Source organism: Podarcis liolepis, assembly GCF_965112155.1.
Source record: "Podarcis liolepis genome assembly, chromosome: 10".
NCBI classification, from domain to species: Eukaryota; Metazoa; Chordata; class Lepidosauria; order Squamata; family Lacertidae; genus Podarcis; species Podarcis liolepis.
The window spans coordinates 27,265,360-27,337,448 of NC_139562.1; the positions used below are offsets into that span (position 1 = coordinate 27,265,360).

General features: G+C 43.2%; 1 protein-coding gene across 2 annotated transcripts; it reads left to right on the forward strand.

The window, feature by feature from the left end:
- Window positions 1–31,150: 31,150 nt before the first annotated feature.
- Window positions 31,151–48,653, forward strand: ISX (intestine specific homeobox). 2 transcript variants are annotated; one of them, XM_083462454.1, is made up of 4 exons: window positions 31,151–32,505; window positions 42,883–43,034; window positions 45,875–45,991; window positions 46,894–48,652. In XM_083462454.1, the coding sequence occupies exons 1-4, from the start codon at window positions 32,319–32,321 to the stop codon at window positions 47,131–47,133; spliced, it is 696 nt and encodes a 231-aa protein (XP_083318580.1). In that variant the 5' UTR covers window positions 31,151–32,318; the 3' UTR covers window positions 47,134–48,652. The 2 variants fall into 2 exon arrangements, with proteins under 2 accessions (XP_083318580.1, XP_083318581.1); XM_083462455.1 differs by having other exon boundaries at window positions 32,351–32,509; window positions 46,894–48,653.
- Window positions 48,654–72,089: the final 23,436 nt, after the last annotated feature.

Sequence of the window (72,089 nt, forward strand, 5' to 3'; positions counted from 1 at the left end):
ATCTCATGATGTCTGTCACTGATTGCAAATAAATCAGTTCTGTTACCTCGGGGAGAAATATGTAAGCAATTGCAGCGGTAAAGCTTATAAGCAAACCCCAGAATCCTCTAAGGAAATGAACATCCCAACTGTGGAAAAGGCAGAAATGACAAACATTTTATCTTTGAAAGGAGGGGTGGGGTTTTGAAGGAGGAAACAGATGAAGGTATCTAAAAATTCTTCTTCTCCCCTCCTCCCATCCAAAAAGCAATTAGCAAAACAGTCTTCTCTGTGAGAAAATTAATCTTAGTTGCAACCCATCCCTTTTATCCTTCATTTGCAATGCATGGTATGTTTTCCACCACAGATTCCTAAACACCCCATATGCAGCCATTCCAGCTTAGGAGAGAATGGTTATTTATTACCCGCAATCTCACTTCAGCATTTTCTGAACAGTGAACTGCTGGCGGAGAAAAAGCTCTCTTCGGCAAAGCTGTTCCCATCTGTGGAGCATTCCACCAAATGATTTTCTCCCATGCCTGCAAAACTCCAAATTGTGTTCCAGTGTTTTCCTTCAGCGAGGGGATCATTTTGAAACATCTGTAGGTGGATCATTCCGGGCCAATCCACGCCTGCTGGCAGAATCCAGTGAAATTATGACAATGGTGATGGTGATGATGGCAGTGATTATTATTATTATCGTTAGACATTATATACCACTAACTTAAGGGGGGGGTGGAAACATGTCACAAGGGGTTGCTGGCTGTCAAAAATAAAGGGTTGTCACCAATGCTAGCCCTGCTCAGAGTAGATGCATTGAAATGAAGAGCCATTACTGACTTTGGTTCATAAATTTCAGTAGGTCCACTCTGAGATGGTCTGGACTCTATTATTGTTTATGCTCCTAGAACACTATAATCATGCCTAATAACTACATAATAATACCTAATGACTAATAACAACAATAATTTGATTTCCCCGCTGCAAAATGAGAGCGGGCCTCCAATGATGCATGGACATTGATGACTTCCGAGTTAAATACCGAGAGCTGGAGAATAAAGTGTCGTTTGCAAATTATGAAGAGAGTGCCTCATTAGCTCAGAGCCACCCCATCATGTTACCACTCCATCTGTACACTTCACCCTTTACCTCTGCCTCCATTAGAAGCTACATGAGTCGGGGACAAGTTATTATGTACAAGAATCTGTTTTCTTTAGCAGAGCTGCCATGCTGCTCCTGAATAAGCAGGAGGAATGGCTGTCCCCACGCATTGTGACCATCAACCGCAAAGGACAGGACACGGAGTAAAATGCCATCTATCTTGATTTGTCCAAATGAGCTTCTTGCATAACAGCTTCCTCAGAAGTCAGTACAATGGAAAGCAATACCTTTATGTAACTCATAAATAATCATTTACATCATAATCTCTATGCTACGCAGCAATGCCGTCTTTAGAGCCAAGCTTTACAGTACATTCTGTTCCCCCAAGGAAGGATCACTCAGAGCTCACATCTATTCTTTTCATGGCAGGAGCATCAATACAAGGATTGCACTGACTAATTTCATGGTTGTTGCAAACAGTGGAATGCAACATTTTGTTTCTACACAACTGGGCTGCAGAGGTTGAGCACTATCAAATATGCACAACATATATAGGGCATCTGTTCTGTAGAGCACTAACTTCACCTTTGGAGAAGATCCATGGCTGTCATATCTTGCGATCTCATTCACTGGATTGCACGATCCAGTGCTTCACGCATACAAGGATGCCCAGAACCTAACTAGACAATATGTTATTTCTGAATTGGGGGGTGGGGGTGGGTAACCTTATTGCCAGCATGGGCCCTCCAGTCTTGATTAGAACCTTCATGCATACATGTCTATAAGGGGTAGGGCTTTAACTTTTTGTCCCCTGCTATGGTCCTAAATCAGATTAGATGCTTCATACCTGAGATTTGCATGGGGAATTGACCCATTGAAGTAAATGAAAGCTTTTCCCCTATGCAGCTTGCCAGTGCAGTCCCTCAATAGAAACTGGGGACATATGGAGGGGCAAAGAGTAAAGTCCCCAATACCCTATGCTAAGTTCCCTGCCTGGATCAGGGTCCCTATGCAGATAATTAATGTATTAAATCTCTGCACTTAAGGCCACACATATACAGCTATTGTCTAGTTTGTTTCTAAGCAGCCTCATGTGAGTGCAGAATTGTATGAAACAAGTGTGTGTGTGTGTGTGTGTGTGTGTGTGTGTGTGTGTGTGGTGATCTTTGAAAGGATAGCGACATTCTCCATTGGGAATTTTCACAATCCTAGGAAACTGGAGAGAAGTCTTGCGGTACAGTGGTTTGAGCTCATACAGGTAGAAATGTCTTTAATGTCCCAGTTTTACTTCATGGGTGAACAACCCAACCATTTGCTGGAACATATTGGCCCCCATGTTGCCATAGGATGGTTGTTTCTCTGATTTTTATGGTGTCTTCATTAACCTCGATCCCAAGAAATGTTAGTGTCTTCCCATTTTTCTTGATTTGTTGCAGTTGCTTTATGCACAGTTGCCTTCATAGAATTTAAAGATATCAAGAGCCTGCATAATGTAGATCTTTGTGGTGAGATTGGACAATTGTCTACCAGCTAAACCAGTGTATCCAACTAGAGAAACACAAGCAGAGAATGCTGCACTATAGAAAGTTGCTTGGAAGAAATCACATGAGATGAATCCCTCTCCTGTCTTCAAACCCTTTTTCCTTTTGCATTGTGTCTTTTAGACTGTAAGCCTGAGGGCAGGGACTGCTTGTTATTGATTCTTGTAATCTGCTCTGGGAATCTTTTTTTCAGCTGAAGAGCAGGGTAAAAATACTTAACATAAAACAAACAATTTTGAGTTATAATTCCATTGTTTTGATGATCTGTCTCATTCTTCCCATTATCCGTACTATATTCTTTCCTACAGTAACTTACACCTTCGACTTTTCTGCTGTACTACCATCAAGAAATTTTTGACAGTAAAGGAATGAAGGAGAGTGGCTTCTTTAAAACCGGCACAAACACACTTACGTAATGCTAGACCGATGAAGCTAATTGATTGAGAATAATTCCAGAAGATATACAAATCAATGCAGTTGGAATCTTTCAGACCTCCTCCAGCTAGAAGAGCCCTGAATGAGGTACGGGTGGCTCTTAGGAGGGAGCATGAACTTGCTGTAAGCTTCCTGGGCCATGACACTAATTACAGTTGCTCCTAAAATGACACTGTCATTTCTGCTTTACTGGAAAGTTGTCCTGCCTCTGAAAAATGTAAAACATTTGTATGTCCACTAAGAAGGTCCATGAAGAATGTCACCCCACTTTCTTGACCTATGGATGGAGCTGCAAAAATGAAAGAGCATTCTTTCACTTTCTATCTGTGTTCTATCTGTGAAGATCGCTCCTTCACACCATAATGGCTGAGGCCTGATCCCAGTTACTACAGGCAGGCAAGCTGATGATGTGATAGCAGCTGTTCCCCGTTACAGCATCCTTACAGAGAGAGTGAAAATGTCCCACATCATATATCACTGTGTGAATAAGGAGCTCAAGCAATGGCTGTTTGAACACATCAATACAGCTGTCAATGTTTACTGTGAAGATGCTAGCTTGGACTTTTAATGTCTCCTTATTTATTGCCACTAAATGAGTTTTATGCAATATTAGGATTGCACAGTTAAACATCCAATTTTATGAAAAGTGTGATCACATAACCATAAATCTGTCTGCTGTGTGTCAAGCGGGTCTGCAATAGAAGGGGTTAGATAAGAACCTCATTGGGGCTGTTACACACACATACACACACATTTTTTTGTTTTCTACTCTTAAATTTTTGCTCCAAGGTTTTCATGCATTTTAGAAATATATAAGGAATGCATAGGTAATAGAGTGGGCATACCAGAACAGACCAATTTTACACGGGTATGGACATCAACAGAATCATTTGCAGCAAGCACATAAGGATTTATGTATCAAGCGCCTCAGATATCCATGTCATGTCTACACTGGGGGCAGGGTTTGTCTTGGATTCACCAAAGCAATGTATGAGATTGTAGTCACATCTCCTGCTCCTAGGGGATATCCACTGAATATTATTCAGGCAAAGTGTGACACAGATAAGACAGCTGAGGTCAGAACCATGGAGAGCTCTCTGGGGGAAAAACCAAGAATCAAGATTAGGCTGGATACATGACTCATTGAAGTGTTGCTCTAGCACTTGTTTGAAAGCTGGAGCTTTATTATCAGGTATGGAAACCTGTGTCCCTCTGGATGTTATTGGACTCCAACTTCCATCAGCCCTAGCCAGCATGACCAGTGGAAACAGATGGTGGGAGTTGTGCTCTAACAGCATCTGGAGGATCATACGTTCCTAATCATTGCTTTCTGTAGCCCTGCAGAGAGATGTGGGTGAAGTTCCACCACCTTGGAGGAAGCCTTCTTGGTAGTTTCAAAGCAGGGTGTTCTTGTATGCAGTTGTGTACTCTAGCAAGATTGAAATATAGCCCCCATGCATGATGAGGTGGAGGAAGACTTTCTGGAGCTGCAGATAGTTCAGGGGAGAAGTCATCTGAATTTTTCCAGGAGGGCAGAACTGCCTTCTCCAGAGTCAAGGACAATGGCCTCACTGACAGCTGGGGCTCCTCCTCCAGGAAATCACTGCTTTGGACACTGTATCCTGGGGCTTATTCATCCCTGGCTTCAGTATCTTTAGAGCTCTTTTAAAACAACAGCAACCAAGGGTTAATATCCTGGCTCATGATAACACAAGCTACATGACAGCTATGCTGATCCCCGCCCTTACATACACCCCGACAAACAGCATTTCTCAAAGCTCAGTCCAGGTGGTACAGTCCATGCAATGGAAGAATGCACAGCACATATAACCTGCTTTCTTTTTGGGGGGGGGGGTCTTGAACTAACTGTCTTCTGTCTTTCTGCTAAGCAAATTCTGCCGCTGGTACTTTTAATTTGGTGGTGAGCATAGGATTGTGCCAGTAGTTTGAGAAGGCCCATGGGATCCTGCACAAGGAGATTTTTATTTTTTATTGCCTTTATGAGGTCTGAGTGGGTATATAAGGTTGTGTCTGAGTGGGGATTTGAACCCTGGTCTCTCAGGTCCTAGTCTGATGCTCTAACCACTACACCACACTGGTTCTAAATTACCCTGCCCCCCCCCCGCCATTGGCAGCATTGTTGCCCTTATGCACTATGCTGGAGTCAAGGAGTGTCACTAGCACAACAGTGATGAATGTGCCAGAACATCTGTTGTGGTCTTATACAACCTAACCCCTGAAACTAATTCTAGTTATTCTGACAGCAGAATGTTGGATTCCAGAATCAAGCTGCAATATGCTTCCACTTCCCTGCTAAATGCCTGATTCCCAGCACCAATGAATTCTTCCTCTCTCAAATAACACCCTCCAAAGTGTTATGTCAAAAAGCTGCCTCTTTCCCCAGCTTTAAATGTGTAGCTTATTTCATTAGATGTCCCTTTGTTTTCTTCTGCTATATGAGAGGGCGTACCTGATCTAGCTTTTCAGTGCTATTCATTATTTTTATGCCCCTCTTATGTCTCCTCACTAATCTAAACAGCCCTAATCTTTTCAGTCTCACCTCTTCCAGGACTCCTTCCATGCCCCTAATCATTTTCATTGCCTGTTTCTGACATTCCATTTCTGAGTTCTCTTTACTTTTGGCAGAGAGAAGGAAGGAACACCAGGTTGCCTGGACCTGAAAACTGTATTCCTGGTAAGGGCGTAGCAATGATTTATGCAGAGGTGCTCTAGCATTTATGGTATTGCTTTTGCTTCCGTTGTCTAATGTTTGGTTTCATTCTCCTTGGCTATTGGAATGGAAATTTTCATTATGCAGTCCACAATGACATCCAGTCTAGATCACACAAACACACCTAAGCACTTGCGAGAAATGAGCAGACAATGCACAATTATTTAGGTTAGCCCAGGCTAGGGGAGTTTGGGAGGAATTCCAGAAGGACCCAAGAAAGTTAGATAATTGGGTGCTACAATGGCGGATTTAATTCGCTGTTGGCTTATGAAATGTAATGCGTGTCCAAAGGAATTTGAATTATTCATCCACTTTACAACCCAATACTGCTCCTGTAGCATTCCACCTTCTTATCTCCCTTTCCGGCATTCTCAGGTCTCGTAGCATTAGTGGAAACAGAGCTAACCCTTTGCTATTGCTTAGCAACAACTCACTGCTAAGCCCCCGAGCTGCTGTTTTCCTTTATTTATAACTGGCCAGGAAGATGATGGCAGAACATTGCTCATCCGCAGAAGCCATTCTGAGGCTTCACAAATAAGCTTGGAGGTGTGCAGCAGTCCACGGAGCCTCATCAGAGGGAAAGGAGGGCATAAAGCTGGGTTTGAACCTCCTGCTGCCACTGGAAGAGCATTCCAAAGCCCTCTTTTGACTGGAATCGGGCAGTGGTATCTCTCCACCCAAACTGCTGACCTTCATTGGTGTCCTGCCAGCTGCTGCCTGTGGAGTGTTGTGCAGGTGGCATAGAAACTCCATTGGCAAGAGCCCCATTAGTAACAGCCAATGGAAAGCAACACAACAGGGTTTTCCAGGGACAAGGAGGGGGCTGGACTGTGCTGACTTAGGATCTGCTGAATGATGAAATGGCCCTGCTGCCATCATATGGCAGGTCCAATTTAGGTCTGATCAGTGTGTCAGCTCTAGGCTTGCACAGAAATCTGCCCGCCTCATCCACCCTGTCCCTCACCATGTATGATAGAGCTGTGGATGTGGTGGTGCCCCCTTGTTGGGGTGAGGGAGGTTTTAGGATTGATTCCTAAGTACATTAAAAGTCTGAATTTTCCTGGCACAGGGTAACTTGGTGGCAATATGGGTTTGACCTCACATGCACTTGCTGGCAGAGTAGTGTCTCCAATAGTGATACCAGTTTACTGTTTGATTCCTCTACCCTAGCTGCATACTAATAATGGTCACATTAGGGGCAGTAGTGGTCAGTTGCATCCCCTGTGGTCAGTTGCTTCACAGCCGCTTACCTAGAGGTAGAAGGGGAGGAGCCAAGCAGCAGCGTGGGTGGTATGGTGCAAATGCACTGATATAACCAATCATTCGCCCCTGCCAGTGGATTTGACCTTGCCAACCTTGCCACCACCTCCCCCTCTACCTCTTAGAAAGCAGAAGTTGCACAACTAGCCAGAGATCATGTGAGTGGCATTGCCCCCACCATGGTATTCGCTACTGATCAGTGGAGGTTTGATTTCATGGTGTTTGTTTCATATAAGTGTGGAGGAGACCACCCATAACAATTACGTTCTTATCTTAAGGTCCTCGGGTTTATGTGGTCTCATGGTTGTTGTTTGCTATGGCTATGAAACTTCATGATTATCAGTCTTCTCTTGAGTTCATGGCAGTGATCTGAATGACCTTGTATTTGCTGTTCTAGCCCTCTACAACATGCATACTGCCATCTCTTTACATCAGTTGATGGTCAGGTAAATTCTTGGCGATATGTTGGCAAAGTAGTACCTACATGCCTTGCAACCCACTCACCGGAATGCAATCCACTAGCCAGGCCAGCGCCAGGTGCTTGAAAATCCTCCAGCATACCATAGCAAAAAATAAGTGGGTTGTCAAGCATCTGGTTGGCCGTAAAATATTTCTGGGTGGACTATGTTCAGTTTGGCGAGTCATAAGTTGTATTTGGTGGATCACAGCTTATGTTGCTTGATCTAAAGACAGCAAGGCATTGCTAGATTAGTTCGTGTGTGGAGGTGATGGTGGGATACATAAGGCAGAAACAGCAGCAAACTGCCAATCAAAAGAAACTTCACGACTATCAAAAGTCTTTTGCTGTCAGCTCTCTGTAAAACTTGAGAATGATAGCCTAGACACCGGTACTTAAAAGGGAAGTTACTTAAAAGGGAAGTCTGTAAAATACCCCTGATGAGAAGCCACACTTCAAATATGCTAGGAGGACTAAAAAAATAAAAATATTGCAAGGACTTCAGGAAAAAACATGGTTCATGGGGGATCTTTTCCCTTTTAGGTATCAATAGATGGACACAAGGTCAGGAAGCCAAAAGCAAGTCTATATTTTTTATTTTTTTAAAATCAACACAATAGAGAGTCTGTTAAGAAAGTTGTGTTTGGTCGTGATCTAGCTACCAGACTGTCTCTGGGGTGCACAGAGCAGTGGGGAGAGTGACATTAGCAAGAGAAGAGAATTTGACAATGGGATGCATGCAGGCACTGTAGCAAGATTATGGTTAGACTAGCAGATCAGGAGTGGAGAGGTAGTCAACATGGTATCCTCCAGTTGTTGTTAGACTACAGCTGCTGTCATCTCAACATTTGGTTGTGTTGGCTGAGGCTTATGGGAGTTGTGGTTCAACAACATCTGGAGGGTATCATGCTGCTTAACCCTGCAACAGAGTACAGGAGACCCATCAGTATAGCCATAGTTTGCTAGATGCCTAGGGCAAAATGGAACCAATTGACCCTTGAAGTTATTTAAGGCATGGAGACAACTCACTATGGGGTTAATCTTGGCCAAGACTGCCCTGGGGGCATTTGCTAAGCTTAATTGATGCATACCATTAGCAAACTGATAGTCTATTGGTGTGTGTATACGGGGGGGGGGGCAGGAGAATGGCATAAAAGCACCAAAAATAACTGTTTTGCCAGATTAAATCAGTAGGGCACCCAGCTCAGTAATCTGCATACTAAAAATGGTCAATCGGTCATACACTTATCAGGCTGTTGCTTCAGTTTCCATGCTGGAGGACTTGTGCACTTCACTTCAAACACAACATGTCATGTGTGGCAGAAGCATGCAATAGCCCAGTTGGGATTATTCTGTTCCATCAAAAAGGAGGGCTGAAGATCACACAGAACCATAGACTCATAGGAGTTGTAAGAAATCAATCTTTTTAGTGTGGCAGCACGTGTACTTTGGAACTCCCTGCCTATTGACATTAGTCAAGCGCCCTGACTGAACTCTTTCTAGCATCCGCTTAAAACCTTATTTTTTAGGCAAGACATGTAGAAATTATGTGCATGTTAATCTGTTTTAGCATATTGTTGATTTTAATTAGTCTTGAGTGTTCTAAAAATACCTGCTTTAACTATATTCTAATGATAATTATAATGTTTGTTTTGTAAACCACTTTGTGCTTTTATTGCAGTCAACTGGTGCCTGAATTTTGTTACATTAAAAAAAATAGATACATCCTATAGTCCAGCTCTCTGCTTGGTGCAAGATTTGCAATGCAGGGATACCACAACAGTATCCTTAACAGATGGCTGTCCATCTGTAAATAGGAATCAAGCAGCCACTGCAGAGCATCCGCTCTGCTGTTTTCTTTGGATTTGTGCTTGTGGAGAAGAGTCCATACATGATCTCTTCTGCCCTGTTGTCTGAGGATCTGCAGGATCCAAATACTAATTCAGATCTCGCTGAATCCAGTCTTTAACACATAGAACGGCCTCCAAAACTGTGAACAGTAAGTATCAGGTATAAAATGATTTGGGACTGGAGGAAAGGATTTGAGTTTTGATTCTGTCCTTCAAGCACACACACACACACACACACACACACACACACACACACACACACAAATTACCAAGGCTGGAAACAGCAGGCAGGCAGCAGCAATGTCAGTGCAGTGCTGGAGTTCATCTCAAATGTTCCCTAAGTTAAACATGGTTATAATTGTACCTCTCAGTTAGATGCCTTTCTAGTTCTGGAGGAATCACCTAAGCTAAGCCATGCCTGCTGCAAAGCATTTGATATATGGCAGCAGGTATGCTAAGTCCTCCAAAAGTGCAAAGATTTATAACCATGTTTAACTTTGACTTCAGTGGCAAGATCATAGTACACAAAGAGACTATTTATGAGGTACTAACTTAAACATCAAAATAAAGAAGTGGTGGGGGGGTTAAGGAAATGGAGGAAAATACTTGTCAGTGCCTGCAGAGTGTGGGATATTTTCAAAATGCAAAGCTCAATGCAATTAAATGAATAATGTCATAAATACCAGTTCCTTCCAGGATCATGGAGCACTGCAGTTCATAGATATTTAGACTGCAATTCTATGCACACAGGCCTGTGTGAACACAGTGGGAGTTACTTCTGAGTAAACATGCAATCGTAAAACACATTACACACTTACATAAACACTTATAAACTTCCAGATGTTTTGCTAATAATGCAAACTTGTATCCAGATCAATCCACATTGCACTACAGTTTAGTGCTATGCTGAAAAATTATCCTGTCTGCTCTCCCCCAACCATTCTCCATCAGTTAATGAGAGATCCTATTGCATTCAACAATCATCAAAAGGGATAGAAGATTTTTTTGAAATTCTAATAGATGGGTTGCAGGGTTTGTTTGGGAGGGGGCTTGTACTTGCCTTTCTTTTGAGGTGGCCAAAGCATGGTTGGAAGTGTCCTTTTATTCTACAAATCATCCCATCAGCATCTGCAGCATTCTCACTGGCCTGCTCCCCAAGTAAAGCCCAAGGGAAGACACCACAGCCCATGACGTAACTGCTCAGTTTGGGCTTTCTCAGTTCAGTAAGTGCAGGCAGCCAAGGAGGTTGCAGGACACTGGGGGGGGGGGGAGGAATTACAGGAAACACCATAAACACATGTCCCACGCTTGGCCATCTTGCAAGAATAAGGTAAGCTTAAAACCACACCTCCAACACAATTCCTACCCCCAAAAAAATTCAGCTGCCCTGAGACTATGGCAGAAATATGGATGCTTCTTGTTACAGAGGAGGGAGGGACTCTTGAGAAATTAAAGAGCATATTTCAGTGCAGCCCTACCACAACTGGTCCCAGCCTCAAATAGATCTTAATGCATTGCACCCCAGAGAAATTGATATTTGCTGATGTTACCGGAAAAATCCGAGGGCTCCCTTGGACAAAAACAAAGACACCAACCAGGATAACTTGGAGCAAAACAGCAGCCTGTAGGCTTGGCCTTTATTGAACTGTTGCAACAGGGTGTTCCCCTCACTTGCAAGAGAGAGGAAAGACCCAGAAAGATGGTGTGCAAGACCTTATAAAAACTTTTGAAATTCCCATCCTCTAGGTCAAGCCCACCCCCAGAAACATCATGCATACATTACAGAAAGGAGTGGTTGAGGGAGGAGTTGTGGTGATAACCTGAGTGTCCTGTCACCTGGCTGGTTCCTCCTTTCCCCCTCCCCATGAGTCACTTCCAGGAGACAAAGGGGAGTTGGCAGTTTCCTGCCCCCAGAGGGAAGATCTGATCATTGTCCTTTGTTTCAGTCCATGCTGAATCCACTCCCATATGCAAGTTCTTTGTGATCTTGATGGTCTTCTGTCTAGGACCATCAGGGTTGGCATAGCAACTGGGCAGGGCTCCTGTGGATGTGCTGGGATGGTGAAGGGATTATGGCTGACCAGAACCAAGCCACCCCCCTTTGATAGTCCTTGTCATATGGAATAAAATAAAAATGGAACAGTGCAAATCCGATGTATGGTTGATTTTTCTATGAATTTATAACAGAAGTGTGGCATATGTAGTGTGTGAGTGTGAGTGTGTGAAGTTTGTACAAGCTGAATGATTGGGGTGGGGGGTTCCTGCTACACTGAAGCTTCTGATGGTTTTCTAGTGCCAGAGTGATAACAGGTTGACTCTCACCTGCCATGCTGCACGACAGCAGTTGCGTCAGTGTTTAAATAAGGAAGTGAACAGTGATTCATTTTGACACTGATGGATAAAAACCTCAGCATTCTCAAGGTAGATAGGTGGTACAGATCTTCATGTGAATTTTATCTTCATGTGGGTAGAAAACTCTGGAAAAGGAAAAGAAAAACCCCACACACATGAGCAGCAAGGCTAAGAATAGCACCAAATAAACATTCAGGACAATACATAATTCCAAACCTGCTCATGGGATGTGTTGATTAAGCTAATTTGCATATTAATTCAGGAGAGAAAACATCAGCTCTTTTCTTGGGATAAATATACACAGCTGAAGCACCAAGGCAAGGCACCGACTGGTTTATTTGCTTTCAGCTTTGTTTCTTCAGCAACAGCAAAATCGTACCATTGCAGGAAAAACACCTTTTATTATCTCGGGGGCAATTGAGATTGCCTGCAATGTGCAAACAACTGGGAACTGCTATGGCTGGATTTGAGAGGAAAGATGCCATTCGTTAATTACATTTGAAATACGGCTATACTCATCCATGAGAAAAGTTTTGGGAGTAAATCCCAAGGAAATATCTGTTCCTGCTGCCTTGTGGGACATCTTTGGGGGAAGAAAAGGCTAAAGAGTCAACCTTACACAAATCTGGTGTGGAGTCCCTAAGACCGTTGGATGGTGCCTTGTACACCTCTTTCTAGCAACTCACGCAGCCAAGCTGGTGCCAAACATGTTGCTCTGCTTTTCTTTGGACTACATATGTGAGGCCAAGAGGTGGGTAGCCCAAGCCTGGGCAGCCCAGGATCTCCATTCACATGGCCCAGGCTTGTGCGCTGGAGAGATCACTTCAGTGCTGCTAATGCAGCAAAAACAACATGGGAGGCATCAGTTATGACTTACCATCTCTGCAGCCACAGCAGGCGCTGTGATTCTCCAGTGGTTGACTTCACTCCCAGAGCTGTACTCCATTGTCTTTTGAGACAGATGGATGCCAACAATCCTCCCTTTTCTCCAGAGAGCTCAAGCGGACATGCAGTGTTCTTCCCCTCCCTTTATCCTCACAAAAACCCTGATGTCCTGCCCAACCCACAGCCAGCCAAGGAAGATACACGTCACTCAGCCATGACACAAAAAGCATCACTACAAATAGCATATAAACCAGCATGTGTAAGACAAGCAACATTTCCAGCACACGTTCAGACACATGGAGGGATTCCATAAATAGCTTATTTACAAGAGGGAGCTGCTTCTGTACGTCTCTGACATTAATAGTGCAAAACAAAGCATTATAAGAAAGGGGGTGCAGCTCTCATGGGACAGGAGAGGCTAAACTCCTGCAAGAGTGCAAATTGTTTTCACTCTCAAAAAATGATCTTTCTGCAGTTAAAAAAAATCAGCACACAGTTATGAGACTGACTTCTGGCACAATGCAAAGTGCTCACTTGGAGACAAAATATAAATCCACAGATGCACACAGGGGAAGGAGATAAGGGAGAATGGAAATTATAAGGTAACATTTATGATTTATGGGGAATTCTTCATTTTACTGCTAATCATAATGGACTCCTGCTGCTTATAACCTTATTGTAATCAAAGGGGTCTATTCATTTCTCACACAGTTATGTGCACATAACTCTTATTAGCTTCAGTGCAAGCTATGCTCTCGCTGTGAGGGGCAGAGAGGTCCCATACAATTAAATCATTTGCTGTAGCTGCATTGTAAATGATTAGAGTGGCTTGTAGCATTATAATTATAGATAACAATATACAGTTTTAATTTAAAATAAGATTTGCAGCAGTGGCCCGGTGGCTTCACGCTAAGGGGGAGGAAAGGGCTAACATTGTCAAGAGGTTACATTCAGACCAAAGTGTGAGTTGGTCTAGGATCTATTTATTCCATCATTAGCACCTTCCTGCAGTAGACCTGCTCAGCCTATAGAAGGAGGTTTCTTGAACCAGCATACTGAGATCCAGCAGGTGGCTGCTTTCGTTTCACGGATGGGATGCGGGAGAAATTCAGTCAGTTCACCAATCCAATTCACACTACCCAAACCAATGCCTGAAGTGAATGGCTGCCATCCTTCAAAATATACACTTCTCCAAATTTTGCTATGCAGTTCTCCAACCAAAAAAATGTGTACAAAAGCACATATATGCACAAAAAAGTGTGCACAAAAATGAATATAGCTCTATCTTCAACACATACCTGCCAAAGTTGCCAAATAGCCAATTAAGCTGTTTCTTCTTCAGCACCCATCTGAAGTACTTCTTCCCTTGCCAACACAATGGAGTAGGAAAAGAAGAAACCTTCATGATAACTGGACAATTGATCATTACTGTTGACATTGATGGAAACCTACTCTCCAAGGTTCCAGGCAGGGATCTTTCCCAGCCTTACCTGGAGATGTCAGGGACTAAACCTGGGATATTTTGCATATGGATCATGAGGTCTGCCACTGGGCTATGGCCCTTCCCCTTAGACAAAAAGAAACACTGCACTACCAAGTCAATCTCAGCATGAGTCAACATTCCTACAAGGCATCATGCAAGGCTACCTGTTAATCTTACAGTAGAAGGTGGGGTGGGTGCTGGCAAACACCAAAGAAGGTGGGGATTGGGCATAGTGGGTTTAAATATCTGCACTTGGCTTAACCTTTCTCCGTCAATATGATATGTGTCCACACATCATGCCAGGGATTTCCTGACTCTGCCTGCAATCCCATCCCTGCTTGGAACAGTGTTGTGAGTAAGGCTTCATATCTACTGAGAGAGTGATCATTTGTTAGTGACCCACCAATAAGTTCTGCAATGCAGTATGGAGTTGCTGTTACTGATTCCCCATCAACACCAAACAAACCATTTCACGCTCCCTCATCGACTGTGTGAAGGGGGTGCTATGAAGACAGCTCATTGCAAGAGAGTATTGCGATGACATGTCAAAAGTAAAATAGCCCTACATATTTCATCACCTTGTCACAAGTAAAATAGCCCTATATATTTCAGTACCTTGGACAGCAAACACTATGGTAGGAAGATGGAAGGAACATTCTTTGAGATTGGAACTGCAGAGCTCTCACTATGGAATTGCTATGCTCTCACTTTAGCCACTGAGAAAAGAGTTACTATGGGAGAATGCTGTACCACTATAAATTCTGTAGTGACAATGAAGCAATGTGGGCTAACCAAGATCACCATCTAACTTGTGGAAGATTAAGATGCACCTAGAGCATGCAGCCCTGAAAAATGCTTCATGCTGAAATGTCCCCAGAGGTGTCTGCTTTTCATGTCCCCTCTGAACCCAGCCTTGGTAGTCTACACATCGCTAGTCTTTCTGCCCATAATACCTGTGACATTCATTCTGATGGTCCAAAAAAACAGAACAACCAGTGCTGCTTAATTCTGCAAAAATTCTCTAGAATGAAGAGGTGACTCACACCCGTTACGTATTACTGAGCTCTTTTACAGACCTCTCTTACACTGAGTGATTGAGGCACAGTGGTACCTCGGGTTACATATGCTTCAGGTTACAGACGCTTCAGGTTACAGACTCCTCTAACCCAGAAATAGTACCTCGGGTTAAGAACTTTGCTTCAAGATGAGAACAGAAATTGCATGGCAGCAGTGCAGCGGCAGCAGGAGGCCCCATTAGCTAAAGTTAGCTAAGGTTAAGAACAGTTTCAGGTTAAGAACAGACCTCCGGAATGAATTAAGTTCTTAACCCGAGGTACCACTGTACTGGAAAGTCCCTCTTAAAGATTCCCTCTTCCATCTCACAAAGTCACGGATGCTAGGGGTTCTGGAAGAGTCCGATTATTAAATGCGCTCCAGAGTGTTGTGTAAATATGCCCCACAAGTCTGTGATTTCCATGAGTGCAATGTGTATTAAACAGACATTATTTTGCAGCAAGTCACTGGTGCAGAAAAACCCATAATTTGACAGAGCTGTCAAGTGTGTTGAGGACTACTGTACCTTAATGTTGTATTAACTAACATTATTCAGTCACTTCGGCCAAAGTGACTCTTGAAATACATGGTTAGAGTAAGTGTTTAGCATTCAGTACAAGTTCTGGCAAGGTGTAAATGGCCAGGAATATATAGATTTGCTTGCTTCACGAAACTCTTTTCCTCTGCTATGAGTTGGCTGCCTGCATGTAATTAAGGAAGATGGCAAGATGTGACACAGTTATTTGCTCCACAGTCACTCACCATCTCTTTGCCTCTCTCTCTCTCTCTCTTTGGCAAGCTGAATTAATGTAAAAATGTTATAATTTTGAAGGTAATCATACCATTACTTATCTCACCATAATGCAGATGAATTCTGTGCTTGTGTCATTCCTAATCTGGAAATCTTTCCTTCCTTCTTTACAAATTTAATGAATAAATAACTAAGAATAACTTTCTTTCTTTCTCTCTCACCCATTCATAGGACTCGAGACAAGCTATAAAATATTAGCACACATTCAGTAACATCTGCTTAGCCAATTGCATGCTATACACCTTCATGCATATATTTTGAGGCAGAAACTGTCGCCGCCACCAGACATTGCTTGTTTACTGCATCCACTTGAAACATCTAAACAGGCTTTGGAGCCTTCCATTGGCTTGACTGAAAGACCTCAACTTCAGACTCCCCCACTCCTCAAACTCTTCCCATTCTAGCTGGTTGTTACAGGAACTGTGCAGCTAATAACTAGTGTTTGTGCTTGCCTTTCCCCCTCCTCCTTTCCCAACCCCTTTCCTCTTGTGTTGTGCATTTTAGATTGTAAGTCTGAGGGTAGGTACTGTCTAATTACTGATATGTATATGCCACTCTGAGAGTCTTTTTTTCAGCTGGTGAATGGGGTGAAAATGCTGTAATAATTTTTTTTTTAATTAAAAATGGTCCTTGGAGGAAGCTACAATGAAAACATAAAATACAATAACATCAACAGAACAAGGCAATTGTGAGGAGTGAAATCCAGAGCAAAACAGAACAATGACCAACAGCTTAAAAGGTAATATTTTATTTTTTTAAAAAAAAGAAAAACCTTAGATTTTTAAAAAATATGTTTTTAGCTGGCACCAAAAAACAAACAAACAAAGGAATAAAGATAGCCTTGGTTGAACCACTCTGAAAAGAAAATACCACAATAAACTATTTCTGGTGACCTCAGCTAGTGAGGGGGGTTAATTCAGCTGGGAACAGGGTTTCAGATCTCAATAGCCAGATAGGCTCATATAGCCTGTCCTGACCTTCTTTATTAACAAACATGATTCCAACAACAGTTTTCCCCTTTGAACAATGGAATATCATGTATCCCGTGCTCAGATCTGAACACTGCCTAGTGCTGATTTCCAGTAGATGTTGTAGGTCTTTAAGTCTGCATCTGCTTTAACCATAATATCAGGTTAGGAAACTTGCTGCCAGCAGTATACATCTTTCATAGCTGGCTGATTTAATCTTTGATGTATTGTCATCAGTTTACAATATCTCTGGTTGTTGTGAATAAGAAGCATTGGTGACTCAGACGCCTAAGACCATCACATGTTTCTGAATAGGCAGTATGATGTGACTTCAGTTAAAAAGCTGAAAAGAAAGGTGTTGGATTAATAGAGCTCTGTAACCTGATGATCTTGGTAGAATAATACCGAGAAGACAAAAGTGTATTTCCACCCATACCCCAGTTTGCTAATGTTTTGTCCACCTGCTCAAAGGAAATTAATACAATTACCTGCTGGTATCAGTACATCTCAACCAAAGAATATAATTTTTATCTCAGCATCTTAAGGAACCACCTGCTATTTCAGTCAAAAGGGAGGTAAGCCCTTGACTTGGCCCTAGTCATGCTTATTTTGACAATTATGCAGGTGCTGGTTTTCTTTACATTTAATCCGCACTCTGGGGAGTCCTTCCTGTTGCAGTTGCTACAGTTTTCAGCACTAGAAACAAAAGGAAGGGCCTAATCCCATAATCATTCTGGCTCTGAGTAGTACTTAAGGCATGCTAAAAATATATATCCTGGAGATGCAGTAGTCATAAACATTTTTTATGGGTTAGCGGAATCTGCAACCTGAAGCATCTGTAACCCAAGGTACCACTGTATTCTTTGAGGAAGCCATCACTGCTAAAGCAGTATAAGACTGAGGCACATTTGTAGTGCAGAAATGTCCATGGAGTGGAGGGGGTCTAAAAGAAATCTGCTGTGATCCAATTAAGGCAATGAATATTCAGAAGCCATGCACATCAGTTGGTGCTATGCATACAATTCTGGGCAGCATCAACTTCTGAGTTGCATGTTCGGGTCTCATCTCTAGATCAAAAGCTGCAACATAGCCCTGATTAAATGATCAGAGAAGCCAGCATCAATAGGCTCAATAGTACCAGTTATTTGGGCAGAGAACACCAACATGAAAATACCTTCTTGAATCTTGATCTCAAACATGATACATCTGCCAAGTGAAATTCTAATGGCATGCAAATCTGTGCAACCAGAAACTGGTCTCATACTGTGCCTGCCCCTGATGCTCTGCCCTGATGCTCAGAATCTCATAGCTGAACTATGGCATTTGTTCCCACAAGAGAAAGTGGTGGCCTCCAACTTGGGTGGCTTTAACAGATTAGGCAAATTCCTGGAGGATACACGGGTGGCGCTGTGGGTTAAACCACAGAGCCTAGGACTTGCCGATCAGAAGGTGGGCAGTTCGAATCCCGTGACGGAGTGAGCTCCCATTGCTCGGTCCCTGCTTCTGCCAACCTAGCAGTTTGAAAGCACATCAAAGTGCAAGTAGATAAATAGGTACCGCTCCGGCGGGAAGGTAAACGGCGTTTCCGTGCGCTGCTCTGGTTCGCCAGAAGTGGCTTAGTCATGCTGGCCACATGACCCGGAAGCTGTATGCCGGCTCCCTCGGCCAATAAAGATGAGCACCGCAACCCCAGAGTCGGCCACGACTGGACCTAATGGTCAGGGGTCTCTTTACCTTTACCTTAAGGCTACCAATGCCTTCTATCCACAATGCCTGTGTCCTACCTCCACTGTCAGAGGCAATATGCCTTTGGGGACTTGTTGGTGATGATCAGATCCGTCACTTACATTGCTGTGTTTTACATGTGTACTTAAAAGTAAATTCCACCTAGATCAATGACAGTTCCTTCCATGCAAGTAAGAGACACTCTGGGGATGGAACTGGGACTTGAACTGGGAACGTTGCAGTGTGAGACTGGAACCTATCCTAGTCTGTTTTCAGGGATAGAGGTGTCATGAACATTCAGACCAAGGTGAGGCTAGTGCTGAGCCAAACTGTTCAGTCCAGACTCTCTTTTTTTGTGGGGGAGGAAATAATTGGCTAATGGCAAGCAACCATGATGAATATGTTCTTTCTTCACTGTTGGAGGCTGTATGCCAGTTGCTGGAAACCATAGGATGAGAGAGTTGCATTATGCACAGGTCCTGTTTGCGGGATTCCCATAGGCATCTGGTTGCCCATTATGAGAAGAGGATGCTGGACTAGGAGGGTCCCTGGCCTGATCCTGCAGGGCTCTTCTTATGTAACTGCTAATGCCTCTTTCTTGCCGAGATGGATCTTTGGTCAGTGACCATAATAAATCAATTCATTCATTCATTCATTGCCTAGATGGATAGGAAGTGTAGGACTTTGTGTATTTGTGTTTGCATAGAAACATCTGACATTTGCATGGCTGGAATATAACCTACTGGTTACAACGTTTAGCCTTGCCCACCACTGGAGAATAGATCTCCTAGAAGGTTGTCCATGAGGATTGAAAAATATTCCCCATCCCATAAATAGATAGATAGATGATAGATAGATGATAGATGATAGATGATAGATGATAGATGATAGATAGATAAATAGATAGAGAATTTGCCTTGATTTCATTTTGTGTGTTCCTAGTGCTTTAACTGGCAGCACTTTTGCTTGGTGCCTGGAGACTCTCCTTGTTTTCCTCTTCCCTCTTGCCTTTCTGCTTTCCTGGCTCTCATGCTCTCTGTTCCTGCTTTGACAATGCAAATTTTAAAAAATAATAAATAATAAATAATACAATTAATAATAATAATAATAATAATGGAAATAAATCAATAGCGCAGCAGTGCCTGCACTTTGGAACTCCCTGCCTCTTGAGACCAAGGAGGCGCCTTCACTTGTGCTCTTTCCAGCATGGGCTCAAAACACCCCCGTTTTGACAAACCTGCCCAGAATAGATAGATACCGGATTTGCCTTGATTTCATTTTGTGTTTTCCTGATGCTTTAATTGGCAGCACTTTTGCTTGGTGCCTGGAGACTGTGAGCACAGCTCCATCTGGTGGCTCCTATGACTTTAGGAACACCAGATCAGCCTGGCCATCTTCTCTCATCCAGGCCAAATCAGAGGGGGGTGGATTAAATGAATTAGCATCAGCATATTTATTTAAATTCTGTTTTAATTAATCACAGATTGAGTGGTAAATGAGCCGCTAAGTGGAAAGTGGGCAGAGTGGGGAGGGGTGCTGAAGTGAGTGATGGCTCACAGATAATGAACCTCATAAACGAAAAGGGCAGTTATGCTTCTAATCGTACACTTCCTATGGCCAAACTGCACATGATATCACACGTGCGTCTTTGTATCTAACATGCAGGATCTGTCCTTTTGTTTAAAGTAGGAGGGGAGTGATAATTCATGGGACCACAGTGTGCATGGAGAGTGGGATTTAACCCCTTTCTCCCCTGCTAGGATCCTGTGTAAACTCCCACTTCCGAAACTGGTATTCACAGTGGGGTGGGAGGAGGAAATCCCACACTGATACCAAGAAGGAATTTCTTCCCAACGGCAATCTACACTGAAGGATTTTCCTCAGGGCTGCAACAGAAGAGGAAAGGGTTAAACTCCCACACTGCCCCTGATCTGATCCCATTATTTCTCTGATCCCCTTCCATGGTGGTCCAAATTATATTTTAAAACAAACAAAGAAGCAAATACACTTATAACGTCATGGGTAGTGTGGCCCTGAGAGAGACGCTTCCTTCTGAGGTGGGGCCACTCCCTGCTCCCCACTTCTGCCAGCCAGCACCCCAATTTGCCATCTGCTGCGCAAGAGGTTTGTTTTCCATGTTTTTTCTTCCAAAGCATATGAGTGTAACAAGGGAAAGAGAAGAGGAGGAGAGAGTGTTTTTATTATTATTATTACCGAATAAGCAGGAGGAGCAGATGACACTTGACAGAGCTACATGTTTGCAGCTTAGTGGTCCTAATAACAAAAAGTCTTTTTAAAAAAATAGTCCAAGGTCTAACTAAACATTATGGGGGATGCCTTGTTGCTGCCGCCTGGTTTCTCCCACACATCTCTTGGCAAGCCACTTCGAGCACAGCCTTTGTCGCCATTGTTTGTCTTTTAGATTTCAAGGCTTCGAGCAGTAATATATTTGTGGCATAACCAGGAGATGTAAGACATATTTAGCCAGCACAGCTAAAGCTGAGAACAGTTTTATATGAGATTTCACACTGTGTTTATACTACAATGTTGTATGCCACATAAGATACTGTAGCCATTATTGTATGTTTTATCGGCTACCAGTTATATATTCATTTTGGGAATATTTTTTAAAACTCTTGTATACAATGCAATGAGCCCTGCTTCCTGTCTCTCCCACTGAAGCATTCTGGGAGAATAGATGACTGCTGAGGGGAAAGAAAACCTGAAGAATCTGGCCTGTTGCAGCAGAGCCAATGGAGTGAGCTTTGCTTCCCAGCTCTCCTAGCGAAGCAGTCAGAAGCCAGCATTTTTTATAGTGCTCCTTTATGGCGGTTAACTCAAAAAAAGAGAACCCCTTCTTTTCTTAAATAGCATACCCTCCAACATTTTTCCAATGAAAATAGGGGCATCCCATTCCATAATGATAATTTTACTATTTATACCTCACACATCTTACTGGATTGCCTCAGCCACTCTGGGCAGCTTCCAACATATGTAATAACATAATAAAACTTTAAACATTCCTTAAACACAAAAACTTCCCTATACAGGATTGCCTTCAGACAGCTTGGGGGTCAGATAACTCCATACCCTCCAACATTTCTCCAATGAAACTAGGGACATGCTAAGGAAAAGTGGGGCATTCTGGAATCAAATCAGAAACCAGGATGACTTCTCTAAATCAGGGATGTCCCTATAAAGGGTCTGATATCTGTGTGGCCAACTTGCCTCCCTCCCACCTCACCTCCAGTTCAGGCCAGCCACAGCTCTGGAAAAGTTGAGTTTCTGCAACTGGAGACTCTTGCAGTGTGCAGAGGATTGTCAATTCCAGCATGTTGCACTCATGGCATGACAAAGCGCCGCCGCCGCATCCCTTTCATATGGGTAGCTGGAGAAGGCTTTGTCAGTAATAGTCTGTGCAAAAATGCACAAGGCATCCTTGAGAGAAGCACAGCTGGGGACATAAACAAAGCCTTGTTGCTTTTAGCCCCGTTTTGTTTTGCTATGTCAGGCTGCGGGAGAAATTATTGTTTTAGCTTAAGTAGCTCCAGAGCTGCGATGGGAGACTCATCCAACCGAGGTGGCTGCTGTGTACAGTGAGAACTAATTTCAATCACTACATCTCTTAAACAAACTGGGCAGAGAGAGGGGCGCCCCTGCTTGGAATTTACTTAGCTGTCGAGAAAGGCAATTACCAAAATTCTAAGCCGTGTGCGCAGTTACGAAAAGGACTTGCATACAGCTGCTGTAAACCTAATCAAGTTGTCTTAAGCTGCAGTCCTATTCAGTGAGGATCCAGCTGATCTAGATAGCCTGGAATGGAGGGGGGCATTCAGGCAAGACTCCTTCCATATTTCAATACACTGTTCTCACTGTCTGGGAGCCATTATTCCTAACATATCGCTGGGTGATTTGACATGGGCGGCCAGCATATTCTTTCTTAAGAACTGGGAAGAAATTTTATCAGAAGGCATGTTTTTCTGAGAACATTTCTGATATTTTCCTTTTTTTTCTTTTTTCCTCCTCCTCCTCCTCCTCCTCCTCCTCCTTCTCTAACAACCTCCACCTAAAAAAAGAGCACTTTGAAAAAATTTCTCTATTTTGAACCTTAAAAAAATAAAAATAAACAATAAGCTAAAAGAAACTAGGGAGTTCCGAAGTGTGGGTACAAAATGGTGGACAGGCTGCCAACACAGATGCTGACATAACAACAAGAAGAAAAATGGTTTAGGTCCAAAGAAAGCAGCTAGTATACTGCCGCTGCAAATGGAGAGCCCTACATCTGAAAGACTGGAGAATTTGGTGGAATAATCCCTCCCACCCTCCTTTAATTTTTCTTCCCACACTCAGGTTCAAAATGACCATTTGCACACAGCTCTATTATTTCTGGGAAACCTGGAGTTGGTGGGGCCAGAGCAAAGGTGGGTGATAAAAGAGCCTTTTCTCTTTATCTTTCCCTTTTCTTTCTCTATTTTTCACACACACAGTTTTTCTGCCCTTATCATCTGCATGATATTAGACCAAGGGCAATAGATCCATTGCCACACAACTCTACTGTAGGCTAGAAGGAAGGCCCAAACAGCCCTGATTGTTAGCTTCGTGTTTTGTCCTTTCCATGAACTAAGACGATTTCTAGGCTTCTCTAAAGCCACCACTTCAGCTTCCCTCTCCACCAACCAAAGTCTATGAAGGCAACCAGTATAAGAAAAGCCTCTGCTCTGGAGTCTGGAAAACTGTAGCCTGTTAGGGCCTTCTCTGTTGTGGAATGCACTCTCCAAGGAGGCCCACCTGGTCCCAACCTTGTCACTGTTTTGGCACCAAGCAAAGGCATCTTTTGTTCTCCTAGGTATTTGGGCAGCACCAAAAATATTTCTGATTTATCATTATTATTTTGTTAAACATGTTCTTAACATGTTTTCATAATTTGATTATTGTATTTATTTATTTTTACTACTATGCTTCTAAGGCATTTGGGGACTTTTTTAGTAGGAAGCAATGGATAAATGGAATGAACCTAAACCTAAGTATTAGAGTTGATGACCCTGGTCTTATTGAATAAGAAGCAACTCTTACTGTTTCATATACAGTGGTGCCCCGCAAGACGAATGCCTTGCAAGACGGAAAACTCGCTAGACGAAAGAGTTTTCCGTTTTGGAGGTGCTTCGCAAGACGATTTTCCTATGGGCTTGCTTTGCAAGATGACAATGCCTTGCGAGTTCCTGCAGGGTTTTTTCCTCCCCCCCCTTTTCTAAGCGGCTAAGCCACTTATCAGCTGATCCGATCAGCAGATAAGCTGCTAAAAGCCGCTAATAGCGCTAATCCGTCAATGGGCTTGCTTCGCAAGACGAAAAAACCGCTAGGTGAAGAGAATCACAGAACGGATTCTTTTCGTCTTGCGAGGCACCACTGTATAGCAACTGGGAAGCAAACAACAGGGTGCACTGCAGAGCCTTCATTCTCTTTCCTTTACACTACACATCTCCAGAGGTATCTAGAATAGGGTCTCCGTGTTTCCATTAGGCATCTCTAAGATTTCCTGAGTAGCAATGATCCTTGGCTATCTGTGCCCTTTCCTGTTTCAGCATTCTGGTTGTCTCTGGGGAGCAAAGGCAAGGAAGCCACTTAATAGGTCCCCTTGGGATAAACATGAGCAAAGCAATACAACAAGAACAGAATTCATGATTTGCCTCAAGCAGGAGGGCACATTAAAGCCATCTTCCCTCTGGAGTGGATTAAGCGGGCAATCCAACTGGAACCATTAGAAAGAAACCACTCCAAGCACTGAGCGTCCAGAAATCTTGCATGATTCACCATGTTCCTACGTGAGCACCTACAAGAAGAGTCCAGGGAGAGTGAAGCTCAGCAGGGAGGAAGGGCAGCTTCAATCAAAAACAAAGAAATGTAGCATGTTCCTCACAATAGGGAGGCATATGAGGAAGAAGCCTGCACGTGAAAGGAGTTTCTTCTGCCCTCTCTGTGGGTCTTTCTTTGCAACATGCTGCTTTTATTTGATTCAGGCTTTGAGAAATGAAATTCCTGCACCTGTTTTGCTGGACGTCAATGTATTGCTTTTTTTCACTGGCAGTTTGCCAGGCTGACATAACACTGAACTGCGCAGACTGAAATGATGGCGCATTGTCTGCATTTGGAAGTGAAATACACAGAAAGACACACACACAGACATTCATGAGCAGGATGAATGAAAATTGCTAAAGTTCATTCTTATTTGTCCTGGGAGTGTTATGCACATGAACAGGGCCAGCCTTGGAGTGAGCTGGGCATTCGCCCAGGACTCTAAGCTGAGCTGAAGAGGATGCTAGTCTAAGTTCAGTGGTTGTGGTTGTTTCAATATACTGTCTGCAGCGTGCTTGGGATCGTCTGCAGTGTGCTTGGGACAGCAAAAAGTGTCTGCAATTTTCCCTACCAATCTTCCACAGGTTCCCTTGGGCACTGACTACAAAAATGATATTCCTTCGTTAGTTAGGAGTGGTGTGAGGCCAGGTCTTAAGGAAGAAATCCTTCCTGAGTGAGATGTTGAGAAGTCCAGCAGCAAGCCATAACCAGAAGACCTGTGAGATTGATCCCCAGGAAGCAGAAATAAGCTCTGCCAGAGGGAGCTTGGAATTTGGAGGAGTGTCAGGCTTCAGAGAATCCGATCCCTCCCATGGTAGGCAGCCAAGTATTAGATAAACAAGAAGAGTTCTTATCAAGTCGTTTATTCAATGCATTCACAGAGAGAGGCTTGGAAAAGGTGCCTCTTGTAGTAATGGCGTTGCTCCGAGTGAAACCCCACACCCTCCGTCTCTCCCAATATACGTCATTCCTACAGTGGCTGATCTGTGCCATCTGCCTCTGAGCTCTCTGCTCTCCTACTTTCAATGCCCACTGGGTTCTAGGAGAGGGGGGTCTGGCATGTTTCTAAAAACACTGAGTCTGTCAGTTGTCTCTCCCCTGGTGCTGCTTCTTCTTCCTGCTCCTCTCCCATTATTTCCCAGCTTCTCTCCTCCTCTACCTCTGAGCTACGCCCTCCCGCAAACCACTGTTGTAAATCTATACTGTCTTCCTCTTCTCTGGAAAGTTCAGGAGCGGGGGAGATGATCTCCACCATTCCTCCTCTGTTGTCCAGTCTCTGACAAGGAGGTACTCAGGAAAAGCCCAAGATGATCTCTATTCCCTTATCCCACTGTAAGAAAAATGAAGCACATCCGTCATTCTGTTTGATCCCAGGACAAAGTGGAGCTGCATGTGAGAATCTTCACATGTAGTCTATTTGTGTAATAATTCTTGCATGGGGCCCCTAGCTTTATATAGACATGCATGGGAAAGCAGCAGATCCAACAGCATCACACCTGCGCCAGGAACCACAAAACTGTCCAGGTGGCCCTGCAAAGCTGGCCATGGGGTCAGGGATGCCAAAAAGAAGACCTTTGGAAACAGAATGTACATGAAATAACAAGGATTGAGAAAGAGCCCCAATTTAATTTAATTATCCTTCTGCTGAACAATGAGCGTGGAGAGGGAAATTCTCACCATCCCAGAGTAAATTAGTTTCTTACCGATCAACAACTGCAGTGGTTGGAAGCCATCACCAATAGTGTATAATCAATTATCTAGATTCAAACCATTTAACATTTTCCTCTCTCTCCCTACCACACAATAATTATTATTGTTATTATTTTATCATGAAGTAATAGCTTTTTGAGGCCATTTCACCTTGATGGATTACAAGACTGCCTTAAATGTCAATTGATAATAATTATGCCATAAAAAGCACAATAAATGTTATTGGTTTAAACCCACAGTGCCATTCTATTAATATTTCTAATTTACAGGCTCGTTGGGACATTTTACAGAGACAATGGGGGTAATAAATCCCAAGGGAAAGCTGAATGAGCTGTCGAGTAGATTGTCGGCAGCCATTAAACTTGAGAAAGTTTTTTTAAAAAAACTGGCCCAGGTACAGCCTAAAGTCCAACAGGACACAAAACTATCATTGTGAAAATATGGTGTGTCTCAGGGTCAAACTACACATGACGCGGAAGTTGGAGAACTGGAACTCATAACATCTTATTGAACATAAAGCAGACAGGCAAGGTGACTTTATTTTATTTTTAACCGAAAGGACATTGGGAGATTCTATCACGTGCGGCAGATGGGCCATAGAGCTTCCCCCAGAGACTTGGGAGGGCCACCCCAGTAGATCCACATCTTGTGGAGGACCCATAATCCAAGGCTCGACCTTGTCATGTGTCAGCCACCACCTGAAGGCTGAAAAGGGAGATACATCCAGTGCCTAAGCCAAAACCGACCTACATCTGGAAGCAATTGTCTTGCCAAAGGTGGGTCTTCTGTTTGGAATTCAGAAGCAATACAAAACACAGGTGAGTGAGAAGAAGCAGCTTTTATTCCTAAACAGCAAGCAATATATACATACCAGGTATGAACTTCTATCTGCCACTTGGAAACCCTCAAGAAGTGGCGGACTCCTCCAGGTAGCCTTAATTAGCATGGCCCTGCGGCCAATCAGTTCATACATGACCTTCTAAATCACTCTGCTCAAACAATTTGATTTTATAGATAGCCACCTCCTTTCAATGCCCCACCCTCCAACAACTATTTGCAACACTAAAGAAGGTTCCCAGCACTAATCTCCCAGACTGATTAAGACAACTGGGCGGGGGCTTCACCTCCTCCCAACTGATTAGGACATCAGAGAAGATTCTCACACCTTCAAAAACTTAATAGCTGCCAGGCAGGGGGAAGGAACATAGGGAGGAAGGGTGACCATGTTAGAATCACTACCTCCTCAATATACAATTGGTCTTCTGGTTCAGATTTTCCCATACAGCAATGTAGTTGTGGCCAGAACATTGTCTTGTCCAGTTTGTACACCTTCATAGACTAGCCATTGCTACCGGGAGGGGTCACTTCAAGAGGATCTGCAATGAAATGCTTAAGAAAAGGGTCTCCACTCAGTTTGTATAAACATGCAGCAAGCATGCTTCACAATAAAGAACATGGGCATCTGTAGACTGACTGCCAGAGTTGGCAGACTTGTTTTCCTGAAGCCAGATTCCCAGCTGCTTTATCAAGCTATGAAGTATTCTTAAGCACAGTCGCCTTTTCAGTGCCAGAGGAGAGGAGCACGTATATTGGGGAAATGTTTGCTGAGGAAGATGCTAATTCTTTGTCCTTAAATAATCATGGATTGTTCACATACTGGCTGACTAATATGCCTAGATCCCTCTTTATGTGCTTCCTTTATGTTTCCGGAGGAAAGGTTGCACAATCATTTGCTGTTTTACAGGGTAACAAACAGAGTGGCTTTGTGCGTGACTCTGTAGAGGACAGCCCCGTACTAGGAACCATCATCAATGGTCAAGGATCATGACAGTTGGAGTCCAACATCTGAAGGGCCACAGGTTTGTCACCCCTACAAAAAATAAAATATTTATTTCCTTAGATGTTTCTCCTTAGATGTCTCCTTCCTTAGATGTTTCACATTTGTCTTTAGATGAACATTTCAGTGATAACCAAGGCCCTTGTTGCTTCCGGCTCTACTTGTTTCAGACAAATGGAGTCATGTGTTGATATTAAGACTGCAATGCTAGCTGTTTTCAGCTTTCTATAGTTAACACAGTAGAACATAGTTGCTCACCACTGTCAGCATATACTCACCTTTAGCCATACTAACTTATTTTACTCTTCTTTAATATCTATCTGCACCTAAAAGGAAGGAAATGACAAATGGGCTATGTTTTAAGCAGTACTGCTGTGTTGAACTCTAAGACTATTTATTTTCACTTCTCTAGGGACTTGCTGAATTGTCTGTATGTTTTCTGTTGTAAAAAAAAATCTGCCCTTTTTCCCTTATGGGGTATCCAAGAGCCCGTATAGAGGACTTACATGGGTTCCCTATTGCTAGGAGAAAATAAAAGAGGCCAACCAGAGAATATTGAAAAGCAAAGCAGCTAGTAAGCCTGATCTTTATTGATCTGTTGCAACAGGGTGCTCCCCTCACACGCAGGAAAGAAGGAGGACCCCGAACAAAGGTCTGCCTGCCCTTATATAGACATTTTAAATTCCCTGCCCTGGAGCTCAAGACCACCCCCCACAAAAATCATACCTACATCACAGAAATTTGAGTGGTGTTGTTTTTCCTGTCTGGCAGGTTTTCTGATAATGCCTTATCTGATTGCCTTTCCTGGTAGTCTGCCCATTCCTTTGAAATGGTGATTATGATTACCCACTTCCTGAAACAATGGGAAAGTTCCCTCACGCCCGCCCTCCTTGCAGAGAAAACATTTGGTCAGTTTGGGAGACAAAATGGTTTCAGGGAGTCAAAATGGTTTCAGGAAGGTCTTCCTGTGCTGCTCCAGACATTGGTACATTTATGAACATTATATATATAATATATAATGAAGACACCCGAAGACACCCGAAGACACCCGAAGACACCAAAACCTACATTCCTGTACCCGTGAAAATCTACGAAAGCATATATATATATATATATATATATACCTTAAAATTACTATATATATGACCTTAAAATTCTTATAACAATATGTACCTGTTGTTGTTTAGTCATTTAGTCGTGTCCGACTCTTTGTGACCCCATGGACCAGAGCACGCCAAGCACTCCTGTCTTCCATTGCCTCCCGCAGTTTGGTCGAACTCATGCTGGTAGCTTCGAGAACACTGTCTAACCATCTCGTCCTCTGTCATCCCCTTCTCCTTGTGCCCTCAGTCTTTCTCAACATCAGGGTCTTTTCCAGGGAGTCTTCTCTTCTCATGAGGTGGCCAAAGTATTGGAGCCTCAGCTTCACGATCTGTCCTTCCAGTGAGCACTCAGGCCTGATTTCCTTAAGAATGCAAGGTTTGATCTTCTTGCAGTCCGTGGGACTCTCAAGAGTCTCCTCCAGCACCATAATTCAAAAGCATCAATTCTTCAGCGATCAGCCTTCTTTATGGTCCAGCTCTCACTTCCATACATCACTACTGGGAAAACCATAGCTTTAACTATATGGACCTTTGTTGGCAAGGTGATGTCTCTGCTTTTTAAGATGCTGTCTAGGTACCTAGATACCTAGATATGTAAAATTGTGATGGCTTCTTTTTTTCTTGTGAAGGAGGGAGGGTCTAGTTTTTTCCTCTTAGTTTTTCCTCTTTATCTTTTTGTTCTGCTTGCATTCTGATTTACAATTTTAAAAATGCCATTTTTTTAAAAAAAAAGAGCATGAGATACCTTGTCTCCCAAGGGAATGAGATAAAGGCAGCAAGATAAACATCAAACAAGACACTGATAGAGCATCAACAAAGGGGCTTAGGCTGCAAGAGTCCTTATTCTTGGCCTTTTCAACAGGTCATGGATCATAAAAATGGAGAGGGCAAAAAGCTTCTGCAAAGGAAAGTAAGGCTAGATTACAGTATATGTTGTTGGATGGCAGGGAGCAGGTATAGCTGTTCCCCATCCACCTACATGGCAGCCTCTTCTTAATGAGAATAGAGCTGCTGTGAAGGGAAGGGGAGAATTTGCAGTGCCTTAATTAAACAGAGAGATGATTGCTGGCAGGATTACCGGCTTCTGTGAAGTAATCCTGTGAAGAAACCAAGCCAATAACCCCTCCCCAAACACATTTAGAAAGCCATAGAATGTTTAATCAATCAAAGGCCTGGTTATAGAAAAATGTTTTCGCCTGGCACCTACAGATATGTAATGAAGCTGCCAGGTGACCCTCACCTGTAGGTTAACCCAGTGTGAGGGACAATGGCTGCATTCATTCAAAGGGGTCTGTAAAATACCTTGACAGCAGAGTTGTTCCATATAAACAGAATCAGATTAACTGCAATACGCAATAAAACAGGACCTCAACAAAATGGAACTTCTGCAAATTCTTGGGTCTGCCTGGCTTTATTATCACTATTTAAATCCTGCCTTTTGACCTAAATTGCCTCTTCTTGGATGATGATGGTGATTCATTGTGCTCCCAGGCTGCGATACTATAGACACTTACTCGTAAGTAGCCCTCATTGAATTCAGAGGTACTTATTTCTGGGTAAACATGCATAAGATTATGCTATTATGTGAGGAGGCTTATAAGATTAGTTAAACCATAAAATTCCAAATGAAGTTATCTGCAAAGAACTGATAAAGGATTGGTGCTACTTTAGTTATCAGTCTGAAAGATAGTCAATAGCCTATCTTGCTTTGTAGAATAGAACTTTGATTAGTACATTCAGGCTGAAATCTTATGCCCACTTATTCAGGTCAGGACTAAGCCTCATTGGAATGAATGCAGTTTACTTATAAATAGACATGCACAGGACTGCATTGTCAGGGTAAAAACCTGTGCATACTTCTCTATGAATAAAATCCACCCAAAGCATGGGATGGTGATGTTAGATTAATTGAATATACACATTTCATTCTGCCTGACATGCTGGTGTTCCACCATAATTACTGTCCCTGGGCAGCTAACTTTACCAGCCCTTGGGAATAGCCAGAAGTCTTTCATCTTGTCAGGTGAGTTTTATTGCCACCTTGGTTACACAGTAATTTCAGCCTAAGCTATACAAAGAATCATATGATGGGATATCAGGTAATTGGGCAAGTAAGAATGGTCTGTCAGTACAATTGTGGGATAAAGATAATGAAAGGAACCAAAGGGAAGAGCCGACCAAAAAGGGAGTTGACTTTCATGGGGGGGCGGAATCTTAGCGGAATGTACAAAATTTCATTTAAATGTGTTAAAAACAACAAGAGAAATCCAAAGGAGTGGGAGAGGAAGATGAGCCTCTGAAGTTCTTCCTCGTGGAGCTTACGTGGAAAGGAATCTCTAACCTTTGGGATGTTTTTCAAGCAAGATCTGTCGAAGTATTAACAGCAGGGGAAATGACTCTTCCATTTGCTCAGGCATTCTAGGAATCTTTGTATATATTTATTTTTCGTTATTGCCATTTTGGCAAAAGCTTTTTGCAAAGCAGCAGTTTTGGGACTTTTTGCCGAGTTGTAAAACTTGACAGAAGATAAAATTCCCAAATCATTTCGGAAAGGATAAATAGTATGAAGGTCCAGAGAAGCTTGTTTATTTATGCTCAAGACTTTCAAAGACTTCCCAAATAACCTTGAAGAAAATTATATTTAGTCCAATTGCTTTTTCAAGTGCCATAGCGCCTATTGGTTGAAGAAGAATGTGCTGGTTCTTGTTCATTGGTCTCCTTGGAAAGAATAAAAAGGAAAGTAATCATTTCTAAATTCTTTCTTACATTAAGCTTCTCTTTAGTGGGTCTTTCTAACAAGATCTTGAATCTGTTAAGAAGAACACTCCTCTTGGGATTACAATGAGAGTGGATGTATGAAGAGGCTTAGAAATTTAAATGTGGGGGTGTTGTTTTGATAGGGGTGGGGCTGCACACACTGCTTCTATTTGGTTGTCATGCTGTTACTTCTGACTCAATTTTTTTTCTAAATATTGTAGCAGATTTCAGGGATCCAAAAGAGAAAGTGGGCTTTATTCCTCCTCCCGTCTTTTGAATTAGTCTGAGTAGGTGTCAGCAAGGAGAGAGAAATCAACATTTATTTGCCTTTTCCTTGCATAAAATGAACAACAGCAAGAGTGTGGTATACACAGTATATTCTCCATATCATCATATATAAATTTGACTCTGCGTTTCCACCTTCATAATGGAAAAAAAGATGAGTGACTCAAAGGAACGTGATAACGGGGAGAGGCCCATCCTACATTTTTCTATTGAAGAGATCTTAAAAAGAAAATCCAGGGAGGTCTGCTTACGCACAACGACGATCTGCAATAACCATGCTGAGGATGCTCAAATCCTCAGAACAGAGCCAATTTCAGAAACGGCTAAGGGTAAGTAAGTACTGCTGCTTCTAGTTTATGAAACTTATATGAGCCTTGATCCTCTTATGCCCTTGATCCTCTTATGCCCTTGCATGACTCCAAAGTTTGATTGCTTAAGACAGCCACCAGCCACAATTTATTTCATGACTTAATATCATCATGCTTCGCATTCAAAATTACTTTATTTATGATACCAACGTATAACCCTTTGGGCAAGATGGCGGAGGGGTGGAATTCAAATGTGTTCTCCAGTCGGCAAAACACTCCAAAAAGTTGGCCTGGCAAGGGCTGCTGAGATGTTGCACCTGTAACAGGAGTGCGCTTGGCAGAGGTTCAACAGGTGCAGCTTTTGCCAACATGAAGACGCATTGATGACATCCCTTCTACTTGAGAACTTTGACAAACTTCATACAACTAAGCCAAAATTTTGGTCTTTTTGTTAAATAGTTGATCTGGCAACCCTACAATATATGTACAAGTGCAGGTGAAACGGGAAAGAATGGAGCAGGGGAGGGGTGTCCTGACATCACATCCCGACACTATGAAATGAATTGAAATTTGAAATTTCAAGCCACTTTGTTCCATACGAAAATTGCAAAACTGTCAGCCTGAGATTTCAAAGAGATGGGATGCTTGGAAGTGGAAAGGCCCTGTGCTAACATACACAAAGACAAGCAACTGCTAATTCTTTAGGAGGGCTGTGCAGAGTGGAAACAGTGTAATTAGCAACTAAGACTGGAAGACCTGAGGTGGTTTCTAGTGTTGTGAATGTATACTTCTGGGTGGCTTCCAACATATATAAAAACATTATAAAACATTAAACATCAAATCCTTCTATGATATATGACAGGATTAATCTAGAGCTGTTTTTTCCAAATGAGATGATTTTGCTGCAAAAAAATCTTTCATCCGTGTAGAAAAAAAGGCATGCACAAAACACGTACACCATATCCTATAGCAAAAGGAAATATCTGTTTTACACAGTTTATTCACGTAGCAGACAGAAACAGATTTAGGGGAGTGCAACCAGTTCGGATCCATGGGGTGCAGAGCCTCGGAGATGCCTCAGGATACACCACAACTATTATTTATAATGAAAAGAGAGAGGCAGGGGGCACCGAATTTTGGCTTTGCACAGGGCGCTATTGAAATTCGAGACCCCAAGGTCCACCACTGTGATGGAGACCCACCAACAATTGTGATTTTCCACCATTTATTAAGGGTGTTCACTGACTCTATGCAGCCCAAATTATGAAGTGAATCAGATTGATTCAGGGAAAGTTAGTGTGCTTCCAAGTCAGATCACGCAGTTAACAAGGTGCCTTAAGGCAGATCAGGGATTTCCTACACTTCCAAGTAGGGATGGAATGAGCTGTCAAGTTCCATTCTCTAAATTTCTCATTTGTCTAATCTTAACTTCAGCTTTCCACATTTCTGCAGTGATTTCTGGTGTTTTTTTATTATAAAATCCTCATGAACCTTATTGGAATTTTAGTGTGACTTTCTCTCATGTAATTCACTTTGTAAATTATTTTCTGTGCTATGTTCATTTTTATGCACGTTTTTCCTAATATAAGCATTTTTGTAACCATTGGTTGACCAATTGGTTGGGAAACTACATTGCAAAATTCGGATAAGCATGGATTTCAAATGGTGGCTATGTTTCGCTTCCCAAATTGTTTCAGAAAGTATGAAATTGATAGATTTGCCTTCAAATGCAGACTGAATTGAATTCCCCCTGTGAACTGCCCTGAGACCTGCGGGTATAGGGCGGTATACAAATTTAATAAATAGCATAATAATAACTGTCCAAAAATTCATTAGGGGGAAATCTCATTCAGTCAAACCCGGGCCTTCTCCTTCATGTGGAGTCGTCGCTTCCATAGACAGGGCTAACTGGTATATTTCCTTTCCACCATCACCTTTGCAGCTAATGGCCTGAGAGCAGTTTCAGCAGAGTTGCATGAAGCAGAAATCTTCTTCAAATAGTACTCCAGTAACAAAAGATCTATTGTATCTTTTTTTTTTCCTAGGCTCCCAAATTTGCATCTGGCTTTCAGTCTGACTTTTCAGTCATTACTTTGAACTAAGGCTTCCAGAAGTGAATTCAACCATCCTATCTTACATCTTGCTGCAAAGGCTGAAGCCAAGGCAATTTGAAACAAACCTCAAAGCCATTTCTCTCCCGATTAGTAACATTTCTCTCAGCCTGCGCCAGGCTAAAATGTCACAATTTCTGGAAGTCAAATGCTACATTTACCAAAGTAAAATGTCATCCTGGCTCCAAAGACCTCCCCCCGCCCAACATTCTGTGTTTCACCTGCTCCACTTTCCCTTTTCCTCAAAGAGAATATTCTAAAGGGTGCAGAGAAAGTTAACATTTTCCTACTCATGTTTTAGAAGCTTATGCAAATATGGGACTAGAAAGGGGCTGAAGAGACTGGCTTCTTAGTATTGTCAGTCAGAAGGGTCAGATGGAAAACTAGGACCCATTGCAAGAGCTTTTCGGAGTACATTTTTACCCCTGATTTCTTAGGACAGTGCTGACTGGGGATGATGGGAGTTGTAGCTGAAAACATCTGGAGGTCACCAGGTTAGAGAAGGCCAATTTATAGTCACCGCTTCTTCCTTTTGTCTAGCAGGCCTCCTGTTCAAGTCCATCAGGCCTATCATCACATGCAAGTAGGGGTTCTAGGCTTATTTCCTCAGTTTGGGAATGTGGCAGTGTTACTGGGTAGTTCAGAATCTACAGAATTTCCATCCTGAGGGAAACTATCTCAAGGCAGGGCAGTGCTCAAAATATCTATCACTAGCAAGACACAAATTGTTAGCACTGGTTCCAATCTGGAACTGGGGTATGGAGCTGTCTTGTACTAAGTTAGACCCTTGGTCTATCTAGCTCAGAATTGTCTTCAGGAAACTGAGACATGAGTCTGTCCTGCCTGGAGATACCAGGAATTGAACCTGGAGCTTTTTCTATGTAAAACATGCTGTACCACTGAGCTGCAGAGTGGTCATGCAACCTACTTTTCAGAGGACAGTCCTCTATTTTCGAAGGTGTCCTCTGCTGAGGGGCTGTCCAGTTCAAGTCTGATTTAAAAAAAATCATAAAAGGAGCTTTGAAGTTACCCATCCGCAGTTAACAACACCTGGTCAGCAGACTGAACAGGTACACATTGGTCACCTGGTGTTTTCCCCACTATGGTGAGATGTATTATATTTGGATAAAATGAGAGATTTGCAGGAGGTGGGTGATTTTCATCAGGAACACAGCAAGTAGGGAAAGAGTTCAGCTTTATCTCCTGAATTCCTGCCTTCCCAAACCTAACTGCCCAACATGGCTGCTATTCAACATTCCTCCCCAGCCCTTTCCCCCCTACACCTAACTGCAATCTGAACCCGTGGCTGCTATTTGCATTTTTTAAAGTGCACATTAAATTTAAAAAACCCTGTAACTTACTGTAATGATTAGCTTGGCTCTTGGACTCCTATCCAATACCTTACCACTGAGTTAGAGTGTACTCAAGTCCTGTTTGTAGGCTTTCCATAATGTTCTGGTTGTCCACTGTGAAAACTGGACAATTGTCTAGATGCAGCCTTGGCCTGATGCAGCAGGACTCTTCTTACATTTTCTCTGACTTGCCAGTTCCCCTCAGATCAGCCTCTATAACCCAAGCAATGTGCATTTCCTGGGATTTCACATATGCAGCTCACATTTTATAAGGCTGTTCGGTAAACTTATGATCGCAGCTGTAGGGCTTCTGCTAATAGACACTGGGTTATGGGACTATTTTATAAATTAATAACATTGTTGACCATTTCCTCTCTAACATCTTTTGTGGTTTTATTGGTCTTTTCCCAAACTGATCTAAGAACTCGTCATTGCAGCCCAAGGATTTGCTTTCTTGGTGTGTGTTTTTTATTATTCCTTGGCTAAGAATTGAGGGCATGCCTTTTATCTGTTGTTTTAACAAGAGTTTTATCTTATATCAGTAAGGAGCAGAGGCCAGGTATACTGAAGTAATGACAAAATTACACTGCAGGAATGGAAAGGGAGCAGGAAACCTGATTGAGACAGAGATCTGAAAGAGGCAAGAGCCTCTGATTGATGTGTAGAGCTTTGTAGGTACAAGTAACAACAGATAGCAACAGGTAGCTTGTAAATGGTCTGACAGAGAAACCTATAATAAATCCAACTTCATTCTATAGTTCTATTTCAAAAACACAAGGATCATCTGCTGTATATTTTGGAAAGTTGACTGTTCCAGGTCTGTGCAGGGGGTGTGGGGCAGCTGGGCACACTGAGCCCCAGGCCTCATTGGGCTAAGCTGACCAGGGCCCCCCTGTCAGGGACCAACTGCTTTTTCTTTTAGTTTATAACTTTAGTTTCACAAGACTTCTGCCCTGGGCAAGCTCTGTATGGACTATTTCTGTTCGCTATGGATAACCAAATTTTGTGTGATGGTTTCTGAGATCAAGGAGCAGGCTTTCATCTGAGATCAAAGAGCAGGTTTATGTTGGGTGCCATTTTGATCAAGACAGCAAACTCGACTTTTCAAAACTGCACTGATTTTAACCAAATTTTGCATATCATTTGCTGAGATCAAGGAACAGGTTTTCTTCTATGTTTGGATATACTTGGGTGCCATCTTGAATCAATATGGTGGAATGAACTTCTCATAACTGTACTGATAATAACCACAAATTTCAGCACTGCACTGATTGTTTGGTTTCTTGGAATTCCCAAGCACAAGGTACAAGGCTGTTAGTTAAATGCAAGAAGGGGCTTGCTGGATCAGACTAAAGACTCACCTAGTCCAACCCTCTGTTTCTTACAACAGCCAAAACAGGGCATGAGAGCAATATCGTTTCCCCAATCTTGCTCCCTAACAACTAGGGAAGGTTGAATTAGTCTATTTCCATCCCATGCCACATGTATTCGCTGATGCTTGTCCCATTTCCACAACAATCTGCATTTTTTAAAGAAATGCATTTTTTTTGCAATCTGATGTGTGAAATGGACCTGAACCCTGAATTCTAAGACTATATTTGCATCCTCAGGAGAGCCAGGGACAGCTCCCAAGTTTGGTGCAGTCCTTGGGCAAGATTCCCTTGTTCAGGGCGGAGATCCCCAAGTAGGATTAGTCTTTGTCACTTTCATCCCTGGCCATTCAATTGGCCTCTCCCACTTGGCCCAGTGCACAACACTGCTCCAAAGGAGAGGGGAAGTTGCGAGGAACTTGCTATTCCTTTCCCTTGTGTCGCGATAAAGCTTGCTGGGTTGGCATGAGAACTGGTTGGGACAACTGCACTGCTCTCATATAGTTTTGAACTTCTTAGCCTAACATTGGACTTTGGAATTCTGGTCGTGTTCCTAGCTTGGTTAACTCCTCTGTCCTGTTTGTAGGCGCTCTGGGACAGAATTAGCTTTTCTTGCTGCTGTTGCAACTATATTGTACTTTGCTTTAATAAAAGTCCTTCTCTTCCTCTCAAGTAACAGCCTCTGATGTCATGTCTGGAGCAGGAGGCAGGACACAAAACTATTAAATACTGGGAATCTCAGAAGCCTCTCTACAAATGCCCCCATCCTTTCCAGGATGAGAGTTGCTGTAAATTTGCCAGAAGCAAATCCATTCCAACCATACCAGTTGCCAGCACATCCTTGCTGGTAATGAATTCAAGGTGTGTTTGGCCTCCAAAGGTATCTTCTTCCACACTGCATTTGGTTTCAGCACACTGAACAGGGACCTTCACAAAACATGGTGAGCATTTCATAGCTTTGCATGAGGAAGGGAGGAGTTGGGGAAGGGAGGGAGAAAGAGACAGAGAGCTCCCAATCCTTTTCAATATCCATTCCCACTTCTCATGTTTTTTTGTTTTCATTTGTTTTTGTTGAATGATTCTCTGCTCTTAGTGCCTGGGGCTTTCTGCTTACTGTCTGTTCCAGCCCTCCTCTCCAATAATTAAGCAATCTATGATTGGTGTCTGGGTAAAGGCAGCTTTTTGTCTGAAAGTTTTGGGCTGAAAGAAATGAAATGGAGCCTTTAAACGTCCCAGCATCCTGCTGCTCTGTTTCTGCAATGCCTCAACAGATAGCAGCAGGATGCTAAATGCTATGCTTCAGTAGCAGAAGGCTGTACCCTGAGCAATTTGTATGTACCCAATTAGAACCATTCTCCCTGACTACACTAGTCCCTTTTAATAAGGGGTGAGAAGCTCCTTTAATAAAAAAAATTAGCCACAGCACCATACTCTCGCCTCGTCGTCTCTCCACATGCTTTCTTAAATTGGAAAGCAAGCTCTTTAGCTTGGAGGAGAAGCCCCAGAGCAGACATATCTCCTTATGTATACAAGCAAATTTGGTTTGCTTCACTGAAGCTCAGCATGGTTACATCCTTTTTTATATTTTTAATGAACTGGCTGACCTGTACTTTCATGGAAGGGCCAACACTTTAAAAAGCCTTGCCACACCATTCAGACACCAGTGAATTGGATCACCTTTTTGAGGAAGCAAAGCTGATGTCATCTTCACCATTGCTGACAGCACTAAAACTGGCCTCACCATCAGCAACATCATCATTACCAGCACAATATATAGATATATGATAACTCATAGCAGGGCAGAAGTGGGGGACCTTTTTCTAAGCCAAGGGCCATGGTAGACTTCCTGTGGTAGAGAGGGCCAGTGATAAAAGAGAGCAGATAAATGGGTGTTACTTTTCCCTCTATACAGTAGACTATATTCTAGCCATGCACACAGGCATCTATCTAAGCAGGCAAGAGGCATCACTACAGTTCAAGGACACATTGCAAATGAGCAACAGCAATTGAGGGGGACATGGAGCAGGACCAGTGAGGATTGTGACCTGGAGAGAGTCCCAAGGGCAAGATAAAGTCCCTACCTTAGGGACCACTTTCTTTCATACCAGTCTGTCTGCAGCCTAAGATCTGTGTGGAATTGATGAGCCTATTTGTAATACTCCAGCATGCTAAGGTTGCTCTTTGTTCCATGAAAGCATGGGGACTTTTGCAAGAGGTTTCAGGAGCTACGGTACATTCAGGGAAAGGAACTGCACTCCTAAACCACTTAAGCTTTTATTCTGAATGACTTCCCTGCAGCTTTAAAAAAATGCATTTGAACATCCCAAGCTTTTGCATATGGAAACATTTCAAAAAAGAAATGGTGTCTTATTTCCCCAGGGATTCTGGAGCCAAATTTGTAAATCTGGCGTTATGCTCAACATTCTCTAGCCTTATATCTTCCTCCCACATTCTTTATTAGACTGTAATTTTGAGCGCTGTTGTTTGCTGTGGGATCTCCGAAGTTGAAATCCCAAAGGCACTTACAAATATTCGGAGCTGCAGTCAGAGAAAATTTCACCTTGTGGGGGTGAATGCTAACATAGACGTGCCACTTCTTTCTTCCCCTTCCTCTCCCCACGCCCAAATCTCTCTCTCTCTCTCTCTCTCTCTCTCTGAAACATAAACAGAATTATTAAGTTTAATCAAAAATGCACCATCTCACTTTCCTACTGGCGAGTTCTTGATTAGCAGACTGTAACTATATCAGCAGCAATTTCATTTAGAGCTGAAATCAAAGCCAGTCTACTCAGACTCTGTTGGTCCACAGCTGACCTCAGGTTATTTTATTCTTTTAATTTGATGAGTTCCAGCTTTGGAAAAAATGCTCTCAACAGGACTGGCACTCAAAAACTCTGTGTGTTGTTGTCCATATGCAACGAGCTTGTCAGTAAACAGCTTGTCACACCAAGTGCAGGAAGCAGCAAGACCTATATTACCTTAATATTAACAACAGTGTTCTTTAGAGGCATCTGCAGTGGGACACCCAAGGTGGCGAACATCTGTACTCTCAAGGGCCAATCTGTTCTCCAGACAATGGCCACTGTCAGTATTCTGTGGAAAATGCTGAAAATGTAGGTTTGTGCAACTGAAGTAGATTAAAGCATTCTGGTGAAACAGATCTACTTTATAAAAAAATACTTTTGTGATAAGGAAAGTGGTGGGTTAACAGAATAAAAAAAATGTGGGATAAATGACTGGTTGATGAGGATACCTATAAACACCATACAGGCAAATCAGGATGAATGTCTCAGGTTGATGACAGCTGAGAGGGGTGACAGATCTGGGGGGCAGCAGCATGTTGCTGTTGTTTAGTAATTTAGTCGTGTCCGACTCTTCATGGCCCCATGGACCAGATCACGCCAGGCACCCCTGTCTTCCACTGCCTCCCTCAGCTTGGTCAGACTCATGTTTGTTGCTTCGAGAACAGTGTCTAACCATCTCGTCCTCTGTCGTCCCCTTCTCCTTGTGCCCTCCATCTTTCCCAACATCAGAGTCTTTTCCAGGGAGTCTTCTCTTCTCATGAGGTGGCCAAAGTATTGGAGCCTCATCTTCACGATCTGTCCTTCCAGTGAGCACTCAGGCCTGATTTCCTTAAGAAACACCATACAGGATGAATGTCTCAGGTTGAGGACAGCTGAGAGGGGTGGCAGATCTGGGGGGCAGCAGCATACTAGTCACCATCTCCTTCACTTGTCCCCCACCACCTCCAGCATGTCCTGGCCTTCCTGGGCTGCCTCCAGTCACCTCAGGCAGCAGTGGTGGGGGCAGAGGAGCAGGCGAGAGTGCTATTTTCTGCTTTGCCTCAAGTGGCAAAACATTCTTGACCCCTATAGTTTCTAGCTCATATAGATTTTTGTTAAAAACTGAACAGAACTTTCTTCTGAAACAACTTGTTTCAACAAGATTGAAATTTACAGGACTCCTGTCTTTAATGCACATCTAAGGAAATGTTTGCTTATCTCTGATCACTGCCCTCATAGTGTCCGCAAGACTTAGTGTGACTGGCACTTGTTCCTTGAGGCAACTTCAAGAGATGCATCTAATGAGCTGTATTTTGATACGCTACTTAAAGGTCCAAGGGTTTGAGATGGAACTTTCTGGTACATAAGCTTCATTCATTCAATCAATCTGACCCTTCCTTCTGAGATGAGCCTGTGATGACAGTATTCATTACGATGGATGCTTATATTTCTGCCTAACTTGCAGCCACACTGAAAACTGAGCTTGTAAGATTGTCGTCTCAGAATATATTCCCTTCAGCATTACCCCCACCAACCATGTGCGTCCTGCTACTTGCTGTAACGCTACAGCTATAAGATTGTGTTGTTTAGTACTAAGGTGGCTGAGGCTAAACATAATAGGTGATAAAAGTGTGCCTAATATGTGGTTGAGACTGTGACTGACCACCTACATGTGAGCAACTGCTCATTATTAGATGCCACTTTGCAGGCATCTATACTCCGGGCCCACTTGTTAGGGGCAGGGTTGGCGGAAAGGGCAATATGGACAGGAACTGTAGACTTGGTCCTAATCAAGCCTTCACATATAGCACTTGCAAACAAGGCTTTATATCTCAGCCTAGCCATCCTTAGTAGCCTGTTGTGATTTGTTGTGACACATGAATTACTTGGAAAGGAGTGTGGTGCGTATGTGTTTGATCTTTCAAAAAAAACAGCCAATGAGATGTGCTTGGTAGAATTGTGTAATAGCCACAAGACTTGGCTTGATTTGATCATGTGTAAATCAGGCTGGTTTTGCTTGGGAGCAGCTTTTCAAGTGTGTAATAAACATCTCTAAGCTTAAGGAGACTCAGGACCCTTGCATCAATTCAGAGGCTGACTAGTGCACTTCGGGGATCTGAGTCTTCTTTGTCCCCCACCCCTCCACTATTGAAAAATCAATATCCTTTTGACAGAAGGGGTTAAAATTTGTAGGCAAAGTAGCCCCTCCAGGTTGGGTAAAGTTTGCCAAATTATAGGCAGATAGATCCTGGGTCTTTTTGTGCTGGACAACTGTAAGATGGGGGGACGGGTCCTATCTATACTTTTTATTTGGGGCCATAATTGGATTAATCCCACTCCTCTCAAAAAGGAAACCAACCATACTCTTTTTTTCCCCTTAATCAGAATTTAGTGGTTTGTTGCTTTTCTAGAGAAGGGTGCCCCCCTAGCAGGAGCGGAGGAAGGGGGTGAAGTGGGTGCGGGCCACCCTGGGTGACACCACTGATGAGGTTGACAAAATGCCTGAGCCATGCGTCTCTCCTGGCAGAGATGCGGTGGCTTGGGCGCACACAGGCTCTGTGCTGCCCAAATGGTCCACCCGCTGCCTCCACCTCAGCTGTAGGGTGACTGAATGGGAGGAGGCAGGCAAACTCTGAAGGCGGTGTGCCCTGCCCCATGGGTGGCTTGCGCCACCCCAGACACCCAAGTGGCTTCCTCCGCCGCTGCCCCCTAGATCAACTTCAAACATGTCCCTGTCTTATAAAGATAATCCCCTAAAATACCTATTCCTCTGTTTGTACAGATGAAAAGAAAGGGAAACGAAGGATCAGGACAACATTCACAGCAGAGCAGCTTCAAGAGCTAGAGAGGATCTTCCACATCACACACTACCCAGATGTTAACATCCGCAACCAGCTAGCAACAAAGATCAATCTTCCAGAAGCCAGGATCCAGGTAAATTATTTGTCCCTCTGATGTAGGGTCAGTCCAATACATTTTGCTGCCTGAAGGAAACTAAAGTGTGTGGCTGTAAATATGCTCAGGAAATGGGTGGGATAGAATCCTCCCATTCATTACAATCCACGTGCCTGGATATATTGGAACGGGCAATCTGTTTTAATTAGGTTGGTTCGCAGAGCCTCTAAATCAGTGTTTCCCAACCTTTGGTCTCGGGCAGCTTTTGGACCACAATTCCCATCATCCCTGACAACTGGTCTTCCTAGCTAGAGGTGATGGGAATTGTAGTCCAAAAACAGCTGTAAACTCAAGGTTGGGAAACACTGCTCTAAATTAGTGGTTCCCACCAGACCCTTGGTTCCATCAATTCACTCCCAGTGCCCCCTATAAAAAGCATTATTCAGAAAATTGGTTTGCATGGCCCACTAAGGAAGGTAATAACACCATAAAATTCACAACAGTAACTATTCATTGCATATTTATTCAAAATCCAATCAAAACTATTTAAGTAATTCAACAAAATGGATGAGCCAATGATACTAGCTTTTCAAAGTTTGAAAATCAATTGACGCCTCCAGCAGCACCCCCCCCCTTGCCTCTTAGTGCCCTCCAAGATAATCCTAGCACCCTCCAGTGGGTGGGACTGCTCACTTTGAGAAATGCTAGATTGTTGTATTTCAGTGACTATAACCTGCTCACCATAAACATTTGTGTCGTGATTCTTCTTTTTAGTGGCAAAGCCCTGTTCTCATCACCATGTGAGTTTTATTGGGAAATAACTTTTAAAAATGATTTCCCAGTAAGCAATCTCCAGTGCCCTGCGTTTGTAGCTGCATTCATTATATTTGAGCTTGTATTCAGTTGCAAAGCCATGTGCTTGATAAAAGGTAATGTTCTGACCAGAGTAGCCCCAGCATGTCCCACTTTCAGGTAGAGATAAACAAACCCACCTTGGCACACTATCAGAATGGCTCGTAAAAATCAGCAAACAGTTCATTGCTTACTCCAAACCCAATTTTCCCGAGGCAGTTCTTCAAAGCAGCCCCCAGCAAAGCAAGAGCGAAACTTGTTTTTGAATTTAAATTCTTAGATTAGATGAGAAGTGTCTTCTCTCCATCTTGTTTAAATGATCATATCTAAGAGCCATTTCACAGGCAAGGCTTCCCCCCCCCCCCCTTCACAAGGGTTTCATAGGGGGGGGGGGAATGGAGAGCGTTCAGATGTGAATATCATGTGCATATATTCATTGTCAAGAAGTGTACACTTATTCTCAGCTCATTGCCAATCAAAAGAATGAAACCCAAAAAAATATCATTTGCCTCTTGGCCTCAGTGAATCTGCAGGGTTGAATTTCCATAAGATGTCACAGAATCACAGAATCAATGAATTGTAGAGTTGGAAGGGACACTGGGGATCATCTGCCCCAACTACCTACAATGGAGAAATCTCAGCTAGCCAGTCAACTAGCTACAAATCCACCTAAATTTGGGTTCCTCACCAAATTTGTCCTTCCAGCAGTCTTCGCCATTTGTAATTCCACAGGTGTTCAAATTAATTTCTTTCTTTTTAAAATATTTTGTTGTTTGTTTTTTAACAATGTTCTTATACATTTAAATCATTTTCAATTTTTCCACAGCTGAGATTACTTGAATCCCTCTACTTCTCTCCACCCCCCCGTTTCCAATATTTATCTGTTCTGTCTATTGCATCAAATCATATTTTTCAGATCCATTTTGTATCCATTTTTAACTTTAGTCTTATTACATTGTAAGTGTTATAACAATCCTGCTAACGTTTTTAAATATCTACAGTGATCTTTAAGGTACTCTATAAATTATTCCTTTATACTCTTTGCTGAATTTCTTATCATCTTGGTGTCTGATCTTCACAGTCATTTTTGCCATTTCACCATAGTCCATCATCTTGATTATCCATTTTTCTTTGGTTGGGACTTTCTCTTCCTTCCATTTCTGGGCGAAAAACATTCTTGTGGCTGTCATCGCATACATAAACAGTCTTTTCAAGTCCTTTGGTATTTCATCTCCTATTCTTCCCAATAAGAAAGCTTCTGGCTTTTTGACAAAGGTTGTCTTGAACATTTTTTTTTCAATTCAATATATATCATTTCCCAGAATTCTTTTGCTATTTTGCTTGTCCACCACATGTGGTAGAATGTGCCTTCTTTTCCCTTCTTTTCCCACTTCCAGCATAAGTTGGAAATGTTTTTTATACAGTTTTGCTAGTCTTATAGGAGTCAAAAACCAACAGTACATCATTTTCCAATAGTTTTATTTCAGCGTACAAGCCGTGAATTTTAAATCCTCCTTCCACAACTTTTCCCATGAGTTAAGTTGTATATTATACCCAATATCTTTTGCCCAGTGTATCATTATTGATTTGACTTCTTCATCCTTAGTATCCCATTCTAACAGTAGTTTATACATTTTGATAATAATTTCTCATTGCTTTCCATTAGATCTTTCTTGAACCTTGAAACCCATCCCTTTGTCATTCCTAAATATATCACTTAGTTAGTGATATTGTTACCAGTCCATTAATATGTATCTTTTATCATATTATCAATTTTTTTTCAGTTTCAGTTGATTTTCAACTTCAGTTAACAGCTCTTTATAGGTTGCCCATTCCCTTTTCAATGTTAAGTTTTCTAAAAGATGTCAGTTCCAATGGGGAGAGCCACCATGGCAACCACAGGTGTTCAAATTAAAATCCATTTAGTTCTTATATTTTACCAGAAACAACTCTCAGTTGCGGGTACATTTATTCCTTCTAATATATTTTTGGTTGATTTCATTTCTTCTCCCCCCCCTCCCCCATAGATCTGGTTTCAGAATCAGCGGGCAAAGTGGAGGAAGCATGAAAGATTTGGCAATTTTTGTGGTCTTCAGCATCTAACTGAGGTTGATTTTATCCCAGCTCCAAAGGCAGAGACAGTAGTAAGTATAAATGACCATCTGTAAAGGGAGGACCGACCTTGTTAAACTGAGACTTTTTGTACGTATAAATTGTACTAATTAAGTACAAATACTGAACCTTGAAAAAGCAGGTAATAAACACCCTGAAATGTTTCTGATTAACAGTTTTGTGTTAGGCACTACTTGCCATAGTTTTGCATAGCCTTTGTGGGTGTTTTTTGTAAAATCACAAATAGACTTAACAGTAATAGCCTTGCACAGAGAGGCATCCAAGAGTCTAGCACACTGAAATACCATAAACTCAGACCTTGTTATCCATTCTGGCCTACAAACCTCAAAAAAAATACATTCCTTTCTTCACCCTCCAACCCCATCTCTATGGAGCTCAGAGTTTAATGTCTACAGACCATGGCTAATGCAAACCAGAAACTGAAACAATAGTCTGAGCTGTGTTTGCAAACCATGGTTTTGATTACTTCAAAACTTCATCTCTACACAGCTGCTTTTTCTGTTCTAATCCCAACACGTTCTAAACCCTGGATTTACATGTTCTGCAAAGGCTGGGACTGTCTGACAGTGCAGTTCTATTATTGTCTACTCAGAAGTAAGTCCCACTGAGCCCCTGTACAGGGCTGCAGCCTGAAAGAGTTATTTGGTTGGCAAACAATATTTCTGTCCCGTCCTCCGCCCACACAAACCCTTGCAATCACCAGAACAAAATGATTTCTTTTCTCCCTTACTGATTGCCTGTCACTATATTTTAAGGACTCCATTTAGAGGTACTCTCTGAAACTTTGTTGCTTTTTTATTGCTAAACACTGAAGGGAATTGATAAGGCAAGTCGTGTGTTGCTCATAAATTGCACCCAGCTAAAAGCCTGCATTAGTGTGCCTAAGATTCTCTTTCTCTCTGTCTTATGACAGGGTCCCTGCCGAGCGCCATGTAGCCGTTGTGACATAGGCCCCCACCCATGGCAGTACTCCTCAATCCAAGAGCATTCCTCATCTTCCTGGTTACCAGACATGGCGCCCTGTGCCCTGCTGCGCACGGATCCAATGATGTTCTCAAAGCCTTATCTACTCTTTGACTACCTCCCTCAGTACAGCCTCCCACCTCTGTCCTTGAAACCAGAATGGAGGCATATTGGTGGCAATTTCACATAGAAGAGGATGAGGAAGGAAGAGCTACTGTGCTTTGTAGCATCATCATTGAACTAGCCTGTTGCGGTGGACTTACACCAGGGGAACCTGCTGAATTCAGATCCCCAAGTGGCTACAAAAGTGGCTAGGTGGTCTTGAATTGATTGCTAGAAGAACATAGGTAGTTGCTTTTTACAGACTCAAAGGTCGACCTAGCTTAGTATTATACTGACAGGCAGTGGCTCTCCTGGGTTTCAAAGAGAAGTCCCTCTCAGACCTGCCAGGAGGTACCAGAAACTGAACATGGGACCTTCTGCATCATAGGAGCCAACTCCTAGGGGCTGAGGCCTCTTCGCCCCTCCCATAAAATATTCGAGGGGACCAGGGTCCCCAAAGTTGATGGGCTTTAGCATTCAAATGGTGTGTGTGCCACATCTTGTGATCAATTAAGTGAGGCTTACCTGGGCCAGTCCAATATTTTATATAAGTTGGCACCCTTGTTCTGCATGCAAGAAAAATGGTCCACTGCTGAGCTGCAACCCTTCCCCATCTCTCAGCCTCACCTACTTCACACCGGTGAGGATGAAAGAGGGAGAAACCATATGCTCCTAGAGCTCCACAGAAGAATGAAGAGATGCAAACGTAATACCGATAATTGCTGGAGGAGAATTCAGCTTAATACAAAGCTAAAATGCTTCTCGTTGACCTTGAAGAATGAATGCTGCTTGACCTAAATGAGAAGCAATTATAGAAGAAAGCCAACACTTCCTCCATTGAAGGACTCTGCTTGAAAAAAATATCACTTTCTAGGTGTGGGGTTAATATACCAAATGGATATTGCATTGCAATGTCTGTTGGAGAGCTGAGGCTTTACACAGCCCTAAAACTGATGGATAACACTGTTGCAAAAGTGGCCTGGGATGATGAGATTTTATTGGTCAGTGCTGGAGGTGTGGAATCACCTTCCCTCTTCGGGAAAAGCGCTATTATTCCGTTGATCAAACTGGACAATCTAAAGCAGTGTTACTCAAACTTGGGTCCCCAGATGTTGTTGGACTACAACTCCAATCATCCCTGAGCTCTGGCCTTGCTAGCTAGGGATGATGGGAGTTGTAGTTCAACAACATCTGGGGACCCAAGTTTGAGAAAGGCTGATCTAAAGGATAACGCTGTTGGGTTCTTTGCCTTGCACACTTTGTGTTAGTTGTGCTTGGTGGGGTAAAATGTACGTTCAAGAGAAGGGATAAAAACACCAAGGTAGCTTTTGAATAACCTTATTTCTGTGAAGTGAGGGATGAGGGTGTTTGCTTTATTGTATTTTGAACCTGAAATAATGGGTTATAGATTAATAGATGGACGGGAAGAGAGATTAATAGATGGAGGGCGAGACAGAATTATATTGGATGAAATACTGGATGGCTTCCCCTGTTGCATTAAGGAGTGTCTTTAAATGATTAAAATCTTTATACAAGGAAATGGCTTTTTGTGTTGTTGGGGTTTCTCCAGTGCTGAGGATCAGTGAACCACCAAAGAACAAAACCAGAAGGAGCCATGTTGGAGGCAGAGCGATTTTGAATTCTCCCAGAATTCCTGTGTGCTTTTACAGGAAAATAGAAAGCTGTCCCATGCCAATCGGGCCAGGTACACAAAAGTGAGGTTCCCCAGGTGGCACAAATACCACAGGCTAATAGCATAAGAAGAACTCGATGTAATTGACAGAAATAGGAATACGTTTTCAGGGCCCTGAAGCTTGAACTGATATGGGCGCCCCTTTACAACCAGAAATGAGGTTTGGGTAACCACTGTTATCTTCTTCAATAGGGTTTACTAAGCAACGGATCACCATAATTTAAAAAATAATATTAACTAACTACTCAGATTAACTACCTCTTAGATTTTGATTAAAATTGCTGTATTTATTATCTCATATTACATGAAGCACATTTTACAAAACACTCTTTCTGATTTTTGTAGCAAAATATTCATGAGAACATGGATTTGGGACTATGTCTAGCAACATAATAATGTCTGACACACACAAAGAGCTTCCAGTCTCTTAAAAGCACTCAGATTCTGCAACAGGGATAAATGAAATGAGTGTGGTTAAAGAAATCTATGCAGATTGCACAGATTTCAGTCATGCATTCTGAATGCAAAATGTGAGGATTTTGGTTGCAGAATTTGAGGTGGTTCAGAATTGTGTGTCCCCAGCATGCAAGATAGTCTCCAAAGACTGAGAGGCCTCTTGATGCCTCCCCAGATGTAAAGTGCAGGAAGAGACTTTCCACATATTTCAGTCCATCTCTTCAATAGTTTTGTGTGTGTGCGCGCGCGCCACACACACACACACACATATTTTTTTCCTGAGAGGGGGAAATAGTGGAGCAACCTGCAGGCTCTTTTCATTTAAATGATCAAATATGAGTCCAGTGTTGAATCTTCAGGGGATTTCAGATTAAACACTTTAAAGGGAAACTCAAATAGATTTTTTATCAGCTCTAATAACATTCCCACCTCTGAAAAGTTGCAAAGAATTTATCGCTCTGGTTCTTGTTTTCATAAAAATTTCAAGGAGAAAATGTTCCCTGCCCCCATGGAATAGCAACAATGGCAGTGAAATGCTGGCTAGAAGCCCTGGGCATGGTCCTCGGGAATGCTAATTTAAGTGGGTTTGTGTTGCGGTCTTTCCAGCTACCCCAGTGATCTATTAAAAGAATCAAAGCCTGTTGATTAGACGGGCCCCTTCTGCTTGGGATCTTCGGTGACTGCGCCTCATCTCTGTTTTGCCAAGCCTTCTATCATCTCATTTCTCATCATTGTTTCCAGTGCCTCTGCCATGTCATCAGTGTCAAGTTTATTCAATCATTAAATGTAGGCACTGCTACTCGCAGCCTCCTAAGCCTAAAGCTTTATCATTCTTCAAAGGTCTTAAAAACTTTCAGTAGCTGAAATGGCCTGGCTATTTTTAATGGCTCCCAGTACAATAAGAAAAGGCAATTTAACAACCCTACACCTGCCCCCTTATCTGTCTCTTTCGCTCCAGGAAACATTTTTTTCCATCTTTTGAGTGTTCCTTTCTTTATGTCTGGTGCAGAAAACATTGTTTGGGACTTTCAACAATTGCTTCCTTGTTGGCTGTTGATTGTCCACTCTGGTCCAACAACGGCTTTGATGACCTCTCACCCAAATGTCTCTTGCTGTTTGTATTAACAGGACAACTGTGGCCCATCTGCCAGATTTAAAAAATAAAATAAAAATCTGTGTTTCTTAATCTCCTTCCAAATGGAGAACTATATCCACATCCTATTGATCAGCAAACAGGCTGATCACATGATCTTCAACTATGAGTTCCCAGATGCTATTGGACTACAACTCAAATCATCCCCTTCCAGTTTAGGCAATGGTCCCTTTGCTAATGAAGCACAAGTCTTAGGGAACGGTGGAGACAGCCACATGCAGAGCTTGTCTGAGGCCTGAAGTGGAAGTCTTGTTGGAATAAAGTTTTCACACAAACCAAGTAGCTAGTCCCTGGAAGCCCCCCCCCCCCCAAGCTGGCCTAGTCCTCTGAGGCATGGGACAAGAGTACTTTGCTACCTGGGTGGAGATTTGAGGTAGAAGCAACATAGCACCACATAGCATATTAACACAGCCTTACAGCAGTGTGGGGTTGTCTGGTTGCCTTTTACAGGGATCAAACAAGTCTTTTTTGCTCCTCACCATATTGTCTCTCTGTGACTAGACTACACCATAAAGTAAGTTTAAATTCCTTTACTTACACAATGCAAGGTCTTATTCACTGCATCAATCAATGCTACATCAAAGTTCCTTTCAGGTAAAAGCTTGTTGTTGTTGTTGTTGTTGTTGTTGTTGTTGTGGTTTAGTCGTTTAGTCGTGTCCGACTCTTCGTGACCCCATGGACCAGAGCACACCAGGCACTCCTGTCTTCCACTGCCTCCTGCAGTTTGGTCAAACTCATGCTGGCTTACTGAGCACAAAACACAGACTAGTATCTTCAAACATGGAGTCTGGGCTTGGAGTGCCAGTCTCACACATCTGATCAGCTGCATGGTTCAAAGAAGAAAGAAAGAGGGAGGGAGGGGGAGAGAACAGGAAGAAAAAGCTTTACTTCCTCCCTCTCTGGAGAAGAGGAGACATAACCTGACTGAGCCTACTCTACCAAATTGCATTTCTATGGTCTGAATCTGCCTCTCAGCAAATACAGCTCTATGGTCTTAGCCCCTTCATACCTTAACAAGCACTGTGCTTGCTGATTATGTTTTGACTGTAAATTTCCCACAAAATTCCCCTTAGCCCCCAACCCCCACAAGACCTGACCATGGCCATAAGCAGACTCTCCCCATGGAGGCTGGGGGTACACGGCAATGTTTTTGTTGCAGCTCTCACTTTATCATAATACCTAACCAGTGTGGTCCCCCTTGTTCCAACATGCCCATTTCTGTCATGCCAGCAGAACAACTGCCACTGGAGAATGGGCAGGGAGAGAAATGGTAAAGGCACATAAAAAATAAAAAACGGATTAGAACAGCTTAATTAAAAGATAAACACAAACCAGATCAAAGCAATCAATGGCAGTTCAACTCTGATTGAATTTTGTCATCATCACAGGCTGAGCTCTTCCCCCTCCTTCTTCAGGCTGATTGCTCCAGAGGGAGAATTTCCCAGATCAAATTTCACATTTAGCTGAATTAGTTTTGGGCATCTTGTTTTTATTTTGCTTTATTTATTTATTTAAAACAACAACAACTTTGCAGATTAGATAAGAGTCTTCTGTTGCAGCATGGCTCAAACAGAATCATAGAATTGTAGAGTTAGAAGGGACCATGGGGGTCATCTTCTCTAGCTAGGGAAGATGCACTGAATTCACCATGTGGAGTTAGTTGTTGCACAACACCATTGTAATGCCCAGAAGGAAGAATCAGGAGCTCACGTAGCAGCCAGAAGGGTTGATATTAAGTGGTGAAATTATATATTTTTGTTTCCCAAATGGTTTTATTCTGGATTTTTCCACTAAGAGTATTCAAAGTGGTTTACACACAACAGTGAATTAACGGTCTAGCAGCAAGTATTAAAGCCAACAGATTAGGGAGGGGGAAGTTTACAAACTTTGTTTAGTTTAATTCAGGAAGCTCTGGACCTCCAAAGGTTGTTGGACTCCATACCACATCACCCCCAGCCAGAATGGTTGAGGGACAGAGATGATAGGAGTTGCAGTACAATAATATCTGGGGACCCAAGGTTGAGAAAGGCTGCTCTAAAATAGCCATCACTTGATAGCTAAATGAGAATGATGTCATTGTCAAACATCCCAGGGACCAACACTGAAGGTCAACACAGGTTAAAGGACCACTGGAAGACTGCCCCATTGTCTGCCAGGGAGGACATATTGGCCCCTTTCATTAGCCAGAGAAGGACCAGTTGACTAATGAATATCTTCAACTGACATTGCTTAAGTCCCTTCCCCTCCAGCTAGGAAAGGTGCACCGAGTTCATTACGAAAGGGGTGTTGTACAAAGCTTCCCATTTCTTACCAGAAAGAAGATCCTACTGCAATTGCCAGTTGTTCCAGCTCCGGGATGGGGGAGAAAGTCACCTACAGTATTTTTCACTCTATAGGACGCACTTTTTCCCCTCCAAAAATTAAGGGGAAATGTGTGTGCATCCTATGGAGCGAATGCAGGCTCCTTGGCTTCAGCGATAGCAACACGAAGCCTCCGAAGTGCAGAGGGAGCGCTCCCTCCGCGCTCCGGATGCTTTCGCTGCTTTCGCTGCTTTCGCTGAAGCCTGGAGAGCCAGAGGGGTCGGTGTGCACTGACCCCTCTCACTCTCCAGGCTTTAGGGATAGCCGCCTGAAGCCTTTGGAGCGCAGCATGAGTTCCCACTGTGCTCCGCAGGCTTCGGGTTCCTTTTGCTGAAGCCGGGAGAGCAAGACTCTCCTGGCTTCAGCAGAGAGGGAGAGCTGTGCAGCGCGCCTTCAGCCAAGCGGGAGGAGAAATGGAAGGGGCTCCATTTCTCCTGCCGCTTCACTGAAGGGGCGCTGAGCTGAGAAGGAGAGAATTTTTTTCCCTTGTTCTGCCGCTCTAAAACAAGGTGCGTCCTATAGAGCGAAAAATATGGTACTTTCTGTACTTTCTGAAACAACATGCAAAACAAAACACAGCCATCCTTTGATGAAATATGCACTTCACCAATTTTGCAACACACTTCCCCATCAGTGAGCCTGAGGCCACACATGTACCATTAGTGGCACCTTGACATACCAAGAACCAGGCTGATCTCTTATTACCAGAGGTGGTATGCCCCTGAATATCAGCTGCTAGGAATCGCAGGAGAGGAGAGTGCTGTTGCGCTGAAGTCCTGCTCCCAAGCTTCCCACGGGCATCTCGTTGGCCACTGGGAGAACAGGATGCTGAACTAGATAGACCACTGGTTTGATCCAGCAGGGCTCGTCTTATGCTTTTATGTACCAGTGGCACTAATGGGTACAACTCCAATCAATTTTAACAGTGATGTTTCCATCAGCATGAATCTTTACAAGATCAGGAAAAGAAATATGCCAGCATCAGTACTGGGTCCTAGACATTCAAGGTTTGTCGAGTCCCTGTAGCAGAGTTAAAGGAAGATCACCTTGCCAGAAGGCAGACTTCTGCACTTCACTTTTGCAGAGTTAATCCTGTAGAAGCAAGTCCAGCTGAGACTAATCCAGGTAAGGTACAACACGTGCTATGTGCTCGCTTGACCCAGAGCAGAAAACAAAGTGTTTGCCTGAGGAAAGACTAGAACTTTGTAGCTTCCTTGGCTGAAGTTAAGCCTCAAGACTCACCTTGAATAAATGTTTAGGGATTTTATTTTGTTACATTTATTCCCTGTGTGAGGAGGGACAGTCAGCACATACATACTCCAAACCAAATCTTCATCCTGGAGAAGAGTGACTAGTGGGGTGCCACAGGGTTCTGTCTTGGGCCCGGTCTTATTCAACATCCTTATCAATGACTTGGATGATGGACTCAAGGGCATCCTGATCAAATTTGCAGATGACACCAAACTGGGAGGGGTGGCTAACACCCCAGAGGACAGGATCACACTTCAAAACGACCTTGACAGATTAGAGAACTGGGCCAAAACAAACAAGATGAATTTTAAGAGGGAGAAATGTAAAGTATTGCACTTGGGCAAAAAAAATGAGAGGCACAAATACAAGATGGGTGACACCTGGCTTGAGAGCAGTACATGTGAAAAGGATCTAGGAGTCTTGGTTGACCACAAACTTGACATGAGCCAACAGTGTGACGCGGCAGCTAAAAAAGCCAATGCAATTCAGGGCTGCATCAATAGGAGTATAGCATCTAGATCAAGGGAAGTAATAGTGCCACTGTATTCTGCTCTGGTCAGACCTCACCTGGAGTACTGTGTCCAGTTCTGGGCACCACAGTTCAAGAAGGACACTGACAAACTGGAACGTGTCCAGAGGAGGGCAACCAAAATGGTCAAAGGCCTAGAAACGATGCCTTATGAGGAACGGCTAAGGGAGCTGGGCATGTTTAGCCTGGAGAAGAGGAGTTTAAGGGGTGATATGATAGCCATGTTCAAATATATAAAAGGATGTCACAAAGAGGAGGGAGAAAGGTTGTTTTCTGCTGCTCCAGAGAAGCGGACACGGAGCAATGGATCCAAACTACAAGAAAGAAGATTCCACCTAAACATTAGGAAGAACTTCCTGACAGTAAGAGCTGTTTGACAGTGGAATTTGCTGCCAAGGAGTGTGGTGGAGTCTCCTTCTTTGGAGGTCTTTAAGCAGAGGCTTGACAACCATATGTCAGGAGTGCTCTGATGGTGTTTCCTGCTTGGCAGGGGGTTGGACTCGATGGCCCTTGTGGTCTATTCCAACTCTATGATTCTATGATTCTATGATTCTATGAAATGGCAAATGCAGGAGAGGAGGCAGGTGAATGCAAATGTGTCTTGGTGGCAAAGTGGAGGGTGGTCCAGGAAGGCAAATAACTCATGAGAACTTAAGAACAAAGATCTACTGGATCAGGCCAATGGTCCATCTTGTTCAACATCCTATTCTCACAGTGGCCAACCATATTTCTCTAGGGAAACCACAAGCAGGATGCCAGCACAAGAGCAGTCTCACCTCCTATGGTTTCCAGTAGGGGGGTGGGAATATCCCACCAACTCCATTATGTCCTCTAACCCACAACCAGTCCAAACAGTGGCGCTGCCTGTCAGCTTCTTCCAACTTAGCCTCAGTGTGTTGCTTTTGTAGGACTCAACAGGGAGGCAGATGGGGGAGAAACTAAAATAAGTGGTTCCACCTATATGGACTCTAGCTCAGGCAAACCCCAATTGAAATGAATGGGAGCTGTCAAAGAGTACCAGAGTTCATCTCAATGAGGCTTGCCCAGACAGTCCTGATGGTCTGTGTCCCTGGTATGACTCACTGTAATTTCCATTCCCTCCAGAGAGACTTTTCCAATATGTCCAGAAGATTTTGTGGAAGTCATAACTGGGAAGTACTGTCCAATGAATTCTGCTGAGCCTGTTTTTCCTTTAAATCATAGCCCTTTCCCTGCAAAGCCATAAAGTCAAAGCATTTTACAAATGCCCTAAAACCACAGCAGTTTTCACAAATGCCATAAATGCAAGAAGAGGGGGAGACATTCAAAACACAGCTCCACATCTAATAAATTACTATGACAGCACAGTTAGGACCACATTACCAAAACATATCAACAAGCTACATCAAGGCACATAGGGATGTAAAGCATCCACAATAATGCTGGCAAATGCTTGATAGTAGTGGTTAAATGCAGATCTCGAAAAAGCATGGTGTGTTTTAAAAGCCCCAGCTTCAGTAATAGCAGGATGTAAAGATACGCATTGACTGTACAAAACATCCTTTGTTCCAAAGTTGTACACAAAGTGGGTAGGGGAGGGAAGAAGATCTAATTTGTCCACCTCATGCTTTCAGTCATTGCACATTCTCTGACTGGGCACTGTTCCAAGATGTGATGGAAAGAGTTGTCCCTCACCACAAAAGAGAGTTTGGATAATTCTAGCAATTATGGCTCACTCCTTTAGTTCCAAAAGCAAGGTGGGAGGAAAAAAGGAGATGTGAGAAAACAGCGGAGAGGAAAGAGGTGAATATTTGTGACGTGGGGCAGGAGAGTTTAGAACTCAACCACAATTTCAGAGTATTTCTTCAAGCAGCACATAGTTAAGGCATGGATCTTGCTACTGTTGGTTCTGGGAAAAGGAGTTATAGTAAAGAGAATTCCTTGATGCCAAGATCCAAGTTTGGGGAAAGTACTCTTTGGTGAGAGAACCCCAGCAGAGATTTAAATCACACAATATAAGGTAAAGCATGGAAATGCAGGCTAGGAGACTTTTAAAATATGTGTGGTTTTTTTCAAGCGACTTCCAAAGGTTCCATCTTCCCTCAGCATAGGAAAAAACACACATTTGGTAAGTTAAAAACTAGTTTACATACAGACTCTTCAGATGTCTGGTTCAGGTGCTTTTCCATACATTGGCACAGAAAGGTTGCACAAGCAGTAAAATTTAGTTTAGTTCCAAAGTGGTGAAAGTTCCTAAATTATTGGCATCAGATCTCAAGCATGGCTTGTGAGAGCCATGCAGCTAAGCTGGAGCAACCAGCTTAGTCTCTTCATGCACTAAGCTTCTCCGGTAGACTGAGGGGAATAAAGGCTTGATTACCTAGTTCCTCCAAATGTGAGGGGAAGTAGACATAGCTAAACATAGCTAAACCTGGCAGGACAGCTTACTCTATGGTATTAACCATGCCATGCACTAATCAGACTTCAGCATGTTCATACTTTGCCCTGTCTAAAATTCTTGGTGGACTGCAGTTGCAACCCACAGGAGGCAGTGATGGCCACCAACTTGGATGGCTATAAAAGATAGGGCAAATTCATGGAGAATAAGGCTAGCAATAGCTACTAGCCATGATGGCTATCAGAGACGGTTTTTGTATCTATTACACAATGTGTGACCTATGGAATTGCAAACATCTATGTAGGTAAGGATGGCATCTTTTACTTTGAATCTAAGACATACTCTGCTGTCACATACGTGCTTAATCACTGCAGTGCAGTGCAATGCCACAAGAGCATTATCAGAATGTGAGCACAAGAGTTCAGGAACAAGGTGTTGAATTCTCGGTACACACCTTATCAAACACCTGGGGCTGTGACCACTGCATGACCTTGCTTCAATTTCAGTGGGACAATAAAGTTGTTTAGCAGTAATTGGATTCAAACTCAACTGAAGAGTTTATGATTCTCAGGTAGTTAACTTACTACTCTTATCAATACCACGAGTTCCATTTGGAGTACATATGTCATAAGCTATAAATGGAACTAGTAGGATATTGGGATCTTGTGTAAATCTGGTTTGGATAAGAAATGACTAAGTCGGGAACTATATTATTTTATAGATTATAAATGCTGTATTGATTTGTTAATCATATGATTTGACTCTTGTATAATTGTGATGTTTAGCTTAATTTTTAGTTGTTGCTTTGTTAATAGTGTTTTATACATTGTGATTGTTTCACTGCTGATTATTCTATATGATTTATGCTGTATTTGTGATGTTCTGTTATGTTCTACCATGTTATTCTCATTAATTGTTTGTAAGCCACTTTAGAATTCATTTGAATGAAAGCGGCATCAGTAGGTATCACTTCTTCAAGAACTGGAATAACATGGCATTTTCCTGCAAGGCTGCTGATATCTCCTTCTTCTGAGTGGGTGGCACCACTATGGCCACATAAGGATAGGTGCACAGATAATAGCTATTACTATGTATGGTTACTTTGGTGCTTGGACATGTTATTCCTCCTATTAGGAGTTGCTACTACCACAAATGTATGACTCTGGCCAGAAAATGGTTATGTATAAGAAACCTATCCCAGCTTTTTATCTTTGTATTCTTTGGAATCTCTCTTTAAGGAGATTTCTTAGTTCAGTCGAGAGCCTCGGGACATGCTCTTGGTGAAGAGAAGGCTAGTCACCAGCCATGCAATTAGATTTTAGCCTTCAGCAAATTGTGCCTTTTCTTCATCTCTTGGGTAGTTTAGTGCTCCTGGACAATCTCCCCTTCACTATTTCTGAAGGTCACCCATGAAAGGACAACAGTTTCAGCAGCTGCACCTCATATACCTTCTGTAGAAACTTCCAGGATGCAACATCGCTGGGCTCTGAAAGCTGCAAATGTCTTTGAAGCAAATTTAGAAAGGATCAAAGCACTCTTGGCAGCTCCTTTTATCCCCGATGTGCCCCTGCTATCACTGCATAAAGCAGAGAATTAGCTCTTGGCAATGCTGGATCCGTGTGGAATACAGCCTTTACATCCTCTGCTGAACTTCTGCCTATCACCAGGCATATTGTTCAGAGGGTTTGGAAGGATTTTGCGTGTTGTGGGTTTTGCTTTACTTCTTACGTTGGCTGTGGCGTACAGAGTCCTGAAGGAATTTCCCCCTTACGATTTTTGCCTGAGGGGCATTGAAAGATGGGGCTCATCCACACACTTTTTGCCCTGTGCTTTTTGTGCACAGGTCTATGGCAATTTTCTTTTTCTGCCCCTCTTCTTTCCCATGAAAACCTGCTCTCTAACACTGAATTGAAACAAATGACAATTTGGTTTTTCCACAGCTTGCAATTTGGCAGGAAAGAGTGGGTTTTCACAGGGCAAAAAAGGGGATGGGGTGAGCTCAGACATGGCGCTTTAAAGCACAGTCCTGTGCCCAGAAACCTGGCACAAAAGGAAGTCTGGATGATCCTATAGCTGCATTTGGAAATGGGGTGCAGTGTGAAATGGGGTGCAGGTCTTGTGTGTAAGAGCAAAGTCTACATGGAGAGGCTCAGTAGGGAGAACATGTCCAGGTCTAGTTGCTCACCATATCTGCAATTGGAAAACTATTTTCCTCCTTGAGTTGGCTTGAGAGGGGCTCATAGAAGCATAGAATCATAGAACTGGAAGGGACCCTGAGGATCATTTTTCCAACCTCCTGCAAGAATATGCAGCTGTCCCATATGGGGATCAAACCTGCGACCTTGGTGTTATCATGCTCTAAGTAACTGAGCTATCTAGTTGTTCATGGTACTTCCATTCACCAACATAGTTATAGAAATATTGTTAGAAGGGGCCTTGAATATCACCTAGTTCTACTTCATTGCAGGCTAGACTTTTGGGCAAAGAGAGCTGTAGTCCTACCAAGATTCTGAAATCCCCCCCTACAAAAAAAACCCAAAGGCATAGCCAATTTTTACTCCTATCAAACACAGTCATACCTTACCACTGACTGAGAGGCTTTGTAGATCCTTCTGCCTATCTCCTCTCTGCTTAGACAATAAGAAAAAATCATTTCCAACTGGTTCCCACCTTGGGGGGGGGTGATGCTTGCATTTCCTCAAATGTTGTTTCCAGAAATGTAATTGCAGAGAAGCAAGTGTGACAGTGAGGACCCCCCAGGACCAGATTTAGGTTTGATGAGGCCCTAAGCTACTGAAAGTAATGGGGCCCTTTATATGTCCTGCTGTCCTTTGTCAACAACAAATTGTCACTGTTTCTGTGTATTGAATATATGCTATATGGTAATTTATGGACCTAACAGGTATCGAAAGCCATTTGCACATAACAAATAGGAGCCTACACAACACAAAACACTGTTGCTGTATGTAGGTTTTATTTTATTTCTTTTTTATCTTCTATTTTGAAAATGTACTTACAGTGGGGTTTTTCCCTTTAATTTTTTGGGGGGCCCCAAGAGAGTGGGGCCCTAAGCTATAGCTTGTTTTGTTGTTGTTGTTTAGTCATTTAGTCGTGTCCGACTCTTCATGACCCGATGGACCAGAGCATGCCAGGCACTCCTGTCTTCCACTGCCTCCAGCTTGTTTAGCTTATACGTAAATCTAGCACTGGGACCCCTTCTGAACCAAGGTTAGACCCTTTTAGGTGCTAAGCATTGGTACAAACATAATCCTTAAATGTCCACTATTTATTTGGAAGGGAAGAGGATGGGCACCTCTCAAAGAGTCACCTCCTAGCTGATCTTCTAGGCTCCACCCAGGTACAGGGGACACCAGCCCACCTGCCCCCCACCCCACCCCACCCCGGCCTCCAACTCCTTTCTCAATGTAGTATCTACAGTGCAGGATGCAACTACAATATCCCTGAACCTGAGATGGGCATCCATCCCTTGTTTTGCTACTTCCAGTGAAGCAAGGTATAGCACTATTTGCTTCCTTGAGTCATCTGGGTGTAGCTTTACTGAGCTATTTCTGAGTCTAATTAAAGAAAGCATTGTGACTTGCCTATCTTTGTATTGGTCATGGGCTTTAATTGTTATACAGGCATACTCCAGCCCCTCCTTCCCTTCTGCTGGTGATATACAGTGGTACCTCGGGTTACAGACACTTCAGGTTACAGAAGCATCAGGTTACAGACTCCGCTAACTCAGAAATAGTACCTGGGGTTAAGAACTTCACCTCAGGATAAGAACTTTACCTCAGGATGAGAACAGAAATCTCACAGCGGCGGCAGCGGGAGGCCCCGTTAGCTAAAGTGGTACCTCAGGTTAAGAACAGTTTCAGGTTAAGAATGGACCTCCAGAACGAATTAAGTTCTTAACCCAAGGTACCACTGTGTATCAGCTGGGTGATATGCAGAGGGTGTTCGGATGCAAGTATGTCAGACTGAATGGTATAAGGCCACTTTCTGTATTCCAATTTAAAGCATGCTGGGCATCTCTTCTGAGGATGTACACAAACCATGGGCATGATCCGCAGGGAACATCTCCAGTGCAAGTGTCATACAAGTACAACAGCATATTTTTGCTCTTATTTAAATTCCATGTAGAGAAACGAAGCCCATGCCGGAGAACTTCTCTGTATATTCCATATTCCACACACACAAACATTTGTTAGAAATGGTTCAAACACGGATGATAATGGCAGGTGAGTGGTTCATTTACCAGTGAGCCTGGTATAACTGCCTTGTAGAAAGATTCTTGATTGGAAGTTTCAAATACTCAGGAGGACACAAGAAGACGGCTGAATGAACTCTCCTTACTGGGCAATATCCACCCTATCATTGAAATATCCATCCTTATACTCATGAACTGAGACTGTAACCACCTTGCATTTTGCATCCTGTTTAAGGTGTCTATGGGTATTCTTAATATAATCCTAACAGATACTAATAGGATTTACCAGACCTCTTTTCCAAAAGATGCATTTTCATTAGTTTCTAAGACGCAATTATTTTTAAAAATCCATTAGCATTTATAGTCTCAATGGAATATAATATTCTTTCAAAGCAAGCCTAATAGAGCATTAATAAGGATGTCGTAGTGTTTTCCAGATAGGAGGGTTTTTTATATATTTTTGCTTCATTAGGAGAGATGAGTGAATCTCTGGGATTATTGCAGCATCATAGATATAGCCATCAGCATTACTGGCAATGAAGCCTCTTCTTATCGGTTCTAGCGGTCATTTCAAAGCATTTTCTCAAATGCTGCTGTCCCTGACATCTTCTGCTTTGAAGAAGGACAAATTTGTTGTCTTTTTGCATGTTGTTTTTTGTCTTTCTTGCTGCAGTTTAATTAAAAGTTGCAAACCAATGTAGTTTCAGGAAAGAATATTTATTATTCATGTGTTTGTGTTAGTAGGCTGCCCTGTTACACCGAAAAGCTAAAGGGACGTAACAAGGCTATAAAAACCAGTCACCACTTAAAAATGTGGTCTTTCAGGGGCATTCTGAGATTAATGTGGACCAGTGGACCTCAGGTCCCAGTTCCAAATGTGCCCCCAGGCCTCTCTCTTTGGCTCCTAGAGCTCTTCACAGGCCATGCCTCTCACTGGCCCTGCTTTACACACACACACAGACAGACACACACACACACACACACACACACACACACACACACACATTTCTATACAGCTGGAATGTGTTCTTGAACTTTGATAATGTCTCTTGCTTGTCTGGATGGAGAAAAGACAAGGGTGCATGAAATTAAGACTCTTGCACATATCACAAGCAGAGCAAAATAAAATTCCAGCATAAAATAGAATAAAGGGAGATTTAAAAAGCTTTTGAAAATTAGAAGGTGGCACCAAAAAGAGGTCAAAGATGGTGCCAGGGCACCACAACTGAGTCTCTTTCAGATGAGACTCAATATCTGAGCTAACATTCTCCTTTCCCTTCCTCCCCCACAACAAACACTCTGTGAGGTGTGTGAGGCTGAGAGACTTCAGAGAAGTGTGACTAGCCCAAAGTCACCCAGCAGCTGCATGTGGAAGAGCAGAGACACAAACCCGGTTCACCAGATTACGAGCCCACTGCTCTTAACCACTACACCACACTGGCTCATACAGAAGGTAATGGCTCATATATCAGTAGACAGGGTAGTGCAATGCTCAGAACAGGAATGGGGGAATTTTTCCAACCTGAGGGCCACATTCCTCATGAGCAAGCTATGAGGGCTGCATGCTGGGGGGGGAGTGTGCCAAAAGTGGGTGTGGCCAAATCCCTGGGCCTGAGTGTTGAATTAGGACCAAGGATCTGGACCAGAATTATGACCAGTCATACAACTCATTCACCATCACAAGGTTCCTGGAGGCTATAGCTATTTGGTAAGTGTCTGTAGAGGCCCATGTTGCATATTCTGACTCCTTCCTTAGGGATCCCTCAGTCCCTGGGTGGGACCTGAAACCCAGTACCAAGAAGGCTGTACGTGCTGCCTATCAGCCTCCTGTCCAGGGAGCTATGCGGGTTTATTAAGGAGTCAGTCCCACTGAACATAGTAGAATTTACTTTATTTCTAAGTATCCACTTATAGGAATGCATTGCTAGAGGCAAAGCGTAAGCATCAGGTATTCTATAGAACAGAAAAGGGAATGCGAGCTTTTTATTGTTTTGCATGACCAATACATCAAAGCATTCCACCAACCATAAAATGGATGAATCACGTCTTCTATTAATCGCTTGTGATGGTTATCCATCAAAAGGCAACCATTTTTAGCTGCTACACGTAGGTTTGTGAATTCTACAGCTAAGACTTTGTTCTGCTGCAATCTTGAATGACATTTAGAAATCTGAATAATTATTATTGTCCTTTTTTGTGAAAATCCCCTCATCCAGCAGTGGGGAAGCAGTTGACCTCCAGATGTTGCTGGACTTGAACTCCCATCAGCCTCAGCCAGTCATCAGGGCTTATGAAAGCTGGAGTCCAGGAACATTGGTGCGGGGCACAGATTCCTGATGTTTGGCCAAACCCAGACCACAAAATTCCTAGGAACAGCATTTCCTAAGTCTTACTAGGAAATGTATAAAATTCCTGTGACTTACGTACAATATCTAAATTGGTTGTGGAATACAATTTTTATCTGAGTCTTATTTGGTACTTTAATGGCTTTTGCCTAAGACAGCGGTTTTCATCCAGTGTGCTGTGGCACCCTGGGATGCCTTGAATGATGGTCAGAAATGCCACGGGCAACAAAGGCCTCTGTCCCTCGTTCCTTCCCTCCCTCCTCTGATGCCCTCTCGCATCTCTGCCTCCCCAAGGCTTGCACAGCTGTTTGTTGCAGCAGGCCTGGTTAACAAGCTCTGCAGGCGAATGGTGCCTCTGGGGCTGGCCAGGGGGTGCTTCCCAGGCCCCTGTGGAGCAGTGTGAGGAGGCACCTCTCTTTGGGGCAGGGGGCAGCTCAGAGACGGGGAGCAGCAGTGGATGCTCAGAGGACTCCCAAGAAGAGGGGAGAAGAGAGGAGGCTGAGGGAACCCCCCCCCCACATGGGAGGGTGTTCAAAAATGGGTAGGGGTTGCCAGCTCTGCAGGCAAGGGATGCCCTGAGCCCCACAGGATTGCCGCAGAAAACCTGTAGTTGGTCAAGGGAGCCGTGGACTCAAAAAGGTTGAAAACCTGTGGCCTAGGGGTAATATAGTGTTGTGAGTTTGTGGGTGCCCTATATCCCTAGTAAGTGTTAATAACTACTCAAGTCAGGCTAGCTTCCTGATGAGGTAAGTGTCTGGGTGATGGACCATTGAGAGAAGAAAGGAAAAGGGGCTCTGGGCCAGATGACAAATGGGTGGACCCCCTCCTCTAGCTCTCAGATAGTTAGAAAGATAAAGCCTGAGTCTGAGGGCTGAGTTTGCAGTGGTATGACCTAGAAGAGAAAAAACAGTGGGCTGAAAAGACAGAGAGAGAACATGGCTGATTTCTGCTTAATCAAAGTCTATGGGAGAAACACGACCCTTTGGGGTGTTAATACTGCAAGCCCCTCCATTGCAGGCTCAGGGTGTGGGTGTGGGTGGGTGTAGGTGTGCAAATAAACCATATATCATAAAAACACCACAGTCTCCACTGTGCCTCATTTCCAAAAGGAAACAGAACCCTGGGTAAGTGCCTAAAACCCCAGGAAGCTCGGCAATTAGGGTGACGTACCACTCTAGGATGTTCTTCACACCTTTATCATTTCTTCATTACTGGCGAGGGGGTGGAACTTTGCCCTTTACTCAGTAGAATTATTATCTTTCTTCATAAATGCATAATCTCATGATTAATAATACAACCCTGGGGCAAAAGTTCAGTTTGAATAGCAAAACGAGAATCGGGACTCACTGTGACTCTCCTGGCCAAACCAGACTGTACTTATTACTACATATCTGCACTTATAACCACAGGCTTGTTTTTCTCAATGTAAATTGAAAACAATGTTCACACTGAGATGAATATGAAGGATTTCCCCCCAACATTAATTGCAGACATGGGTGGGGAGTGGGCTATCAATCCATATTGGAACCATAATAATATATGGCTTCTGATCAGGATCAGGGAGTCCACACTTCCAATTTGCGTAAAACAAACCCTATACTTAAGGTTTTAGGTACATACCTAATGTACTGTCTAGAAAATAAGGTGGCAAACTGGAGTCTACTTTAGAGACTGAGGGCTTGTCCCATGCCTATAAAGCAAAAATCAGAGTGGTTTTCTACTTGACCAGTGCTTTCTAGGCATAGGTCTGAGTGATTTTGCCTTTGTCCTACCACTTCCCCCAGAAAGCCTGCTCTTTGGTGCTAAATTGGAACAAATGGCAAACCACAGAAAACCTGATTGCTGTTTGTTCCAATTCAGCACTAAAGATTGGGTTTTACAGGCAAACGGAGAGGTGGATAAACTGAGTCTGCATTAATCTACACTGCAGACTGAGTCTGGTTTTATGCCAGTGTAACTGTAATGGCTTCCTTCAAAGCAGCCTGGGACCTGTAGTTTTGTGGGAGAGCTGAGATTTCTCTTGTTTGAGATCCTAGCTTCACCCCCACATAGCACTACAATTCACAGAGTTCCCTGGGACAAAGGAATTACTAATATACATCCTAAGGCTGCTTTCACAATGATATTTTAAAGCACGTTTGTTGCTGTTGCTTGCCTGACATATGCCTGAAGTTTAAAGCTAAACTAGGTAAAAACAACAACAACCCACCACCCAATTTAAAATCAGCTACCTTTCAATTTCGACACACACATACCCCTAACAAATCATGTTCCCTACAATTGATATACCTTAATTTAAATGGGTTTTCAGCATCACTTGTGACAATTTGGCTTTCAGATCAAATGTACCAGTACTGCAATCCGAGATGAAGAGATATACACAAACTGAAAGCTCAGGATAAAATGTTGTTAATCACTTCTTTTTTGTTTCCCAACAGAGGAAGTAAAAGATCACAAGAACGGTATTATAGCTGCTAGGACTGCTAAGGTTGCTTGAGGAATCAATGGTGGGACATTGGGAGTGGGGTATGGAAGCACTGGCACCTTGAGCATCTTGAGCTCAGGATAGGGATGGAATGGAAGGGTGTGAAGTCAGCAGAGGTCTGGTTTGGTCGTGTTTGTCCTTCCAACATTCAGCTTCATTGGGTTGTCCCAAATTCTAGTACAGTGGTACCTCAGGTTAAGTACTTAATTCGTTCCGGAGGTCCGTTCTTAACCTGAAACTGTTCTTAACCTGAAGCACCACTTTAGCTAATGGGGCCTCCTGCTGCTGCCGCACCGCCAGAGCACAATTTCTGTTCTCAACCTGAAGCAAAGTTCTTAACCTGAAGCACTATTTCTGGGTTAGCGGAGTCTGTAACCTGAAGCGAATGTAACCTGAAATATCACTGTATTATGAGAGGGAGAGAAAAAATTCTCCTAAAGAAAGCTACTGAGTGGATTTTAGGTATAAGATGACAACAACTTTCTCCACGTCCACCGTTAGTTCTCACTAGTAGCAAAGGTGGCCCAGCAAAGCAAGTTTTGCATGAAAGCAGCAGGTGATTATAGATCGAGCAAGAATATTACACACATGTTTTGCATCAGATTTTAAAAGTGTCAGACTTCCTGAATATGTTGACCTGCAATCAAGAGAAGAAGAAGAACCTAGAAAATTAAGAACAAGACATAATTATCTAAGAAGAACAGGGTGCCCAGCATTATTTCAAAGCGACATGGAACCTGCAACTCATAAGGGGTGAACTTTAGGAAAATGAAGTCTGATGCTGAACTTGTGAACTTCTCCTTTCACCTTCATCTGAACCCTGCTAAATGGTTTTACAATGGTTATTGCTTTATAACCCCAACTGCAAATTCTTCCATTACATTTTATTACTTGAGGATAAAAATGTGTGCCCAACACTTGTTATTTAAAAATAAAGTATCGCATGCACTTACACACAGGATGATTGGTAGTTTAGATAAAGGAAATGCAAACTGTTCCCAGTTAGAGGTTTCAGGACACACTGTGAATATGTGGGTGGAACTGCAACAATGTATGATGGAAAGCAGTCAGCCTTATAATGTCAATCAAGAACATCAGAGCATTCAGACTTCTTGGACAAATAATGGTAACTAATGATACAAAACCTCCAGCATCAGGGCAGGGTGTGTGTGCCCTTATATCAGTATCAAAATTCTGCAACTACCAGAAATTCACCCGACCCGAATGAAGTCCTGATTTCATTCAGTGATAGATCCACCTGGGGAAAAAAGCTTCTTTTCTCATTGAAATGGGCAGCCTGTGGCCCCTAATTATAAAATTAAGCATGGCATGGGGAAAGTGGATGGAGAAAGGTTATTTCTCTCTCTTGAAACACCAGAACTCATGGGCATCCAATGAAGGTGGAGGTTGGAAGATTTAGGACAGATAAAAGAATGCACTTCTTCATGCAGCACAGAGTTAAACTGTGGAACTCACTTCCACAGGAGGCAGTCGTGGGCACCAGCTTCGATGGCTTTAAAAGAATAGCAGTCAAATTCATGGAGGAGAGGGCTATCAATGGCTATGGTTCAGTGTGTCTGGCTGTTAACCAGAAGGTGGGTGGTTCAAGCCCACCCAGGGACAGCTGTGGGCAGGATTCCTGCATTTCAGGGGTTGGATTAGATGACCCCCGGAATCCCTTCCAACTCTACAGTTCTATGATTCTATTATTCGTGCATCATGCATACTGTTAAAATGCTGCAAAGTTAAGGTTCCACTCATTTAATTGAAAATCACCCTTTACTGACATCCTGATATGCATCACAACATACGTGATTTTGTAAAATAAAATAAGAATTCCTAGAAACTGGCTACTTTTTTAACTTTGAAGAAAAAGCTACTTCAAAAACCAGGAGCAAGCTCCTGATCCAGGCTGAGGATCCAGTTCAGAACAGCTCTCCCATCCCCCACTGACCCCCCCCCAAAAAAAAAAATTCCAGAGCAAAGAGCAGACAGCGGAGGAAGGGGGTCTTCAGCAGAAAACTAGCAGACGATCAGGAGCATATTCTCCCCCTTCCAAATAAAAATGGCCAGCTGAAGTACAATTGTTACATAGTACATTATCAAAACTTGGAAGTTTGGCCCTGGGTGATAAAGGGGGTCACTGGTAGCATTCACTGCTGCGCTTATGGACTTAAAAGGCATTTATATGGTCATTGCGCTGCCAGTCACACTTTTCAAAGGCAAGGGATGCCATTTCGTCTACTCTTCAGTGCCAGTTCAAGGGACACCTCTTTGCTCAGGCTCTCCCAGGAGGAGACTGATGTGATGAACTCCAGGCTGTAAACCTTTGGATTGCATGCCTGCTGCACTATTGACTCTTGATTATTTTACATGTTTATTTGATGCTTCATATCTTTTATATTTGTATCTGCTTGGTTTGATTGGATTGTTGCTTACCTTTAATGTCCTAACCTACCCTGGGACTGTGAATCACTGTAGGCTGAGCTAGAAATTGAAATAATAACTATAAAAATAAATTGCAGGTATTAGTGGCTGGAGGAAAATCATGGCGGGGGACTTTTACAGTGAGGTTCAGAGACCCAGTCTTGGATATTGTCCATATTAAATCTCAGACAAGCAAACAAAGAACATTAGCGGCGTCTTCAGGGTTCTTGTTCTTTTATACCTTGTAACAGCAAGGCAAGTTGTGCTATTTTTTCAACACCTCGTAACAACTACTGCAGTGTTCTCAGCACAAGCTAAACGACTGTCCTTTTTGTGTCGATGCTTTGTTTTTCAACGCTTTTGTGTCTTCAGTGTGCACAGGTCCATTTGGTTGTTTATAGTAACAGCTTCGCCAAGCATCGAATCGGTACGTTTGAGAGCTGTGCACCAGCTCTGGATGAATCCTGGATCCTGAACTGCACTGGGTCGATGGAGGTCTGACCTGAGATTTGGTCACAGCAGACTGATCCCCTCAGGTAAAACTGTGTCCACCCGGAGGTTCTCAAAATAGGGGTCATTGGGTAGCAAGGAGAGGAGGAGGAAGAAGGCAATGTGTCAGGGAACTGACATCGGAGCAGAGTGGAGAGGCTAGGCTCCCAGATTCTGCCGGAGAGGGAACCAGTAAGGGAAGAGAAAGAACGTCCTCTGGGGAAAGAAGTCCAGGTGACACCAGGAAGAAGGGAGAGGCAGAGAGCATTTCGGAGGGGAGGCTCCGAGACTCTTCCAGTGAAGTAAGTGAGGAGAGTGGAGGACCACCGCTTGGCACGCCCACTCTGCGCAGAAGGCTTCCGCGCAGAGAGGCGAGGAGAAGGTTGTCCGTTAAGGAATTCTTATGCTGGAGGAAATTTAGGAGATGCCCACTGACGGATTCTGCAAGCGACTGAGCAGCAGCGCAAAAGGGCTGCTCAGTCAGGGAAAGACGCAACCACCCCTAAGCAGTTTGGAACAGCTGGAGGTTTACACACAAGCAACCCCAATTCCCATGACACAATGCAACTGAGTAACTTACAAAATTTGATTGCCGCCCCCACTCTCTGCTGAGATGTAGCAAGATTCCAGAGGGTCCCAGGCACTCACCCAGGGTTTGTGTTCCAGTGGGAATCAAGACATGGCAGAGGCTGTCGTAGCTTTAAGAAATATGATTTAGTCATATTTCTATGGAGGGTGTCCAGATCTTACAGCACGGTCATCTCAAGAGGGGCTTGGTCCTCTAGAGCATGGGTAGGCAAACTAAGGCCTGGGGGCTGAATCTGGCCCAATCGCCTTCTCAATCCGGCCCATGGACGGTCTGGGAATCAGCGTGTTTTTACATGAGTAGAATGTGTCCTTTATTTAAAATGCATCTCTGGGTTATTTGTGGGGCATAGGTATTCGTTCATCTTTTTTTTTTTCCAAAATATAGTCTAGCCCCCCACAAGGTCTGAGGGGCAGTGGACCAGCCCCCTGCTGAAAAAGTTTGCTGACCCCTGCTCTAGAGCACTGGAGACCAATGCATTTCCCCCAACCTGGCCAAGATGGATCTCTCTATTTTTACTCCCTTCTTCCCAGCACGCCTTGCTAAAAGCACTCTTTTCCTGTCACCTCACAAACACATCATCATCATCATCCTTATCACCTTGGCATCCTCTGTCTGCCCAAGCCCAATATTACTCTCAAATGAACCATCACCCCCTTTTATCATGTTAACACCTCTATCCCAGGTGAGCCACTAGCTTGGAAAGGAAGCTTAGCCTCTATTTTTCCACTGGCCTGCAGTCTTCCCTTCAGTACCCAAAATTTTAAAAAAATAATCCAACCATTTATTAATTTCTAGAGCTTAGGGGGACTTATAACACCATATCTCCTTCTCCCCACACCCCAACTGTATGTTTAATGTTTATCCCTATGTACACTCACTGGGGAAAACATTGCACATCCAAAATCTCAGGACATTTGGATTATTAAACATTAAAGGTAAAGGTAAAGGTACCCCTGCCCGTACGGGCCAGTCGTGTCTGACTCTAGGGTTGTGCGCCCATCTCACTTAAGAGGCCGGGGGCCAGCGCTGTCCGGAGACACTTCCGGGTCACGTGGCCAGCGTGACGAAGCTGCTCTCGCAAGTCGGTGCCAGCACAGCACACGGAAACGCCGTTTACCTTCCTGCTATAAAGCGGTACCTATTTATCTACTTGCACTTAAGGGTGCTTTTGAACTGCTAGGTGGGCAGGAGCTGGGACCGAACAATGGGAGCTCACCCCGCCATGGGGATTCAAACCGCTGACCATACGATCGGCAAGTCCTAGGCACTGAGGTTTTACCCACAGTGCCACCCGCGTCCCTTATAAAACGTTAGATAACGATGATTTTCCATGGCACACATGCGATGATTTAAATTACCATAGACTTTGTTCAGATGGCTGCAATGTATCAGGAAAGATACAAATTGATACGTGTCATGTTTAAAAATAAGTGTCATTATCATTCCAGTAAAATATCTTTTCAGACTATTAACAACATAATTTCTCCTCTGCTTGACTGCTGGCATACACCAGTCTTAAGGTCTTTAGGAAGCTGATGTCTCAGTTAGTCTGCCATGGGGGAAATGTCATTGTCATTAAAGCGCTGTTAATTAATTAATCCCCATTATTTGATTGGAATAGCCATTCTGCCCTCATATTGCACCGTCATTATTTCCTCCATTTAATTTTCACAGAACTAAAATTTTGCAGGGATGACTGTGAGGCAAATGTGATATTTCATGCAGGTAGAATTAAGGTGAGTAAGGAATTTCTGTTTCAAAAAGAGCAATTCATGCCAAAATGATACATGATACGACCACATTACAAAACACAGGAATCATACTGCCTATCATTTCCCAAAAATATTTAGTGTGCTTGGATCCTCCCAAAACCAGGGAAAGTACAAACAACATGCCATATGGAAATTTCTGTCTCGACATTCGGGTGAAAAATTGTCAACCCAGCTCTGCCACTTAAGGAAGCACCAACTTCTGGCTCCCTGCAGACTGTGACACCAGCTGTCAATCAGTACTTCACTGACAACATCAGAGACTTCCCTACTGAATTGAAAGCTGCACAGAATTCTTTCCAGAGGTAGAAGACACTCCTTATCTTGGCAGGAGGTCCGTGCATTTCGCCAGACTGGAGCAATGCATATGTCTGTAACCATTTCTCCTGTTTGCCTTGATGGAATGGGAAGCCCTGCGATTAAATGCTGCTTGAATTTAGACTCAGCTAGGGGCCAGAGAGATTAGATATAGGAGATCACATAGGAGGGCTTCCCTGTTAACATGCAAAAAGCTCCTAGAAGGGAAGGAAACACAATATAAAGTAACATATCAGATATTTCAGGGGCGGGGGACATTTTTTTCTGCCCAAGGGCCATTTTCCCTTCTAGGCAAACCTTTCAGTGGTGGGTGGAGCAACAAATGCTCATTTACTCACAGCTTGTGGTCTGTGATGGGAGCTTAAAACTATGTCTCCACCGCACAAATTGCCTTCTCGTTTTTAGCTGCTGCAAGGCGTGTTTGGTGATCGTCCTCTAATGTGTGTTTGGCTGCTTGCTCTCCTCATCACCTGCACCACATTGCTCTGATTGTGATAGCGCTTCATGCTTGCTGGGAAGTTATCTGAAGTGCCCAGACACAGGTCTTCTGCCAAGTGTTTGGGAGCACGCATATTGATTCTGAATGTGT

Bases quoted from the DNA above. Each gene is read 5' to 3' on its own strand.
- ISX (XM_083462454.1), top strand. From the start codon at position 32,319: ATGGAAAAAAAGATGAGTGACTCAAAGGAACGTGATAACGGGGAGAGG. The intron at 43,035-45,874 runs GTAAATTATTTG...CCTCCCCCATAG, and splicing joins TTCCAGAAGCCAGGATCCAG to ATCTGGTTTCAGAATCAGCG. The intron at 45,992-46,893 runs GTAAGTATAAAT...GTCTTATGACAG, and splicing joins CTCCAAAGGCAGAGACAGTA to GGTCCCTGCCGAGCGCCATG.